General features: G+C 35.3%; 5 protein-coding genes across 7 annotated transcripts; 1 reads left to right on the forward strand and 4 right to left on the reverse strand.

Moving 5' to 3' along the window:
• Positions 1-25,066: 25,066 nt before the first annotated feature.
• LOC110749752 (Outer membrane OMP85 family protein) lies at positions 25,067-29,314 on the reverse strand. Of its 2 annotated transcripts, XR_002525635.2 has the most exons (5): positions 28,617-29,314; positions 27,576-28,061; positions 26,067-26,579; positions 25,452-25,610; positions 25,067-25,335 (listed from the first exon to the last, which is right to left on the reverse strand). XR_002525635.2 is itself a non-coding variant. In XM_021949929.2 (4 exons), exons 1-4 carry the CDS (start codon positions 29,154-29,156, stop codon positions 25,527-25,529), a joined length of 1,623 nt encoding a protein of 540 aa, XP_021805621.2. In that variant the 5' UTR covers positions 29,157-29,314; the 3' UTR covers positions 25,067-25,526. The 2 variants fall into 2 exon arrangements, 1 of the variants encoding a protein (XP_021805621.2); XM_021949929.2 differs by having other exon boundaries at positions 25,067-25,610.
• Positions 29,315-29,671: 357 nt separating this feature from the next.
• Positions 29,672-32,377, forward strand: LOC110749718 (Mad3/BUB1 homology region 1). The gene is made up of 5 exons (XM_021949883.2): positions 29,672-29,938; positions 30,021-30,165; positions 30,376-30,533; positions 30,965-31,049; positions 31,134-32,377. Exons 1-5 carry the CDS (start codon positions 29,856-29,858, stop codon positions 32,214-32,216), a joined length of 1,554 nt encoding a protein of 517 aa, XP_021805575.1. The 5' UTR covers positions 29,672-29,855; the 3' UTR covers positions 32,217-32,377.
• A 105-nt stretch (positions 32,378-32,482) lies between these two features.
• Positions 32,483-33,540, reverse strand: MOP10 (Pollen Ole e 1 allergen and extensin family protein). Its single transcript, XM_021949960.2, has one exon. It carries the CDS (start codon positions 33,190-33,192, stop codon positions 32,653-32,655), a length of 540 nt encoding a protein of 179 aa, XP_021805652.2. The 5' UTR covers positions 33,193-33,540; the 3' UTR covers positions 32,483-32,652.
• A 98-nt stretch (positions 33,541-33,638) lies between these two features.
• On the reverse strand, positions 33,639-37,731 carry LOC110749746 (Protein kinase family protein). Of its 2 annotated transcripts, XM_021949921.2 has the most exons (10): positions 37,586-37,731; positions 37,269-37,481; positions 37,021-37,159; positions 36,583-36,654; positions 36,337-36,480; positions 36,106-36,246; positions 35,516-35,922; positions 34,922-35,112; positions 34,698-34,830; positions 33,639-34,522 (listed from the first exon to the last, which is right to left on the reverse strand). In XM_021949921.2, exons 2-10 carry the CDS (start codon positions 37,381-37,383, stop codon positions 33,924-33,926), a joined length of 1,941 nt encoding a protein of 646 aa, XP_021805613.1. In that variant the 5' UTR covers positions 37,384-37,481; positions 37,586-37,731; the 3' UTR covers positions 33,639-33,923. The 2 variants fall into 2 exon arrangements, with proteins under 2 accessions (XP_021805613.1, XP_021805614.1); XM_021949922.2 differs by having other exon boundaries at positions 37,269-37,689.
• Positions 37,732-39,731: 2,000 nt separating this feature from the next.
• Positions 39,732-40,776, reverse strand: LOC110749774 (uncharacterized protein At5g39865-like). The gene has a single exon (XM_021949959.2). The coding sequence runs from the start codon at positions 40,649-40,651 to the stop codon at positions 39,941-39,943; it is 711 nt and encodes a 236-aa protein (XP_021805651.1). The 5' UTR covers positions 40,652-40,776; the 3' UTR covers positions 39,732-39,940.
• Positions 40,777-50,525: the final 9,749 nt, after the last annotated feature.

Raw genomic sequence — 50,525 nt, forward strand, 5'->3', positions numbered from 1 at the left:
TTGCATGTTAGCTATCTTGGTTTGAATTAAGAGTATACACCATGCTTTAATTCGAATTGAACTATGAATAGGAAGAGTATGTATGGACATTCGACAACAGGGATTAGATACATGCTTGGTTGTTTAAATTGTTCTTCTATGCTTAATGGGTTCCTAATGCTTAATTTTAGGTTAGACAACAAATGATCAAATTAGGGAATTAGGAACACAAGGTTATGACCAAACACCATGGCTTAATCATACTTTAGCTAGAATCAATCCATTAATCTAATTGAACTTGGGAACTTATCTGCTTGAGTTAGTTATTTTCTTTCTTCCTTGTTTTATTTATTTCCCTTCTTTTTCATTTCTGTTTTGTGTAGGGAAAATGAATTGGATCATTCAATCACCAATCCTCGTGGGATCGACCTCGCACTTACATACGCTATACTACCGAACGGCTCGTGCACTTGCGAGTATCACAAGTTGAGGATGCAGCTGAATCCATTTTGGTGCAGTTGTATCTACACAACAAGTTTTTGGCGCCGTTGCCGGGGATCGGTAACATTGTTTGATTCTATTTGGCTTTCCTACTTTATTTTTTTTTCTTAACTGGACAATTTCAAGTTTTAAAGTTAATGACGTTAATGGACAAGTTGTGTTTGTAGTCCAACAGAAAAGGACAATTGCCCAACAAGCAAGAGAACTGGGTTTAAGTCCCAGCTTACACAACCCATTGGTGCTTGTTGCTTTGAAGCATGGAATTGGACATGTGTTGATTTTTCCTTTTCATTTTTAGTTTTTTTTTTTTATATTTCGTAATCCTTTAATTCTGTTTCAAGTTTTTTGTGTTCGTTTTAGCAATTTATGATAGCTTAATAAAAATGGAGAGAGATGGCAACCTCAATCATAAGAATGGGGAGTGTGGAGCAGTGGGAGAAGTCGCGACCTCCAAATGCATCATGCTCGACCTAATCGCTTCAAGGGGGAGTATTCCAATCCTTTCTCTTTAGTTGTTTTGTTATTACTTCAGTAATTTTAATTTTCTATTTCTTTTATTAAAAAAAAAATTAAAAAAGATTTTTTATATTAGCTGACTCGTGGTAACTCCAGTGAGCGTCTCCGTCAATACAGTGTCTAGGAGTTCTTTAGGCGACACCTTCGGTGTCTAAGAAGTTTGGGTTTTAAGTGGGACCTTTGTGACCCCTCCAACCTTCCCGGATCCCCTGGCTGTGTTTTCTGAGGCCCTTAACTGGTCATCCATGAGTTGCTTGTATATTTGTGTGTTTTTTTTTCAAAAAATAAAAACAAAACAAAACAAAAATAAAAAAAATTAAAAAATTAAAAAGTTTAAAAAAAAATTGAAATTTGAGTTTTTTATTTAATTTTCCTTGTAAATTGCAATTTGGAACTTCTTTGTTGTTTTTTTTTTCTTTGTGTGGTCAGTTAGTTGTAAATAATAATAAATTAAAAAAAAAATCAATTTTGAAGTTCTTTGTTTTCTTTTATGTTCTTTTTTTTGTTTTGTTAGGTTAGTTTATTTATTTACGTGGTATGGTTAGTTAGTTTATTTCTGAGTGTTAAAACACTTTTTTTTATTTATTTCAAACATTGCATAAAAACAAAAAAAACAAAAAAAAACAAAACAAAACAAAAACAAAACAAAAACAAAACAAAAATAAAAACAATAAAAATAAAAAAACAACATCATCATCATCATCTTCTTCATCTTCTTCATCTCCATCATCATCATGGCTTGCCTCTATTTTCTCGCACTTGTAGAATCTGCAGCAGCTCCACATGGTCCTCATTTTTTCTTTGCAGTGCTTCCACGTGCTGATTGACACAGTAGAGCCGCTTCTGCAAGTCCGCCACCATAGCCTTCAAGGAAGTTATTTCCTCGCTCATCGCGGCACACTCCCGTGTTCTCGCCAGCAATCGCATACCCAAATTGGTAGCCGAGACCGCATGGAGAACAGTTAAATTATTGGACTCCTCCACCGCTGCTTTGTCAGACCTCTGTGCCACATGCAGATGATCTGTCGGTGTGAGCTTGCTGCCAATCATGCCTCCAAGCAGCGCTGCTCTGTTCGGCATTGCCTCAGAAAAGTTCGGTATTACCTCAGCAAAGTTTGAGGCCGTACCGTGATGATATGTGGAGTTTGGGAAGACATGGTTTTGAGGAGCCCTTATCTGCGCATTCGGTGGTGCAAGGGACAGTTCAAGGCTAAGATCATCAAGGTGAGTGCATGAGGATGCCATTGTTTTGTTTTTGGATTTTTTGATGTTTTCTCTAAATTTGCAGGAAGAAATGCGGGGTGCTCTTCTACTTCACCGAGATGAGTTTAAATAGACTTATACAGACGAGGGAGCCGAAAGCACTTCGGATCTCGAGGGTGCTATCCTGTGCTCTTTTCTCTCGGATCCCTTCATTTCTGGCGCAAATTGCGAGCACGTTTTTTTTTAAAAGGGAGCATGTCTACACTTTCACTTACTTTTGCCTCCCTGTTTTCTAATGTTTGTGTTTTTGCTTTTTCAGTTTTTATTTTATTTTATTTTATTTTATTTTATTTTAAATTATTTTCTTCTTGTTTGACAGGTTTCTTAATAATGTAGTTGGAAGAAGAGACAAAATTAAAGATGCGTCTTGGACACCTGGTGCAAGAATCCCAACTCTTCTTTTAAATTCTTGTTTGAATTGCGTGTTTATTTAAGTTTATTTATTTATTTATTTATTTTGTTTTTTTATTTAATTAGGTAGTATAATTTAAAACTCATAGGATATTCTTTGAAGGAGCTAAATTTTTGGTAACTCCAGTGAGCAACCGCAGTCTATACAGTGTCTAGGAGTTCTTTAAGGCGACACCTTCGGTGTCTAAGAAGTTAGGGTTTTAAGCGGGACCATTGTGACCCCTCCAACCTTCCCGGAACCCCTGGCTGTGTTTTCTGAGGCCCTTAACTGGTCATCCTTAAGTTTTTCTCTTAAAAGAAGAAGCAGTTATTTGTGTATTTACTTAACTAAAAAAAAAAAAAAAAAAAAAATCTTGTTTGGGTCTTCGTGTTTTTGTTTGATTGTCGTTCTTTAAATTTAGGGTCAATCGTTTCTTTGAGATAGCTAACGTTTTTATTTCCCAATTAAAGAAAAAAAAAACACACATACACTTTAAAATTAAATAAAAACTGAAATCATTTCTTCTTGGCCTTCGGTGTCTCGACCATAGGAGCTTTGAGTTTGGCCCTCTGGCTGTCCTCTTCCGGGGCTTCACGCACAGCCTCTTGGGGCTCATCACTTGAGCTCCCAAAGATCGCAATCTTAGCTTGAGCGTAACTACTCTCGCGATCTGCTTGCTTGCGTTTACCCGGTCGGTCTAGGTCCTCCAGCTGCTTTCGCATGTCGCGAGAATACAACTCTACCATCTTTGATAGGTTTTTATTCTCGTCCCGCAAAACTTCTAGCTGGTGTCGATTCACCTCCACTATCCTTGACCTCTCCCTTTTTAAGCTCTTTATAGCACTTTGACAATCTTCAACCATACTTCGCTCCGCCGCCAACTGAGCTTTAAGCACCTCTACCTCATGGGACTTCGCAAGTAGGCGATGACCCAAACTTGCGACACATGCTGTACTCTGCACGCTCAGTGCCAGGGCATCACTCGTGACCCGGTTGTCATCCCTTGTCCCGAACACACGTATATCTTTGGGAGTCACTAAATTTCTGCAAACTCCAATGGCAACATCGTTGTCCAGGAGTATTGAGTCATTGACAGTCACAGGCCCCCGTGCGGAGGCAAAGTAGGGCATCCATACTGGTGCTACTGCTTGGCCTCGTGTCTGAGTCGGTGGAGCTAGGTTGAGATCTAACGAAAAGGGGTAGGAAGAAGCCATTTGATTTCTCACTTTTTTTTTCTTTTTCTTGCTTCTTTTCTCTTTTGTGTTTCTGAGTTTGTGTGTTTTTTGTTTTTTGTTTTTTTTCCCTTCTTTTTCCTTCTTATAGATGTAGTCTTTGACAAACAAACCCTAGCCGTTGCAGCGTCTAAGCGTTTTCTGAATATCCAGCGTTCCTCGAGTCCCACAACCTTCTCACTTTCCAACCGTACCCAACACATTTATCTCGACGTGACCTTTCTGAACGGACGCGTTCAGTAAAGTCATCACGACTTTGTATGGCCCCGTAATTTCTGCTTGTGGAGTCTGCGGCGCCTCTATGCGTCGACACGTGGCTCCTGCTTTCTGCCCGTGACTATCCATGAAACGACATCAGGGACCACATTCCCTCTTTTTAGAAATCCCGCTTTGCGCTCATAATTCACGTTTTATCTTTTTAAGAAAAAAATTAAATTTAAATGTGTGGGCTTCAGAATTCATTTTGGGTCGGTTTTTCACCTTGTTTGGGTTTCAAGGTGGGTTAATTTCATTGTGGGCTTTGGGCTTCAAATTTTTTTGGGTTTCAGAATTGTGTGATTAGGGTTTACTGTTTCATTTTTTGTTTGTTTGTTTGTTTGTTTTGTAATTTTTATTTTGGTAATTATTTTATTTGTGTATTTTAATTCTTGTGTGTTTTGTGATATATATTTACTTTAGTACCTTTCATTTCTTGCTATGACATTGCTTGTTCCTAATTTTTAAACATTGAGGACAATGTTCATTTCTAGGTTTGGGGGTATTGGAGTTTAGCATGTAAATTTGATTTTTTTCCTTAATTTAATTTAATTTTTTTGCTTGTTTTTATTTTTATTTTATTTTGTTTGAGTCTTGCTTTTATTTTTATTTTGATTTTATTCACTTTCCGAACACATTTGATGAGATTGTGATAAATGTTTGCATGACTTAAATGAAAATTGGATTTCATTTTATTTTAGTGTTTTTTTTCTTTATTAAAAAAAAAAATTAAAAAAAAAAAAAATTTAATTTGGCATTGTTCTAACATGATATGCTTGAAACCTTCTTTAAACTTGCCATTTGTTTCATAATTTTCCAATTAAAGGATTTGCATGATCTAAAGAATTGTATGAAGCATAAATTAGACTTATATAACCAACCATATAAAGTGAGCTTTTGAGCCTTGTACTTCAATTCATGAGTGTTATATACATACTCTTATTTTCTTGTCATCAAAGTTGTTGTTTGATCTCATTATTCATTGATTTGGTTGAACACTTAAAAGTCATTCATTCTTATGCAATTTGATTTCATGACATTTAAGAAGTGATATTAAGGCCCTCTTTGGATCGTTTGTGCCTTTCAAGCTAACCTTATGCATGCTTAAGCATGATTTTCCATTGTTAACCATTTTGAGCCTACATGTAAACCTTTTCTTTCATTTACCAATTTTATTTCCTCGCCTTAGCCCGAAAAACAAATATTTACCTTTCTAAGGAACTCATGAGCTTTAATTGGGATGTGTTTTTCATACTAAGTTTGGGAATGGGTGTTACAGTTCGAAGAAAAAAAAAAATCACACAATTGGTGAAAGAAAAGAGAAAATTTAAGTGGTGGTTGATTGAAATTTCATTTTTGGGCCTTCAAAATAAATTGGTGTTTGTTCAATTAAAGGAAAGGAGTATCAATCAATGTAAATGAAGGTATAAGGAGTTTTGATCATGTAAAAGAAAAAATCTAATCGTGATGATTCGAAGTCTTGTAAACAATTATTTTATGTTCTTACATTTTGAGTTCCTTGGACTTTGTATTATCCATACCTTTCATTTCTCACTCACCTTACACCCTTGGCCCCATTACAACCTATAATAAGACCTAAATTGATCTTAAATGTCATGTGGTTGAATTGCATTCATTTTTCTACTTTTAAGTGTTTGACATCCTTCTTGAGATCATATTAATGCAAGTTCTTCATATTTCTATTGCGAGTTAAGTCCCTTATGGTTTAACTCTATTCTCATGTTTATAACTGAGTGTGCATTATAGCCCTCTTCTGAGTGATTCATTTGTGAGAGGACAACTTTGGTGAGATTTGAAGTTGAACTTATGCTTTGTATGATTTTTGAAATTGTGTGAAAACTAAGATTGGGGAATTTGTTGCATTTGGCTATCACACTACTATACTTTGAGCATATTGTGTTTAGAACTTTGCCACTTTGTAAATAATGTCTAAAAATTGAGCTTTTATTGTTAAAACGTTTAAGTCATGTGCATGAGTCATTTCTCTTCAGAAAATGTTCGGAAAAATTGTTTTAAGTTCTTTGTGTTTTTGTGTTTGTTTTTGTTTTTGGTTTTGCTTAAGGACTAACAATCTTTAAGTTTTCTAATTACTTTGTTTTACAGAGTCAGTAAAACGTTTGTGGGTATCGTATCTGTTAAACCCTCAGGAGACACAACTCCTCCTACTAGGGATGCCTAGAGGTTTAAAGGCTTGTTGCATATGCTAAATGCAATCGAGTTACCTACGAAAGTGGTTTAGTTAACTTCTAGTTTTGTTTTTAACTTTGTTTTGTGTTGTTTTGCTCGAGGACTAGCAAAATCTAGGTTTGGGGGTATTTGATCGGTTCATAATTGTATATTATTTCTTACCCTTCTAGCTTATGATTTGGTTATGTTTTTGAGTTAAACTTGTGCTTTTAATCCTTTTTGTGTTTATCTTTCAGTTAATTGAGCTTTAGGTAACAATGATGGCTTTGGAGAACATAATTCATGCAATTCAAGCATGTTAAGGCCTAATTTGGATGAATTGATGAAGAGCTTAAAGACAAATTCATTATGGCTACAGCCCCCTGCCAGTCCAGTTCCGTAGGTCATATTGAAAGCTTCGTTTCAGCAACCTACATAGCTCGGATGAGGCCACATTCTTCATGAAAGTTGCTCCAATTGGTGTGTACTATAACATATCCAAAATTCAGCCCCATTGGATAAATCTGGAGTCCGTTACCTAGCAAACACAGAACCATGCTCAGGATGGATCTTATCAGCGCGGAAAATGAGTTAGCAATTTGTTTCGGCCTTAACTTCTTCCTCCGACCTTGGATTGGCCCAAATAACATATGGCTGGAAAGAAGACATTCTGAACTTCAATTTAGAGTGCTTAAAGTCCTAATTTGATTAAGAGAAGCCCAAGTTGTAAGCCCTTGAAGTTTCTGGTCATGCTGACCTCAGCATGTGCTGGTTGGATGCTTGGTCATGGTGAGCTAGGTATGAGCTATCATTTCTGGTTGGAAGCTTGGTCATGGTGACATGAAGATGAGCTAGGGCTGCTGGTGGGATTTAGTGGTGAAGTGCATCAACCAATTCAAGATTTTCTAATACAAGTGCATCACCCATTTCAGATTTTCTAATACAAGTGCATCAACCATTTCAGATTTTATAATTCAAGTGTTGTATGCATTAGTCTTATTGAATTCTGATTTTCACTTCCCCTAGGCCTATAAATAGGGAAGTTCTCTAAGCTTGTAATAACACCCCAAGGGGGGGAGCTCTCAAGCACTTCTCTAGAGCTCCCTTCCCTTATCTCCCTCAAATTCTCTTAATTTCCCTTTGTAGTTCTCAATTGTTGTAATATGATCCTTGTACTAAATATCAAACACTTTTCCTTTCTCTTCTTCTAAATTCTTCAAATACTCTCTTCTCCAAACACTTCCCAAACACTTCTCCCATTTCCTTCATCAAATTCTCTAAAGCTTTCAAACACATGTTCTTCCAAAATCCTCAAAGTTCTCAAACATCTCTCTACTTCCCTTCTCTTCCAAAAGTCTCCATGTCTCAAACACTTCACAAACACATTTCTCTTCCTTCCCTAAGTTCTCAAATTCTCCAAGTTCACAAACATCCTCCAAGTTCTCAACCACTCTCTTCCAAATTCTCAAAGTTCCTAAACACTCTCTTCCAAAATCCACAAAGCTCTCAAAACACCTCTCTACTTTCTTCTCCAAATCCTCCAAGTTCTCAAACACTCTCTTCCAAATTCCCCATGTCTTAAACACATTCCCTTCCAAAATCCTCAAAGCTCTCAAACACATGTTCTTCCAAAATTCTCTAAAGTTCCCAAACACTTTCTTCTCCCTCCTCAAAGTTCTCAAACACTTCCTTTCTTCCTCAAAGTTCTCTTAGTTTCCTTAATGTTTTCTTAGTTGTAATTTATTTTTCTTTGTTATGTAAATTCTTTTCTTAAGTTTTCAAGTTGAATTAGTTTCCAAGTTTCAATTATGGTTTTTGTTCTTATTCATTATGCTTATAAGTTAATATGCTAGTTTGAAAGATTGATCACCATTTAGGCTTGCATGTTAGCTATCTTGGTTTGAATTAAGAGTATACACCATGCTTTAATTCGAATTGAACTATGAATAGGAAGAGTATGTATGGACATTCGACAACAGGGATTAGATACATGCTTGGTTGTTTAAATTGTTCTTCTATGCTTAATGGGTTCCTAATGCTTAATTTTAGGTTAGACAACAAATGATCAAATTAGGGAATTAGGAACACAAGGTTATGACCAAACACCATGGCTTAATCATACTTTAGCTAGAATCAATCCATTAATCTAATTGAACTTGGGAACTTATCTGCTTGAGTTAGTTATTTTCTTTCTTCCTTGTTTTATTTATTTCCCTTCTTTTTCATTTCTGTTTTGTGTAGGGAAAATGAATTGGATCATTCAATCACCAATCCTCGTGGGATCGACCTCGCACTTACATACGCTATACTACCGAACGGCTCGTGCACTTGCGAGTATCACAAGTTGAGGATGCAGCTGAATCCATTTTGGTGCAGCTGAAATCCACACAACAATAATCAACTAATGCAGTGTCTTGATTCGGACATGGGATCGAAATCAATGTTCATATATAAAATAAAAGCACAAGTTGGGGTATATTCAATTGTTTGCATTGCAAATGGAATATGAAGAATTTGTTCCTTGCTGATTAAAGTAGATGAAATTTCGCTATACATTTGTCCAAATTGTCTTTTGCGATCGCCGGTCTAGTTAAAACAAACTTGCAGATTCAAGTGTAATTGTGCTCTGCTTGGCCCTGGATGAGAATGAAACATGGACGTTTAGATATAATCCACATATCTAGAGTTCTAGATATCTTGAGTGTTATATATATGTTTTCACTTTCGGAGTCCAAGTTTGCTAGTGATAATCACCATCATTTGTATAATGTTTGTTGATAGTTGTTGACGTATTTCATTCAAAGTTATCCTCTATACAGTACAGTACAGTACAGTACAGTACGATACAGATTACTACTCATGTACTCATATATAAATCTTTCATTTAAGGGCCAGTTTGGCATTGCTGTGCTATGAAAATAATCGCTGTCAGATTTGCTGTGAGAGAAATCAGCTGTGAGAGAAAGCAGTTTGGCATTTGGTAAACTTTTTGTTAAAAGTGTTGTTGGTACTGATTCCCGCATAATTAGAAAATGATTCTAGCATAATCATTAAACCCAGTGCCTCTTCGAAATTGATTCCTGCATAATTAGAAAATGAAAGCACTTCATTAGCTGCTTTCCCTTATAGCTTTCTCTCACAGCAATTTTTAACAATAAGTGATTTTCTCATAGTTTATCAAACGGGTTGTGCTTCCTAAATTTTTTAAACAAATCACTTATCACCCCGTTTGGCATTGCTTATTTGGGGTGATAAGTTATTTTATTTATAGAGTATAGTCGCCCGGCCATACTGCTAAAATATTCTTTTTATAGAGTATAGCCACCCGACTATACCTTCAAAATATTGTATATATAGAGCATAGCCGCACGGCTATACTGTTAAAGTATTATATATATAGAGTATAGTTGGACGGCTATACAGTTCAAATATTATATTTATATTAATTAATTACATATATTAAATTAAAGAAGTTGGCCAAAAAAAAAGGCTAAATTGTAGTCCCTCAAATAAGACCCAACTTTACTTTTCGTCCTTCATGTTGTAAAATTGTTATGGCCATCCTTCAATTCCACCTCGTGTTGCATTGTTGGTCTTTTCGTCAACAGAGTTAAATTTTCTATTAAAATTAAGGGCAAATTGGGAAATCCCATATAAAATATTTATAAGATAAATAAACTCATTAAAAAATCAACCTAGTCTCTCCATTTGAGCATTTGGAAAAGGAGGGTTTGATGATTGGGGAAGTTGATTTTATCAGCAAGTTGATTTTTGGAGAGGATAAGGAGCTCTTGAGCCACCCAAAGTTGAGCTACACCTCATTGGTTGGAGGCAAAGAAAACTATGCTGATGCATTTTATTATGTCTAGATAAAATCCATTATGGTTTGGAGGGGAAGTGGTTGACATACCAAAGGAGACTTGGAATTTATCACCAGAAGGTGCTGGAGGCTTTGAGCCATCTGGGATGGTTTGGGTTGATGGGTTGGTGAGGTAGATGGAGGGGTAGATTTGGGGGGAAGAGGATGGCCTGCGGTTGGGTTTAGGTAGAAGGAGGTGGTGGCTAGGTAAAAGTCTTAGTTACCCTTAAAATATCTATCATGTGCCAGATATATGATTGAAAAACAAACAGAATTAACGGAAAGGACTAATGGTGCAATGCGAGATCTAATTGAAGGACGAACATAACAATTTTGCAACATGAGGGACGAAAAGTAAAGTCGGGTCATATATAGAGTATAGCCGCGCGGCTATACCTTTAAAATATTCTATTTAAAGCATATAGCCGGACGGCTATACTTTTCAAATAATCTATTTATGTTAATTATATATATATATATATAATTATATATATATATATTAAATTAAAGAAGTTGGCCAAAAAACAAAAGTAAAGAAACTAATTTTAATTAAATAAAAAGCAAAAACACCTCTCTCGACGAAATATCGTCGGCCCAGGCCTGTGCCGGCAAATCTTTGCCTAATAAGACCTCTCTCGACGAAAGTCCCTCTGCTGAATAAATTTCGTTGGGAGAAGTCTATCTAACAAATTGCGCAGGGATAGACATGTACCGACAAACTTTCATCGGGAGAGGTTTTTTTCAAAATAAATATAAACTTAGTATCTTTAGGTCAATAAATTTTTTTCAAATTTTCTTTTCAGTAATTAAATAATATCTTAGCCTTATCAAATTACTTTCATTTGTAATTATGTTCTAATTATTATTTATTTAATGAATAATTAGTATTAAATATTTTAATTAACTTCATAAATTATATTAATTCAAATAGTAATTAATTTTTTTCCTATTAAAAAGAGAAATCCAGATTTTGCTATTTAAAGGGTATAGCGGCGCGGCTATACTGTTAAAATATTCTATGTATATAGTACTGCCGCGCGACGATACCTTTACAATAATGTATATATAGAATATAGTCGCGCGGTGATACTGTTAAAGTATTTTATATATAGAATATAGCCGCGCGACTACACGTTTCAAAATATTCTATTTATATAAATTAATTACATATATTAAATTAAAGAAGTTGACCAAAAAATAAAAGTAAATAAACTAATTTTATATATTTAAAATAAAAATAAAAAGCAAAAAACCTCTCACGACAAAAGTTTGTCGGTACTGGTCTGTGCCGGCAAATATTTGACGGATTAGACCTCTCCCAACATAAGTACCTTTGCTGACGACATTTCGTTGGGATAGGTCTAATTCGGCAAATTGTGCCAGGATGGACATGTGCCTACGAACATTCGTTGGGAGAGGTTTTTTCTGAAAATAAATATAGACTTAGTATCTTTAGGTCAATAATTTTTTTTTCAACTTTTCTTTTTAGTAATTAAATAATATCTTAGCCTTATTGAATTACTTTAATTATTATTTATTTAATGAATAATTAGTATTAAATATTTTATTTAACTTCATAAATTATATAAATTCAAAAATAGTAATCTATATATAAAGCAAAAGGCGGAGAATGGTGAAACATTCAAAAATCCCGAATATGCCCTTGGTAAATAATAATTAAAACATAACTACTACTTAAAGTAATTTAAAAAGAGAAATCCTGATTTTGCTATTTAAAGGGTATAGCCGAGCGGCTATACTGTTCAAATATTCTATTTAAAGCGTATAGCCGCTCGGCTGTACCATTAAAATATTTTATATATAGTGTATAGCCGCATGGCTATACGGTTAAAGTATTGTATACATCGAGGATAGCTGCGTAGTTATACTTTTCAAATATTCTATTTATATTAATTAATTACATATATTAAATTAAAGAAGTTGGCCAAAAAAAAAAAGTAAAGAAACTAATTTTATATTTTTAAAATAAAAATAAAAAGCAAAAATACCTCTCCCAACAAAAGTTCGTCGGCCCAACTTTGTGCTGGCAAATATTTGCCAGATTAGACCTCTCTCGACGAAAGTACCTCTACTGATGAAATTTCGTCTAGTGATGTCTAATCCGGCAAATTGGACCGGGATAGACATGTGCCGACGAACATTCGTCGGGAGAGGTTGTTTCCCAAAATAAATTTAAATTTAGTATCTTTAGGTCAATAATTTTTTTTTCAAATTTTCTTTTTAGTAATTAAATAATATCTTAGCCTTATTGAATTACTTTCATTAGTAATTTTTTTATTTATTTAATGAATAATTAGTATCAAATATTTTAATTAACTTCATAAATTATATTAATTCAAAAATAGTAATTAATTTTTTAAAGATTTTTCTTTAATAAAATATTTAAATACTTCACTAAGTAAATAGTAATTAAAACATAACTACTAAAGTAATTTAAAAAGAGAAATCCAGATTTTGCTATTTAAAGAACGGCTATACTGTTAAAATATTCTATTTATAGAGTATAGCCGCGCGGCTATATCTTTAAAAATATTGTATATATAGAGTATTGCCGCATGGCAATACTTGTATTGTATATAGCGTATAGCCGTGCGGCTATACTTTTAAAATATTTAGGCGGCTATACCCTTCAAATATTTATATTTTTAAAATTAAAATAAAAAGCAAAAACACCTCTCCCATGAAAGTTCGTCGACCTAGGTCTGTGTAATTGTAGAGGAGTCCATCAATTTAGAATTTTCTGTATGCAATCACTCAGTGCTAATTTCTATACATTTCTCCCTAGAATGTGACATTTTCTAGGTCGCAACATCTTCAGATCGCAAATTTTGTTTGGGATTTTTCATTTGATTGTGTGATTTGGGTTGACCCACCACCACTAGTAGCAACGACATTGTCCCCACCTTAACCACCTGTTTATTAGGTGTGGGGTTTTATATGTTGTACTTACTTTGTTAAGTTTCCCATGTAGGACTTCAAATTTCTTCAACAACCAATCACATATTTGGTACTCTAGATACAACTAACCACTAGTTAAAATATCATGAGTGTATATGTTTGAAGCAAGATTTGCATACACACACACACACACACACACACTCTCTCTCTCTCTCTCTCTCTCTCTCTCTCTCTCTCTCTCTCTCTCTCTCTCTCTCGTGACTATAAAAGCATGAGATTTTGTTGTAGGAGGAATGAAGCACAACTCACCTCTACAAGCAACTGTACAGATATATATGCATCAACCTGATATGAGTCAAAACCTTCAGGTAAGGTGATATTCTCGGCATCAGCTGAATAAGGGGATGACATAGGTTAGCAGGTAAGTGAGATTTAGAAATATGTGGTGAAAAGACTCAAAACTTAATGGAACTGCTGAGCTGGATCATTCTCCCATGCATGGTTGTTAACATACTGTTCATCCACACTATCAAGTCGCTGCAAGGATAGCACATAATAACTAAATGAGTAATGGTAGAGGATTTCATCAATTTAGAAATTTCTGTATGCAATTACTCAATGCCAATTTCTATACATTTCTCCCTAGAATGTGACATCATCACTTAGGTAGCAAGGCAAGAAAAACAAATTATTTCTCTTCGCTAAAGAATGGCAATTGTGCAAAGGACCCACTAGTGTAATGGTTTGGAGTATATACTCCCTCAAGTAAGGTCCTGGGTTCGAGTCATACTATCCGTGTAGTGTGTGTAAGTTTAGTATAGCATTCCAAGAATGGATTTTAGCCTCGAAAAAGGTTTGGGAACAATTTTGGAAGCTAGGGTTTTTGGTTCAAGACTTGGATTTGCACAAACAAATTTTGTGAAAACAAAAATTTAGAACAAAGTCCACCCAAAAAAATATATATAAAAAAGAATGAATGACTATTCATTAAGTAAAATATTTAAAGATTCACTAAAGACATAATAATTAAACACAATTACCAATTAAAGCAATTAAAAAAAGGCTATGATATTACTTAATTACATATATTAAACTAAAGAAGTTGGCCAAAAAATAAAAGTAAAGAAACCAATTTTACATGTTTAAAATTAAATAATGACAATAATAAATTTTTTTAAATAAAATAAAAAATATGGCCATAAAATCTCTCCCGACGAAATTTCGTCGGCACAGGTCTATCCCGACGAAAATTCGTCGGATTAGACTTTCCCTGACGAAATTTCTTATACCTATGCCGATGAAATTTCGTCGGGAGAGATTTTATTCAAAAATAAATATAAATTTAGTATCTTTTAGGTCCAATAAATTTTCTTTTTAATAATTAAATAATATCTTAGACTTATTTAATTATTATTTCTTTAGTGAATAATTAAATAATATAATTAACTTAATGAATGGTAATTATTATTTTTATTTCATCAAATAAAGTGATTAAAAAAGAGAAATCAAGATTATGCTATTCAAAGGGTATAGCCGGGCGGCTATACTCTTTAAAAAATTTCTTTTTTATTCAATAAGTAATATCTTAGCCTTGTCTAAATACTTTCATTAGTGATTACGTTTTAATTATTATTTCTTTAGTGAATAATTAGCATTAAATATTTTAATAAAAATCCGAGAAATTTAGTTTTAGTACCCAAAATAGTTTAGCATTCCAAGAACGGATTTTAGCCTCGAAAAAGGTTTGGGAACAATTTTGGAAGCTAGGGTTTTTGGTTCAAGACTTGGATTTGCACAAAAAAAATTTGTGAAAACAAAAATTTAGAACAAAGTCCACCCGGAAAAAAATATATAAAAAAGAATGAATGACTATTCATGAAGTAAAATATTTAAAGATTCACTAAAGAAATAATAATTAAACACAATTACCAATTAAAGCAATTAAAAAAAGGCTATGATATTACTTAATTACATATATTAAACTAAAGAAGTTGGCCAAAAAATAAAAGTAAAGAAACCAATTTTACATGTTTAAAATTAAATAATGACAATAATAATTTTTTTTAAATAAAATAAAAAAAATGGCCATAAAATCTCTCCCGACGAAATTTCGTCGGCACAGGTCTATCCCGACGAATTTTCGTCGGATTAGACTTTCCCTGACGAAATTTCTTATACCTATGCCGATGAAATTTCGTCGGGAGAGATTTTATTCAAAAATAAATATAAATTTAGTATCTTTTAGGTCCAATAAATTTTCTTTTTAGTAATTAAATAATATCTTAGACTTATTTAATTATTATTTCTTTAGTGAATAATTAAATAATATAATTAACTTAATGAATGGTAATTATTATTTTTATTTCATCAAATAAAGTGATTAAAAAAGAGAAATCAAGATTATGCTATTCAAAGGGTATAGCCGGGCGGCTATACTCTTTAAAAAATTTCTTTTTTATTCAATAAGTAATATCTTAGCCTTGTCTAAATACTTTCATTAGTGATTACGTTTTAATTATTATTTCTTTAGTGAATAATTAGCATTAAATATTTTAATAAAAATCCGAGAAATTTAGTTTTAGTACCCAAAATAGTTTAGCATTCCAAGAATGGATTTTAGCCTCGAAAAAGGTTTGGGAACAATTTCGAAAGCTAGGGTTTTTGTTTCAAGACTTGGATTTGCACAAACTAATTTTGTGGAAACAAAAATTTAGAACAAAGTTCACCCAAAAAAAAATATAAAAAAGAATTAATTACTATTCATTAAGTAAAATATTTAAATATTCACTAAAGAAATAATAATTAAACACAATTACCAATGAAAGCAATTAAAAAAAGGCTATGATATTACTTAATTACATATATTAAACTAAAGAAGTTGGCCAAAAAATAAAAGTAAAGAAACCAATTTTACATGTTTAACATTAAAATAATGACAACAACAATTTTTTTTAAATAAAATAAAAAATGGCCATAAACCTCTCCCGACGAAATTCCATCGGCATAGGTCTATCCTGACGAATATTCGTTGGATTAGACTTTCCCTGAAGAAATTTCTTATACCTATGCCGATGAAATTTCGTCGGGAGAGCTTTTATTCAAAAATAAATATAAATTTAGTATCTTTTAGGTCCAATAAATTTTCTTTTTAGTAATTAAATAATATCTTAGACTTATTTAATTATTATTTCTTTAGTGAATAATTAAATAATATAATTAAGTTAATGAATGGTAATTATTATTTTTATTTCATCGAATAAAGTGATTAAAAAAGAGAAATCAAGATTATGCTATTCAAAGGGTATAGCCGGGCGGCTATACTCTTTAAAAGATTTCTTTTTTATTCAATAAGTAATATCTTAGCCTTGTCTAAATACTTTCATTAGTGATTACGTTTTAATTATTATTTCTTTAGTGAATAATTAGCATTAAATATTTTAATAAAAATCCGAGAAATTTAGTTTTAGTACCCAAAATAGTTTAGCATTCTAAGAATGGATTTTAGCCTCAAAAAAGGTTTGGGAACAATTTCGAAAGCTAGGGTTTTTGTTTCAAGACTTGGATTTGCACAAACTAATTTTGTGGAAACAAAAATTTAGAACAAAGTTCACCCAAAAAAAAATATAAAAAAGAATTAATTACTATTCATTAAGTAAAATATTTAAATATTCACTAAAGAAATAATAATTAAACACAATTACCAATGAAAGCAATTAAAAAAAGGCTATGATATTACTTAATTACATATATTAAACTAAAGAAGTTGGCCAAAAAATAAAAGTAAAGAAACCAATTTTACATGTTTAACATTAAAATAATGACAACAACAATTTTTTTTAAATAAAATAAAAAATGGCCATAAACCTCTCCCGACGAAATTTCGTCGGCACAAATCTATCCTGACGAATATTCGTTGGATTAGACTTTCCTTGAAGAAATTTCTTATACCTATGCCGACGTAATTTTGTCGGGAGAGATTTTATTCAAAAATAAATATAAATTTAGTATCTTTTAGGTCAAATAAATTTTCTTTTTAGTAATTAAATAATATCTTAGACTTATTTAATTATTATTTCTTTAGTGAATAATTAAATAATTTAATTAACTTAATGAATGGTAATTATTATTTTTATTTCATCAAATAAACTGATTAAAAAAGAGAAATCAAGATTATGCTATTCGAAGGGTATAGCCGGTCGGCTATACTCTTTAAAAAATTTCTTTTTTATTCAATAAGTAATATCTTAGCCTTGTCTAAATACTTTCATTAATGATTACGTTTTAATTATTATTTCTTTAGTGAATAATTAGCATTAAATATTTTAATAAAAATCCTAGAAATTTAATTTTAGTACCCAAAATAGTTTAGCATTTCAAGAATGGATTTTAGCCTCGAAAAAGGTTTGGGAACAATTTCGGAAGCTAGGGTTTTTGGTTCATGACTTGGATTTGCACAAACTAATTTTGTGGAAACAAAAATTTAGAACAAAGTCCATCCAAAAATATATATATAAAAAAGAATTAATTACTATTCATTACGTAAAATATTTAAATATTCACTAAAGAAATAATAATTAAACACAATTACCAATGAAAGCAATTAAAAAAAGGCTATGATATTACTTAATTACATATATTAAACTAAAGAAGTTGGCCAAAAAATAAAAGTAAAGAAACCAGTTTTACATGTTTAAAATTAAAATAATGACAATAATAACATTTTTTAAATAAATTAAAAATGGCCATAAACCTCTCCCGACGATATTTCGTCGGCACAGGTCTATCCCGACGAATATTCGTCGGATTAGAGTTTCCCTGACGAAATTTCTTATACCTATGCCGACGAAATTTCGTCGGGAGAGCTTTTATTCAAAAATAAATATAAATTTAGTATCTTTTAGGTCCAATAAATTTTCTTTTTAGTAATTAAATAATATCTTAGACTTATTTAATTATTATTTCTTTAGTGAATAGTAATTATTATTTTTATTTCATCAAATAAAGTGAGTAAAAAAGAGAAATCAAGATTATGCCATTCAAAGGGTATAGCCGGTCGGCTATACTCTTTAAATTTTTATTTATTTAATAAGTAATATCTTAGCCTTGTCTAAATACTTTCATTAGTGATTACGTTTGAACTATTATTTCTTTAGTGAATAATTAGCATTAAATATTTTAATAAAAGTCCTAGAAATTTAGTTTTAGTACCCAAAATAGTTTAGCATTCCAAGAATGGATTTTAGCCTCGAAAAAGGTTTGGGAACAATTTCGGAAGCTAGGGTTTTTGGTTCAAGACTTGGATTTGCACAAACTAATTTTGTGAAAACAAAAATTTAGAACAAAGTCCACCCAAAAAAATATATATAAAAAAGAATTAATTACTATTCATTAAGTAAAATATTTAAATATTCACTAAAGAAATAATAATTAAACACAATTACCAATTAAATCAATTAAAAAAAGGCTATGATATTACTTAATTACATATATTAAACTAAAGAAGTTGGCCAAAAAATAAAAGTAAAGAAACCAATTTTACATGTTTAAAATTAAAATAATGACAATAATAAAAAAATTTAAATAAAATAAAAAATGGCCATAAAACCTATCCCGACGAAATTTCGTCGGCACAAATCTATCCCGACGAAAATTCGTCGGATTAGACTTTCCCTGAAGAAATTTCTTATACCTATGCCGATGAAATTTCGTCGGGAGAGCTTTTATTCAAAAATAAATATAAATTTAGTATCTTTTAGGTCCAATAAATTTTCTTTTTAGTAATTAAATAATATCTTAGACTTATTTAATTATTATTTCTTTAGTGAATAGTTAAATAATTTAATTAACTTAATGAATGGTAATTATTATTTTTATTTCATCAAACAAAGTGATTAAAAAAGAGAAATCAAGATTATGCTATTCAAAGGGTATAGCCGGTCGGCTATACTCTTTAAAAAATTTCTTTTTTATTCAATAAGTAATATCTTAGCCTTGTCTAAATACTTTCATTAGTGATTACGTTTTAATTATTATTTCTTTAGTGAATAATTAGCATTAAATATTTTAATAAAAATCCTAGAAATTTAGTTTTAGTACCCAAAATAGTTATTGCCCCTCTCAATAGAAAAGGTCCTAAAAAAAAAATGGTGGCAATTGCACTCTCTCCAAATCACCTATGATCCACAGTTAAATAATTAATAAAAGATAAAAAAAAAATGAAAAATAGTTGAATAATCAGGACACATGAACTTGGCAAAAGAAAGAGCTCCAGTAGCACCAACTAGGCACCAAAGGAATCAGATCACTCAGAATCTAGGCAAACTGTTCTAGGCTGAAAGGACCAACTCCACTATGAAAATCTTCAAAAGGCTTCACATTTCAACAAATTGCAACTCATCAGACATGAGCTTAATTGATTTCTTCGATAACGTGATAATTAATAGAGATATTTAGTCAAATACCCATTCTTAGCACTAAAACTATAAATAAACCCTACACCATTTAATTTCTATAAACAAACCCAAAAAAAACCCAAAAAATGACAATTGGCCCTATTAAATTTAATTTTGATTATTAAATTACTTTGATGTCCTATTGAGTATTTTGGGCTTGTTTATATGTTTTGGGGTTGAGTTTGTTTTGAGAAATCAATGGCAGTTTTGTATTTAAAAGAAGTTAAAAGCCTTTTTGTTATGTTATAAATGGGCTTTGGGTGTGTTTCTAAAGTCCATTTAATATAGGGTATTTTTATAATTTGGGCTCCTATATTGGGTATATTAGTGAATCTCCCTAATTAATACAAGGTGGATTGGCTTACATATCCCACTGGATCTTCATATTGTTGTCTTCCAGGCGGTGTTGCTGAAGATGGTTCTGGTAGCTCTCTGTGTATAAATTAAGTTTACTTTGATCGGGGTCTTCCATCTTCTTACTCCTATACATCTAGTCAAAGCCAGAAAAAAGAACATAAATCAGATATATGAACCTGAATTTATATATTTTAGATCACGTTATTGAATTTTATAGGGATGACAACCAAAAAGAACTCTTGATCTTATTTATGCGGATCTATTTGGTTGGAGATGAGGATGTCTGTCTTTTTCTCATCTACCTAAATTTAATAATAAAAATCATCCATTCATCATCATCTTGTATCAGTGGCGAAGCCAGGATTTTATGTGTGTGGGGGCCTCTTATAAATTATAAAGAATAAAAAATTCAAACTCACAATACATACAAAAAATAGTATATATATATATATATATATATATCACATATGTTAAGAATTATATTGCTTATTGGTTGCAATCATAATTGTCCTCAACAAAGGGATAGAAAAATACATTCTGAGCAAGAAAAATTGCAAGAGATAGACAAATAGTAGCGATTTAGCAAATATCTTTAAAGCTTTTCCACCCATTAAACCCAATAGAAAGAAAAAATCAAAATTTCACAAACTAAAAAAAAACCTTAGGTCAATCAAAATTTCACAAACTAAAAACAACCTTAGGTCCCTTCATGCATTTATATCATACATGAAAAAATGTTTTATGTAAAAATATTGACTAAGTATGAAAAATAGCTTTTCGGAATAATCATTTTCTCAAGATAATTTTTGGCGGCTTTTATTCCTTACACATCAAATAAGAAAACTTGATTTTATGGGATTTTAGTATGAAGTATATATTGACTTAATGAGCCATCATTTTTAGCCTAAATCGTATTTTGCACTAAAACCGATTTTTCATATTTTGATTTGGTAGGAATTTGATTTTCTAGTATTTTTATTTGAATCCAAATAGGGGGTACTTCCTTATTTACATTGTAAACTTAAGTAAATTGTGTCTGCCGCGCAAATCTCACGGCCTGGAGTTCCGGGCCGAGGGGACGTGCGTTAACACGGGGCTTCCTGCTTTTGGGTGCGGTGCGGTTGTACGCGGGCGTGCCAGCACGGTTTACCGTGCGTTGATGTTTTGGTGAGCGTTGGATGGGTGAATGGTGCGCCTGTTTGATCTGTCTTCTTGGTCAAACGATTGTAGCTGAGAGAGGAACTGGTCTCGGCTGTTAGGTTCACGGCCTGAACTACAAGGCCGTTGAGTGGTGGTGTTGGTGGTGGGTTTTGGGCGGTGCTCCGGCGCACTGCTCAGGGAGCGACGGTCGTGTGATATATGGGGTGAGTGAGCGAACAAACAGAGATGGTGCTCCGGCGCCTTGAAAATCAAGGGTCGTATGATATATTGATGAATGGATTCTGCTTACAACCTAACACTACTCCTGGGAAAGCAAGTAAAGATATTGAAAGTGCATTACAGAAGAAAATAAGTTGCTCCGTGGGAGTCTTGTTTTGGTGTTTGAACCCTTTGAAAGTAGCTCGAGTCTTGTATTTATAGGAAGAGTCCCTGGATGAGTAATCGAGGCTGAATTTACGCATAGTGGAGTCTGATTAGCGCAAGTGGGCAATCCAATCGACATTTGGGATCGTGAAGTATGGTGATGAGACCCCAGAAATCTTGGTGAATCTCGGCCGCCGCGCTCAATCGTGGGTTTTGAACCTCTGGCCGTGGAGACGCATTTATTGCCTGGATAGCTGGTGAACCAACATCTCAAGCTGTCAGAATCTTTGTGAGAATGTCCACGTCTAATCACTATGATCTTCATCACCAAATCCTGACTTCAGTCACTTCCCACCTTCCCTCATGCATTAAATGCTACTTTGTGGCCAATGGGTTTTGCTGCATTAAACAGGCACTACTTCATTAAATGAAGCCTGGGACCCTGCTGTCACGTGATGATTTGCCTTTAATGCCTTGGGCGCAAATTTGTTCGGCCTCGGCCTCGGTCTATGCTTGAGGCCGAGATGATCGTGCCTTAGCATTTCCTTCTTTTATTTTTAAGAAGGCGAAGTACCCTGGCGAAACGCTGCGTTTCAGCCTCTGCAAACAAGTGCCAGGGCCGAGATAAAGGGCTCCCTCGGCCTGCTCATGGCCGTGATTTATCAGGCACAAACAAATTGAGTAATATAAAATTAAATTAAAGTAAAAGGAGAAAGACATTTACTTAAATGTTGAAAATGGAAATAAGGTAATCTGTATACCTGGAGTGCACCACTACTAGATGAGCAAATGGGAAATTTGAAGCCCCTCATTATGCCTTAATAGGTCCTCCACAATACATGTGGGTACATATTAAAACGTCAAGTATTTGAAATAATATACATATACAAATACATAACAGTATATTACTTTTAAAAAATTTAAAAATTGAATGGGGGCCCGTGACCACACTAGTCCCAGTGTGGCTCCGCCCCTGTCTTGTATAATTATTTATATGGCAATATGCCATGCCATGCCATGCATGCAAGGTCTTAAATATCGATAGTTTCGGAAATATCGGTGGTTCAAAAACACGGAAATATCGATGGAAATATCGGGAAAATATCGATATCGATAAAAATTGAATAAAAACCATGGAAATTATGATAAATACATGGAAATTTTTAATGAAACTTTAGAAGAAGTTTATTTAGTCAATCATCTATTATTTTGACACAAAAAATTGGAAGGAAATGCATTGCATATTGGGTTTGAGTGATTTAAGTTGATTATATTACGAGCTGACAAATAACCCCTAGTATATTGTAATTTTTTGAGAAAATAAGAAAGAAAATACAAAAAATAAAAGAGAGAGAGAGAGAGAGAGAGAGAGAGAGAGCAATAGATTAGCCACCTGCCCTTTCATTTGCCATTGGCTGTTTGTTTTCTTCTGCTTGCTTTCTCTGTCACATACAAACCCACAAACTAAAGAAACACACACATTCTCTCTCTTGGCCTATCTATCTCTCTCTTTCCGTGGGTTTTTCTTTTTCTCTTTTTTAATTTAACAAAAAACAGAAATTCAATCTCTCTAGAGGAAAATCCTCGAGATTGGAGCCCAAACCACAAAACAAGTACACCTCTTAAACACTATTGAGCTAGCAGGGACTTTTTCCAACTTGGGTTATTGAGTTTTGAGTTTTTGAGTTTTTGAGAGGAAGAGAAACAGAGTCAGAGAGAGGGAGGGAGAGAGAGAACAGATACAGCCATCTGATGAAGGAGAGAGGAGGCTCTCTTGGAGGAGAGAGCCTGCCCTGCACTGAGAACAACAACAACAACTACAACACCACCCAAGAAGAAGAAGACGAAGAACAGCTAGACCAACATCAACCAAAACAGCCAAAGCAACCATCTTTCTGAACTTATATTCCCCTTTTTTTTTTTTTGTTGCTCTGCTAAAACACTACCTGGGTCGTCTTTGTTGTGACTTGTTTCTTGTCTCTTTGGAGATTTTTCATTGGGGGGGTTTTCTCTTCTTTTCTTTTTACCCTTTAGCTTTCGTGTGAGGTGGTTCTGTGTTTGTGCGCATATGGCACGAGCGGAGCAAGGCGCAGTTCTCGATATTATCGATAATTTCGATAATGTCGAGATATTATCACCGTTTGTGTGTTGACATTGCTCGATAATATCTGGAGCGATATGTCGGCGATATTTTCGGCTATAATTTCGATATTTGGACGAAATATACTTGGGTTGTTCCCAGAATATCGGCTTGCAAAAAAAACGATATTATTGCCGATATTTCGGCGATAATATCGATTTTTTAGACATTGCATGCATGTTGCCATAAAAAACTTCCGTCAATATGATAATAATAGTTATTATTATACCTATTCTGTTGACCATAATTCTACTCTCAGTCGATGGCTCTTTCAAATTTGAAAAAGAAAAGAGAAAAGAAAGAAATTCAACCAAGACTCGTAAGAATATATAGAATTCGCAACTGCCCTCAATTTTCATGTTGTATACATATTATGATGTTTTTTTCGTGGAATTCGACATTAGTATATTCCTTAGTATACGCCAAACTTCCTTCCCCTTCATATATCAAATCATCATGACATGCAATAACTGAGCTGTATTATATGTGTCAAAACTCACCATAGACCGACCACACGACTAATCCTATTCGTAAGGGGTTTGGTTAAAAGCCATTACTCATGCCCCCGAAAATCATGTATTTGAATTCCCCTACTTCCAATATTACTTGTGTGAAAAACAACATAAAAACTAAACATATTATTTATTTATTCTAATTTTGCGAAAAGACTTATTCTTTAATTAATTGGGCATGTTGAGTACATGATTATTATGCAACGTATGCATGCATTAAAAGGAAAACCTAATAATAGTTTAATCTCAAGGTATGTTAAGTCACCTTTTCATGTGAGGCAATTTGTGAGCCCCGCGAAGGCGATGTGTTACTCACCGTAACACATAATGTATCATTTGATATATAAAATGTGGCGTAGCATTTGTTGTAAGTAAGCCATGAAGTAAAAATAAATACTGTATGTCATGTTTCAATCGTTTAATGGTATAAATATCGTTTTAAAAAATTGGCAACCCGAATTGCAACCATTTTGTTGGGTACATTAGATTGGTCTGGAAAAGAAAGAGATGAAACGAAACGATTTAACCATAATGTGCCCCCAGGCCCAAGGGAAAAAGTTGGCTACAAAATATTCGTATTTACCTAAGCACAAGCGTATACACACAAAAATTACAACAATAATAATAATAAAAGGAGTATGTGCAGAGGAAATAACATGTACAACATGCCAATCTCCTTAATTATGATTCATAAACATGAATGGCACCCTTTGATGTCATAAAAAAGCTTATGTGCACGGATCAGAATGCTAACCCAATTGATCTATCTTCAATGTAATTGTGGTATCATGAAAAGAAAAAAAAATAAACAATCACTTTACCAGTAAATGTCCCCAGTTGAAAATCCCTAGTTGACCACCCAAGTACTATGAACATCCACGCCAGACCACTTAAAATGGATCTCTAATCACTATTGATATGAGAGACTTAAAATGTGTAACCTATTATTCAAGAAGTTAAACAACAAAGAGCATCAAAATTGAAAACAAAACAAAACAAAACAAAAATTGCTTCTGTAGTTCAAGTGACGAGCAATAGAAGATGTCAACAGGCAATATATTCAACATACTTTGGCAAGATAAGGATCAACGTACAGGCGAGAAATAAATTGTATGAAAAAAATTCGTTGGAATATCAGACGATTCCAGGATTTTCTAGCAGTCTTAATCAAATGCAGCCAATATATATTCCGGCACCTGAAATCTCATGTTATTTCCTCCATATGTGCAGCATAAAGCACCATGCTTCCTGAAATTTTAGTTTAAAGTTGAAAGTACAAAGAAAAATTGTAAAGCTGTCTCAACTCATATTCTAAGCAAACAAGCGGAGCTGTCAATCCGGAAGAAAAAAAAAACCTCAGATACCTGAAACGACATGCTTTGTGTCACCTCAAGTTTAGCCGAACATTAAATATCATAAGAAAAAAAGAATCCCAGATTCTATGATGGAGCTGAGATGCTAAAGCGAAAGCCAGTCTTCCCACGGTCATGCTCAAATTGCTTCAGTATATAGTAGTAGTTGCACTGACAACAAAAAACAAGCTTGTTAAAACCTAAGACCATAGGGATCTGCTAACTAGGCAACCAAATGAAAAGCAAGAACCAAACATATACACATGAACTCAGGTCAAAATAGCAAGCACACACATGAAGACAACATGCACATTTCTCACTTTTATGGAGTTAACTTGTGCGGCTCACGCAAGAAAAGACCATTTAATCATAACCACTTCCAAATATTTCAAAAGCATTCCTGATTCATAATTACCCACCCTTGTCGTAATTACCCCAGCACAATAGCAGATCAGTTAGTGGAAAATTTGATTGCTAAACCTCCCGACCCTTCTTCTCCCAAAAAATAAATCACTAATGCAAGAAGTATCAGCATATTGGGCCCTGATTTTCCTTTCTCAGATTTACAGCCCAAACCAGAACTTAAATTTATTGTTTTTTATTTAAAAATCAGATTATATAGCTAACCTCAAGGCGGAAGAATTTTGTAGGGATAACAACCCCAGCTCCTACAGAGCTTCGAAATGACTGAAGGAACTTCGGGACAGAAAAGTTCCGGAACTCGTTCTCAGTCAATTTTGCGAGATTCCCGGCACCTGCGAAAATATGTCCATGGACCCCATGTTCTTTTAACCAGCGAAGTGGAAGATCAAATGAAATGTCTGCAAACGCAGAAACAGCAAGATCTCCTCCAATAGAATCTCTTCCAGAGGATTCTGAATTCTCATCACTGGAATTATCTGTGACATGCCTTCTTGGTTCAGTAGGTCCTAGTCCCCTTGTCTTGAATCCCCACACTGTCGTAGGGCCCCCCACAGTGCAAACTGGAGAGAAATCACCACCCAAGAAGAACCGCTCTGGAAGAGATGAGGGCTTGTTCAAGAATCCAGTCCCCCATGGAAAAATTAGTCCTGCAGAGATCCCGAAGTTAAGTGCAGCATGATAAAATCCAAATGGGACAGCAAAACGAAGATCAAACTCCTGTAGCAAACAATAAGAGAAGAAAGTTAATAATCATAATAGGAGAAGAAAACAAGTGGAAATAGGGCAATCCTTAATTTGGTTCTTTACAAAATCCACATATAGCCATAACAATAGATCATCTGATTTGAATCTTCTAAAAATTATAGGTAATTTGCACACAAAAAAAACAAAAATCTATATCCAATAAAAAGTTTCCACTTGTCATTACCTCAAATCAAGCCAGAAAAAAGATAACAATGCATACAAGTTTTGAACTACAGGACAGAGAAAGCTTCATAACATAGATTTTCAAACAATGAAAATCACTAATTAACAAACAATAGCATTGGGTTTCCTAATTTCCAAATTTAGAAACCACAGGACCCAGAGATAAAAGAAGATAGGGGATAGAACAGTCTTAGTGTTTTCTTTTTCTTTTCATGTTCCTCTTCTCATTATGAGTAGTCAAGACTGTCAGCAATATGTAAGAAAATCAACAGGTTGTAGATTAAGTCCACAACAGGGGCTTCTGAGATGGCCTACTAGAAAAATAGGACTGCAGTAATGGTTATCACTCAAGAATATGAAATAGAAGAGCCAGTCCAGACAGGAAATATCAGAAACATCTCATTACTTAATCACAATCACGGGAAACATTCTATACTTAATGATAATCTAATCATGAAATTATGATTTACAATATTTATAGATCTCCTAAGCATGGGGCATATACGAGTACAATCAAGAGCATTTAACATGAACATACATATATTTTATTTCCCTTTTACCTTCATCTTTTAGGCTTAAAGAGAAATTAAACTTGCCAGAGTCACATGAGAGACTAAACAACAGTAGAATCCCAACATGATAAAAGAAATTATAACATTTTTTTAACAATTTGACCACACGAATTCCATGAACAAAAATACAAAATCAATTGCAATTCAAATGCAGGCAGCCAGTTGCTTGATAGTCAACAGAGAACCAAAAGAAAGCAGTGAATGTGTACTAAACCTGCCGCAAGAACCGCATACTCCGATGATCGGGTGAAATGCCACCAATGTGACTAGAAGAAACAAATGAATAACCTTGAGTTGGCCTCAAAGTGGAATTTCTTCTGTCAATCTTAAATGTGTACTTGATAGATGAAAGTAAGCCATGACCGAGCTGCCTTCTTATTGACCTAGAGGCCATTTGTGATGGATCTGCCAGAGTACGCCAACCAAGATTGTATACCAAATCATGGTGCTTGGATGAAAATAAGCCAAGAGAGAGCCCCAACATGCGCTCTTTATAAGAAGAGAACTCCAGCCAATCTTGGGAAAGCAGGAACGCACGTGCCGTCACAGGAGTTAAAAAACCTTTGAATCTGGGCAAAAACACACCGGCACTTAACTCCGATGTTTGGCTGGGACCATATGCCAAAGAACCATCCCACAAATCCCCATATCCAAGCAGATTTTTGAACTTAACTGATCCTTCAGCCGTCCACGACCTAGCCTACAAAAATATTATACAACTCTGTAAGTCATAAGAGGGGTAGCATGGTTAATACATACATATGTTCACCTTTAAAAACAAGAGAACAGAACATATTAGGCATCTTAGCTTCCATATGTGCATTCATCACTAAAAATGCACCTCCTGATAAAACAATATCATGAGCCTTAAAACCGAAAACAATTATGTTTACCGCTATATTTGTGGATATGTGAGATATAAATTTTACACATACCCCATCTCGTTCACGCCTATTTGTGCAAATAATTATACCATTCATATTTGAATTCACATTTGAACTCTATAATCAGAGTTCGCTATTCACAGTCCTAAAGTAAGCTAAGCCTGTTTAAGAAATACATGAAAGTATAATAAATACATGCATATACTTGTATATGTTCGTCTAGAATACCATCCACATTTTCGTTTCGACCAATTTCTCAGCAACCAGACAGTCCTATAGCAATTCCACGTACTAAAACCTAATCTCACCAATTCAGCAAAACAAACGTATATATACGAATACACACAAACACAGAGCAATAAAGAGCGTACCGCCGGCTTCGTGTAAGCACCGATTTCGCCGGAAATCGGGCTCTTGGTCTCAACGACCTCCACAATTACATTGGCAGTTCCAGGAAGCTCCGGCGGGCCTGAATCAAGAGTGATCCGAACCGAATCAAATATCTCCAGCTGCTGAAGCTTGGCATTGGCAATCCCAGCGGCCTGGAGCAGCTCTTGCATGGTGGTAGCCTTCTTAATCCCCTCCAATTCGGCCTCGATCAAGTGCTCCTTGGTCTTCGTGTTGCCCTTGATCAGAACATCGTGGACCCTCAGATCGACTCGCTCGGTCGTCATCCGGTGGACCAGGTTCTCCAGTTTGGACTTCTCCGCACGCAACCGTGCCTCCTCGGAGAGGGGATTTCGTGGCAGAGATGGCTCTTGGTCGTCTTCGTCCTCGTCTTCCTCGTCTTCTTCGGCTCCGTCGTCATCGACTTCGTCGGGTTCGGGTTCGTCGTCGACGGTGACATTAGAGGGACGTTGGTCGTCGTGGTCGTTATTAGGGTTTTGGTTTTCGGAGTCTGAGTTTGCCATTGGGGGAGAGATAGGGGTGGGAGTGGGTGAAACGAGCGGCGGTGCTGTTGAATTTTGAAGGCCACTCAACAGTTACTTGCTGCAGTGTGTGATTGTGTGAGGCCTACTCTGTTTCTCTTGGGCCTTCGAAGCCTTTATTCTTTCGCGCCTTGGAAGCCTTGTTTTTTTCTTTTCAATAAGCAATGTAATATTATTGTAAATGTGATGATACTCTACAAAAAAAATCAGTTATCATACCTCTTCCTCACTTTGTGTTATATTCTCAATACAAAAATAAGCAAAAACTCAGTTTAGATTTCTTAAACTTAGAGCCTGTTACAAAAAATCAGTTATCCTATCAATTCTTTTAAAGAGATAAAGAAAAAGAAAAATTGTCATAGAGATTACAATTACTCAAAGGTTACACTATTATGTTTTAAATTTATTCTTTTCATATTTTGTTATTTAGAGTTTAGGATTTGTAAAGCAATTTTGATTTTCTAATTACTACAAGAAAATAGAAAATAGAAAAAGTTTCAGCCTAAAGCCCAAAAGGGCTCAGATCATTGAATGATTTATGGGCTAGGCTGGGCTTTCCCGGGGTCGTTTTCTGGGACCTTGGGCGAAAGGGCTCCTTAATTCAAATTCAAATAAAACCTCCCTCCTCCTCCTCCTCCTCCTCCTCCTCCACCACCACCACCACCAACATTACCAGCATCCATGGCCAACAACGATCTCTTCACATCGTTAATCTCAGAAATCAAAGCCTATTCCGGCAAAGACCCTCTTCTCCCTTGGCTAAGGTACCCTTATCACCCCCATCTCTTCATCCCCATCATTTGAGATTGAATTCTTTAACCTTTTGCTTATATAATGTGGTTGCAGAGGGATTCGAAGAATGAACGACTCACTCCCACCTCACACTCTAAAGGAGAAGCTGCCTCGCTTCTTGCAGAAATGCGCACAGACTTTCGAGTCCGATCGGCGATATCGAAATGACTTACGCTACATTCGAGTTTGGTTAAAGTTGGTAACTTATCTGTCCCCTTTCTTTGTGATGATGGGTTTCTGGGACGTGTAGATTTTTCTTCATTTCTTAGCTACTGTTTGGTCAGTGAGAATATTGAGGGAGGATGGTTTTGGAATTTTATGCCAAGAATTGCACAAGGATCAGTCCAGTGGAGTCGGGTAAAGATTCGGTTTTTACATTGTTTCTTTTTTGTTTGTTTTTGTGGAATAGATGGATTTTGTAGATGTTCCGAGGGCACTGTTGAGAAAGATGGAGGCTAACCAAATTGGGACAAAGCACTCTCTGTTCTATCAGGCATATGCTCTGTACTACGAAAAGAACAAGAAATTTGAGGAGGCTGAAAAGATGTACCAATTGGGAGTGCAAAAGTAAGTGTTCAGCATTTTGTATATTGAGTGTATTATGATGCTCTCAGTATCTAAAATAAATAAAGCCATACTGGCTTTTCGTTTCTATTTCGTAGCATTGGATATGTTGTTTGGCTAATTTGCAGCTTAGATGCCAATTTGTAATTCGAATTTATAGTAGACGTCACAAATTTGGCCTATAAATGACAGTAACTTGAATGTTCAGAAGTCTAGTTGATCCTTGAGCGTGCATTATAATTGAGATAGAACATATTTCATCTTCCCAATCTGTTTAACATGTATTAGTTGCCGCTTTTATCAAATGAGTTGCTGTCTTTGATGCTAATGGTTTGAAATGGACTATATGTTCCTCCCATTGCAATAGCTACTTCAAAGGATGTCTCTGAAACTTGAACGGCTGTTTTATTTGCTTCTTACAAACTGTTGAACAGCCTTGCAGAGCCCATTGGAGCGTTAGAGAAATCGTATGAGCAGTTCCTTCTTCGCATGGAGAGACACAGGAGACACCGAAACCAGGTAGTTTCCTTCACTCTTTTTCCAGTTGTATAGCAATTTTAGTTTCTGTTGGTCAGACTATAACCCTAGAACAATGTTCTACAGTGCCAGGAAAAGAGAACAACAAAAAGGCCTTTGTCAGATAGGAGTATCCCTCCAAACGGAGAAAGGAACAAAGAAAATGCGTACAGGACTGGGGCCAGGCCTATAGAAGATGAGCATGATGCAAATATAAGTAAGCATCAAGCGACTGCTAAAAGAGAGTCAGATGAACCCAGGATGTTTGGCAGTGATGATACAGTGGTGGTGAAGTTTGTAGACACTGCCATTGTTGGAAAGTCTGAAGCAGAAGATGCATGTCACCATGGATTGGTGGATCCTACTATAAACATGAAAGAGGCCATGAGCGCCATAAATAACATGTTTCGAGAGCCTTTAGAGACAGCTCCAGTTAGTAGAAGATCACGCCAATGTCAAAGAAAGGATGATAATCTGGGCAACGGATTCAAGGTATTTGTTGATGGAAACTTATATAATAGAGGCAAATCAGAAGATAAAAAGGAAGAGTGGAGTTTTCCAGTGCTGCAGCATAGTAGAACTGCTACCCAGCAGTCTCACCAAGAACCTTTAAACATTTTCATTGATGATGATAAAGATAGCCCTGATCAGAGTGATGTCCAAAATTCGACAGAAGATTCTACCTCACCTGCTTCACATGGAAATGTTTTTGTGTTTCCAAATCCAAAAGATCTTCCAGGTGAAAGCTCTGGTGATTTGGATGTTGGAGGCTCATCTCGACCAGGGTTTAGAGAGGATACCATGGTTTGTAGGTTTGTTGGGTCTACTATTTCGGATGAGCCACAAGTGGAAAATGTTTGCCACCATGGTTTAGTAGACCCCACAATCAACTTAAAGGAAGCCATGGATGATATCAATAACATGTTTGGGAAGCCAATGGAGTTTGTAAGGAAGAGGAGAGTGAAGAAGCAGGACAAAGGACTAGATAGAAAAAATGATTTTGGTGGCTTTTCTATACTTCCTGATGATAACTTGGACCATAAACAAGAGAAGAAAATGCCAGATTTACCAGGAAGATCAAGAGATGCTGATTTGTTTGAGGCCACTGTAACAACAAAGGAGGCCATGGATGAGATCAATAAGATGTTTGGTATGCCCTTGGACTTTTAGGAACAATTTCAATTTTGAACTGCTATGTGTGTGATGCAGATTTTCGGATTTTTTGTTGTAAAATGTATTGAGTTGTGTTCCCCATTTAACCCTTGTACTTTAAATTTGGAAATCTCAGCATAAACAGATTTGTGCCTTATCTTTTTGTTTCTGTCTACTTTTTCTATCTTAGTTTCCAATTTAAGTCGAAGCTGAATTATGCCTACAATGCCATTAAGTTTGTCCCCTATTTACTCACTGTCAAAAGAATAGAAAAGAAATGGGCAAATGAAACATGTCATTTCATCACTCTGCAGTACAAACCAATTTATTCAAGAAACAAAACAACTGCTGCGAATACAGTTACATTTACAAAAAAAAAATTGAAAAAAAAACGAAAGTAGCAAATTCGGTTAAAATTTAGGACAATTAATCAGGGAATAGCTGGTGTGCCAAATCAAGAGTGAGTATTGGGGCAATGAGAAGGACGGAAAGCCAAAGGCCCTGCAGCATATATAACTGCCTCATAATTCTTACCCAACAATCTCTTGTTTTCGAAACGAAGAGGGGCACCATAGAGACCGTTATTGACATTGCTGAGATCACTGCAATTGGCAAGATGAGAAGAAACTAGCTTCACATGGCACCCATGGAGGGGATGGTCCAATATAGAATGCCCCATTTTGAAGCCTTCAAGCTGAGCATAGAAGTAGCCTTTAAGGTCTGTGACAAAAGCCTTGTAGAAGCTGACTTGGTCCTTGTGGTTTTTGCAGATGACACTGACTTTAGCTGAAGGGATTGGCTCAGCATCAGTCAAGGACCATGTTCCATAGTGGTCACAGCTCTGGCAATAGATCATGCCTTCCACCACCACGTTGATTTTCTTCTGCGCTTCCTCGGACTTTTTCGGGTCATATTCAGTGGCTGCTATGGAAGGGAAGGCCAGTGGGATGAGGAGGAGGGTTGAAATGAGGATTATAAGCTGCCTGCTTGCCATTTCTTAGGACTTGGGGAAAGGACTTGCAGGAGCTTTATTATTAAGACTTTAGAGCACAAGGGTGGGTTGAATGAAGAGAGATTGGATTGGGTGGTATATATAGCAAATTGGATGATTGGTATATCTGGTGAAACAGAGTATTGTTATTGGACGTGGGGGCTGCTAAGTTGCATGTCAACGATCTGCAATATTCCAATACGTGAGGGCCATCTCTCTTATGATGAAAATAATCCTGCTTTATAATATGATATGATTTGTCTTTTATTTATTTATAAGTTGGCTGTAGGCAATCATAATGATCCGAGGTCTGTTATTTTTGGGTTGTATTTGGTATTACTTATAAATGTAATTCCAAAAGTGCAAATTAATCTGGATTTAACTTTCCCATAGATATCCAAAGCTTACAAGAACACTTGTAAGACTGCAACATGTTTCCAAAACTCATGTTTGGACTTCTGAAAGGTGCTTTCTCATTGAAGTTCATCATAGTTGAACGAACAAAGAAACTAATTGATAGGTTCATGTATTTTTTATGCCTTTTTTACATTTTACTGTTGAACAAAAATACTACGTTTTCCAGCCTATTTCGATTATATACAAGTAGAATTCTATCACCCTGCCATAGATACAAATCTCTATCAACTTAAGGGAGCTGCATAGTTGGTGCCTTGCCAGCTACAGAAGATGAAAACGTGCCCATGTTCATACTTACAATCAGGACTCTTCAGCATCTAGCTTCCATCTGGAGACAACAGTTCAAGCTCTGCCCACCAAAGAGGGGAGAGTTTTGGGGTTGCCCCATCAGGTGAAATTCCAGTTATTTCTCTCAATCTTGCACTGACTTCTCTCATTGGCGGTCTTTGTTTCGGGTCGGGATGGACGCAAGATCTTATTACTTCTCCGATTCGATCCAGCTGCTCCTCTTGGAAAGATTCTAGAGTTGGATCAACCATTTCTTTGAGGGGTTGCTCACCTCTCAAGTAGTCAGAAGCCCAGTCTTCAAGTGAGCCATTGTCCACTGAATAAGGAAGTCTGCCTGTTACCATTTCAAACAATATGACACCAAAGCTGTAAACATTACTTTCTCTGTTTGCTGATGGTGTGTTAAAAAGCTTTATGCCAGGTGATTCTTTCTCAGCTTCAGCTGTCTCGTTCCAGAAACTATATTCTGAGACCTTTGGCGCATAATCCTCCGTTAGCTGGACAGATGAAGAATTCAAGTTGTTGTGAGCTATAGGCGGGTTCAGCTGGTGCATATAATCGAGGCAGTAGGCCACTCCCATTGCTATTCTCATTCGCATTATCCAATCCAAGTGCTCAGCTTCTTTTACTGCAAGTTCATTAACATTAGTTTAGATATCTCATGCATTATAGCACAAACACACACATTTAAGGGAAGGACATTAAGAAGAGTTTCCTGTTAAGTTCAGAAAGAATCTAAGAAAATTTCTACCATAAACATACGTCTATCCATGAAAATAATAAAAAAGTAGCTTTGTACTCACTGTGTAAATGCTCAAAAAGTGTCCCATTGGGAGCATATTCAAAAACCATCATTCTAGTGAAAGGTTCTTCTTCCTCGCAGTACCCAATAAGGCTGACAAAATTCTTGTGGCTCACTTTTGATAATGTTTTGATCTGAAAACATAAGCATTAGAACAATTAGGGCCTGTTCTGTTAGACCACATGAAACGGGCATATCATTTTCTAACTTTCGCTTGTTTAATACCTTCTTCCTGTACTGCAACTCTAAATTGCTGCACCAACAGTTGGCAGATGTCTCTACAAGAGAAGCCACCGCAATTTCAACGCCACTAGACAATGTCCCTTTGTACACTGTACCAATTGGTGAAGAACCTATTACATTACTGAAATCTTCACAAGCCGCTTCAAGTTCTGATCTCTTAAGATTTGGTACCCCTGTAATGGAAGTTCGATTTCATGTTTAATTAAAAGAGACGCATAACTGGCAACATGAACATGAACAATGTATCTAATAGATGGAGTTGGGAAAGGGACTTGCGAATCTGCCTGCTTCACAACACGACACACCTGCTGGCACCACACTGCCAAACCCTTAGGTTCGCACCATTAAAAACTTCTGGAGCTACAATCATCATGAAGAGATGATTTACCTACCATTTTCACCAGTATTCACAGAATATTAAACAACTCAAAGTTGTCATACTTAATGCTTTTTTGCTCCCGTTATGCACGTAACTTGATATAGCAGCCGAGATGTTATTATGCATACACAATTATTTATCATTATAGAATTTAGATTTACATAAATTAACATTTTCTGTTACTTAATAAGCCTTACCAGTGACGAAGGCTTTTTGGAGCTGTCCGCTTAATCCTGTGGCCCAAGGTTTGACAGTAGCTACCTTGTTGCTTTTATAGAGATACAGAACAAGGATTGAAATTGCAAGAGAAACAGCCACGCCTGTGCCTCCAGTCAATAGTGCGACTTTATGCTTTGATGCAAAACTTTCGGAACTTGCTAAGGAGGTAGGCACTGGAGCAGAAAGTGAAGGTGAGGAAGCTGGTGCAGTAGGTGGGAAAGTTGGATTCAAGTGGGGTGGTCGTGCAGGTTCTGACCCTTCTGGCCTTTGTGTTTTGTTGGGTATAAATGGAGCAAAGCTAAAAAAATTTGTAGCCTCTGGAGGAGGGACAGTTGGAGCTTGGAGCACTCTCCTATGAATAGAGTGTTCAGTATGAGCGAGGTTCCTATAGCAAAGATAAAAGGCAGCATCAGATAAAACAGAAGATGCACTATTTCTAAATACATAAATATTTCAAGAGAAGTCACTAAGAGCATCTCATTGAGACTAGAGTATTCTATGACGAAAAGTAATGAACTCCTTTTTTCCTACATCATCAGTCCTGCAAAGCCTGATTGAAATTACATACCATGAAATGGATCTTTCATTGCAAGATGATTCTCGGTCTGCACCAGAAAGCCGATTCTCGTCAACTTGAAATTCGGAAAGAATCTTCAGGTTGTAAATTTCAGGAGATAAGATACCAAGAAGCCTGTTGTTATCCAGTAGGCTGCAACGTGAGCAAAAATTGATTATTATACATGTATGGGGCAAAATGATATAGAATAGATAGAACTGAATGTTCGACAGGTGAACCTACAGGATCGCCAACGAAAAATTACTGCCAAGGTCAGCCGGAAGTGGTCCACTGAAGTTGTTGTATCCTAAATCTAACACCTCCAATTCCTTCAACTCTCCGATCCCTCCAGGAATGATCCCCGTAAAGGAGTTGTTGCGCAAAATACTGTACGAAAACTTTAGTTTAGCAGGATGCACCAGAGAAAGATCTCAAAGAAATATACTGTAAATCATTACATATCAAGGCAATGATAAAAAAAATGCTTACATAGACTTTATATGGACAAGATTCCTGAGCTCAGGTGTTAATGTTCCACCAAGACAAAGATCTTTTAAGTTCCTGCGCATCATATACATCTAACTTTAGAATCAAAACGGTTAAAGTAGCAAAACAATGAATGATAAGTTTAAAACAATGGCAGTACTACCATATTAAACAACTTGACATTAGTCATCAAGTTCAAGTTTTTGATTGATTTGTGATAGAATTCATGATGTCCACTTTTTCCTTTCAGAGCTTCTTTTATGTCCTTGAATTAAAAACACAATGAAAATCCCATGTACTCATGGCCAGTTCATGGGCCAAAAGAGAAGAAGAAAGCTTTTTGAGCTATCTCAAAACTTCCTATCTTAAGAATTATATCTTCAGAGTCTCAACTTATCATTCAATATATGAATGGAAAAAGAAGGAAAGAAAATTACTCACAACACCACAACTTTTCCATCTGCACACTCGACCCCAAACCATGAGCAAGGGTCAACCTCTCCATCATCATCGTTCCAATTCGACAAAGCACCAAACGGGTCACTGACTACTCTATCTCTAAACCTCAATAGCGCCAAACCTGCACAAGAAACAACCAACTCTTTTTAAACATTTTCCTTCACTTTCTCGACGACCGAACAGTAAACACTTCAACACCAAAAGCCCCGCAGCTCAAACTAATCCCATACCTTCATCATTCAAAGACCAACAAAAACTCAAATTCTGAATCAACAAGCAGACCACCACCATACCCAGCATCCCCAAACGGTCCTTCAACCTACTGAACTTCCACTTCTTGTTCATTTTTGTCACGATCGACGCAAACCCAATCAAAATTTTCACGAGCTTGAAAGCAAACAGAGGCAAGCCAGAGCAAACCAAGCTCAGAACTTTGAACTTGTCTGTAATAAACAGAGTTGAAAAAGGCAAATGAGTAAAGATCAAAAAACGTGTTCTAGTACTCGCAACTAATTTAGACCCCCCAGAAGTGTTTGAAAACGCGTACCCTGCAATACATATGTTTGATTAATAAAAAAGACCTAATTTTTTATCTGTTTTTGGAGTGAGAATTAAACCAAACCAACCCAGAGGTTATAGCAATTGCCAAAAGGGCACGAACCCAAGTGAGAATGGGTCCTAGAAATAAAGCTCGCGCCAGGTTTTGGCAAGTGAGAGCTTGGAAAATGGAGGAAAGGTTGAGACTTGAGACGCGCGCGTTTGGATTTTAGTCAAGAACCGGAGAAAGACTTTTGGCGTACGACATGGACACATAGACAACGAGCACGTCAGCTAAAAATAAAAATGATTTTTTTTTTATAAAGGGAAATAAATAGACGACGGAGACAGTGTTTGTGTCTTCATCTTATTGACTGAGTAAAACCGTATTTTCTGGACAAGTCTTTGAGTCGACATGGTACCTTCCACGAAATTTACAGCATTCCACCAAAAAATTCTTTTGTATTTGTATGGTTAGCAAGGACCTTCATAATTTTTGTGGACTTTAACATTTGCCCAAATAAAGATTTTAAATTAATCAGACCCCCAATATGATCTGCAGAATTCTCATCTACTTTTCGCTTGAAATATGTTTTCCCAAATTCTCAGTTATGTCTTAGAATCTAGTAAGATAAGAGTTTGTCGTGAAAGGGAAAGGAAACCAATCATGAAAATCACGAAGAAGATTGGTTTTAAAATCGAACTTATGTATGTGGTCCGTGCTCGTGCAATAAAGTTTCTATCTTGGTAGCGAGCAAACCATTGACTTTTAGATTTCTACAAAGACTAAAAAATTTATGTAATTCATATTTCATCTATACACACATCATCTATACACATAATTCATATTTCATCTACAAAGACTAACAAAGAATTAAATTGTTTGCATTTGGGTACCATGTGGCCAAAGTGCAACCCTTAATACATGAATTTTGTTCCTGTATAAGATTAGTCATAGTCAGGCCGCCTAGCTCAAACTTTTATTATATATTGGAATTTTTAAGTGAAGAATTAGCAAGTTAGTCTAATTAGATCACCATCCGCAATTTATTTTGTTTAGTTGCTTATGGATAATATTCATAATTATAGTCATCAGCTGGAAAGATTGAACATGATGATGTATTTGATATTGTCCCACTTCCAGCTCTTGGAATTGATAGGTTACTTAACCACTTTCCGTGCACACGTGTGCTGCGTATATCACAATTCACAAGCAAAAGGTCCAGCTCCAGGAAGATGAACCATTTGAACTGCGTGCACCCTAAGCCAGAATGTGCAATGAAGCAGTTTGCAGCCCATGTGTTTGAAAAAAGTCCAGACTGAAATCCATGTGCCGCGAAGCCTTTGATCAAAATCCACAACAAAACCTTGACTTAGCCCAAGCATCTATGTGAACCGATGGGCTTGCCCAAGCAGGCCAGTTTTTATAAAATTATTATTATTAATATTTTTCTTTTTCTGGTTGATTAGTCTTCAAGTGTATAATGTATTTATATTAAAATATACCAAAATTGAATAAACAGAAAGAATTTAAAAATAATAATAACTAAATTACAGACCGGTATGGTAGTTGATAGAATTTTAAAAAACAGACAATTTTGATGTAATATTAGGTAGCCTTTCTATATATACCATATTTATATATTCTCTTTATTCATTGAATTTAGAATTTTCAACATTAACTCTTGACCAAAAAAAAATAAAAATTCAACATTAACTCTGCCTACACCCACACCATTTTTTAAGTTCTAGACATCACACTATTTTCTTTAGTATGCAATACATGTTCATAGAAAAATATTAGAAAGCTAAAAAGACAATATGTTGATGGCAAAGGAAAAAACAAAGAAAAAGACAAGATGTTGAATTGAAAGAAATGCACCAATATAAAGTCACAAAAATAAAATATTTTCTGACAAATTATAATGTTATGACACAACTAATGCCCCGATAGTTGTAATATTTTCAATGACATATGAAGTTTTAAAGTCCAAAACAATCTTATCGCTTATACAAAAAATAATATATGTAATAACAACCGACTTTCATTCAACAAACAAAGGCATCGAATAAGACAATTTGGTTTCCTTAAATAACAAAATGCTAATTTAATAACAAGACAAAATAAAATTCTTGTTTCATTAATCAATCACATTCATATCCCTTGAACTAAGCAATTAACATCACATTCATATCCCTTGAACTAAGCAATTAACATTCTTTGGCAAAAAAAAACTATGCAATTAAATTTTAAAAAAAGAAAAACCTATGCAATTAACATAACAAAGAAAAAATAAGAAAAATAATAACTGTGTTTTTTCTTTTTTCTTTTGTTTTATAGTTTAATCTATTGGAGGATTGAGAGCTATACTTCCTTGTGTCGCCGTCGCAGCGGGGAACATGAAGGGCACATAATCAAACCGTTGACGTTGCAAACCGTACAAGGCCTAAACCCACCCTTGTCACTATAGACCTTATGGCTTCCATTACATTTTTGACAGAGAACAAATCTGAGCCCTCCACAAAAATCACAAGCTCTGGGGTCCACCACTGGGAGCCCTTGGATCAGTCTCTTCAGTTCACCATTCTCATGGAGCTGCTTCACCTCTTCGGCCCCACCAATGAACAGCCCGCCAATGAAAACCATTGGCAGAGTCAAAGTCTTATTCCCCGTAATCTCCTGCAGCTCGTCTAAAAATTTCGCGTCCATCGACAGATCTCGCTCGTCGATCGGGGCGCGGAACCCGCGGAGGATTGATCGGACGGTCTTGCAGTCCTCAAAGGTCCTGCGCACGACACGAAGGCTGGTGTAGTAGATTACGACGCGCTGGTCACCGTCCAGTAGTTTGGGGCTGTGTGGGGTCGCGTTTCGGTGGGCCCACAAGCGAAGGACTGACGTGGATATCTTGACCCGGTGCAATATGGAGGAGCTCCGCGGGCTGAGGGCTTCGGATTCGGGTTGGGGTTCGCAAAGGTTTTGGATGTCTTTGAAGGATGAGCAGGAAAAACTTCTCTGTGATCGTGGAGCTCTGGCTATGTGTACCCTGCTTGGTGATTTCAACCATGGTGCCCACATGGTACTAGAGAGAGAGAGAGAGAGAGAGAATAAAGGTGGATTTTTTTGGGAGGAGCGGGAGAGAAGGGTGGTTTACTGTATGTTGTTCTGGTGAGTATCTCCTTAGGGCTATTTAAGCAAAGCACAATAGGAATTAGGAAGCCCTAATAAAGTATGTGATGTTAAGTAGGTTCTTGATAAGAACATGAGACATCTTCAGAATTTCAACAAAAAAAAAAACAATTTTCAAAATAGTTCTCGGTTTGGTAAAAAATATGATATTACAACTCATCACAGTACATCGAATGTATCAAAAAATTACCAGTAGAATGTAATAGTAGTTAGTCAAAAACGGGTAACATTGCCACTTTCAAATTTATTGATTAAATTTTACTTTAAAATTAGTTAATTTGGTGTGCTACTAGGAGATGCAAAATGATCATAGAACAAGAAACTTTGTATAGTTTTTTTTTTTTTTCTTTTTACCAACATGAAAGACGAAGTTCGAACTTCAAACATTTTACAGTATTCAAAGAGGAAATATCGCAGGGAGTTTTAAAGTCTATTGGTACATGAACTTGGTGAATTTAGTAGGCATTCACAAGGGCATGGGAACCCCTCCATTGGTTTCAGATGACAAATTTCATGTGTGTGCTTTGTTTTCCTTCCTTGGTTAAAGGTTTGTTTAGAAGTAGTGTATGTCATAATACTTATTGTGTGGTGGGCTGAGAATTGCCAGGTATATTTGCGCTTGGTTGCAAAATATGAAAATAAGGATTCACTTACTTACCTAAGTTGCTCATAAAACATTATATATATCTCCTAATTTCAATTTACCATAGAGTTGTATTTTTCCAGTTTTGGGTCCGAAAGGTATGTGTGCATGCACCGGCTTAACTGTTTTTGAGCTTTAAATATATATGTGTAATTTTGAGTTGTTAATCATAAACCCTATCTACACCAAAATTAATTAACCATTGGAAATCGGAAGTTGTTTTTGTAGATGCTTATTGGGCCTCATTGCCATATACAACCCAAATGCCTATCAAGTATCTTTGGGTGAGTTTGTACCTCTCTATTTCTCTGATTTCGTATGGGACTCGCATAGCCCAACCCAATTGTCATTTATGTTTTTCTTTTTCTTTTTCTTTTGGTCAAATGTTACGGTCCTCCTGTCTAATGATGTTCAGACTTAGATGATGGTGTGCGCAACTTTTACAGGACTAGGTTCCTGAAAATTAACACATTATTTATCTACAACCTGTTGATTTTCTTACATTTTGCTGACACTCTTGACTACTCATAATGAGAAGAGGAACATGAAAAGAAAAAGAAAACACTAAGACCATTCTATTCCCTATCTTCTTTTATCTCTAGGTCCTGTGGTTTCTAAATTTGGAAATTAGGAAACCCAATGCTATTGTTTGTTAATTAGTGATTTTCATTGTTTGAAAATCTATGTTATGAAGCTTTCTCTGTCCTGTAGTTCAAAACTTGTATGCATTGTTATCTTTTTTCTCGCTTGATTTGAGGTAATGACAAGTGGGAACTTTTTATTGGATATAGCTTTTTTTTTTTTTTTTTTTAAATGCAAATTACCTATAATTTTTAGAAGATTCAAATCAAATGATCTATTGTGATGGCTATATGTGGATTTTGTAAAGAACCAAATTAGGGATTGCCCTATTTCCACTTGTTTTTTCTTCTCCTATTATGATTATTAACTTTCTTCTCTTATTGTTTGCTACAGGAGTTTTTTTTTTTTTTTTTTGGGTCAAGGTAATTGATTTCATAAAAATGAAAGGGATTACACAATCAAAAAAAGAAAAATAAAAACCAGCCCAACACTGATAGATACAAGGCCTCAGCCCAACAGAAATAAAAAAACCACATAAAAGAAAACCCTAAACAAACATCTAGCCCAATACAAACACAAAGGAAGAACCCTAAATCTGAGAAGCTACAGCCGCCACTCTCCTCATGCCGCGCCGCCGTCGCAAATCCACAACCACCAGAGATGAGTAACCAGTAACCAGACAAACCAATGCTTAGAACGGAGAATGGTGGTGGACAAACCACCCACGCAAAGAGAGCTACCATAATCCTAGAAGCTAGTGCAAAGAGCACTTTTGAAGCCTCCTCAACCATGGAGCCGAGGAGCAGTGGCTGGTGGTTGAGATCTTGGGTCGGGACATAGCCGGAGGGAATGTGTGGAGGACACCATAACAGAGAAGGGGCAAGGGATGTAGAGGTGAGAAGTGTAGACTGGAGAACAACATTTATGGATGGGGAAGACAGAGGGTTTTCCAAATTTGGGTAAAATTTTGGGAGATTTAAGATGAGGGTGAACATGGAGAGATAAAGAAAGTCAAACATGGGGGAGATCAGAGGGATGGGAAGGAGTTGGAGAGAAGATACAGAGAGGTAATGAGCAAAAACAAGCAAAAAGAAAAATAACATAAACTCTCACAGAGGAGAGGAGGAACTCTCACAGAGGAGAGAGATGACTCTCACAGAGGAGAGAGAGGACTCTCACGAAGGAGAGAGAGACAGAAAAAAGGAGAAGGAAGAAGTGGGAAGGAGGAGAGGAGAGGGGAGGAGGAACAAAGGCCTCCTCCCCCAAAGCGGCGCTGCAAAAGTTTTCAGAAGAGGGGCTAGGGTTAGAGAGCGATTGGGAGAGCTATTTGACACAAAGCATCTGAGAGGTCTTGCTACAGGAGTTTGATCTTCGTTTTGCCATTCCATTTGGATTTTATCATGCTCCACTTAACTTCAGGATCCCCACATGAGTAATTTTTCCATGGGGGACCGAATTCTTGAACAAGCCTTCATCTCTTCCAGAGCAGTTCTTCTTGGGTAGTGATTTCTCTTCAGTTCGCACTGTGAGGGGCCCTACGACATCGATTTCTCTCTGAACAAACCGTTGATGTTGCAGACCGTACAAGGCTTAAACCCACCCTTGTCATGATAGACCTTATGGCTTCCATTACATTTTTGACAGAGAACAAATCTGAGCCCTCCACAAAAATCACAAGCCAACTAATTATATAATAGTTAGAGTCAATGACATCTTTGATTAAAAAAATATATTATGTTATCAATGGGCAAGAAATGATGTTTTATACATTAAATCATCATATATTATCTATGTAGAACAATCATAGTCCAAGGAATACACAAGTGGATATGAGAGCTATGTAATGAGATTGCATACATGGAGATTTCTCATCATCCCTAAATCTTGAATATGTTCCTAGTCATAGGAATATTAATTAGGCGTCAATATTCCGCAAAGACCAATACACACAGTATCGTCTCTATATGTAGGGAATGACAAGACCTCAAGTCATTAAGTGTGAAGACACATCGATATGTGTATATGTGTGTAGGTGCTTGTAGAAGAACAAGTACACTGAACGCGATCCAACACATGAGTTACAGCATGGAAGTCTTTACTCACATGTCAAGCTGGAATTCATAAATTGCAATGGTGCAAACTAATCCTTAGACTTGAGGCATCATAGATGTTTTGTGGCTATGTTGTTAATCTTTGAGGGCACTATACGGTCATGCTGAATTAGGCATAACTTAAAGGTGCTCATCAGGATTTTCAATAGAATCATGGAAGCAAATGAATGTACAACAATGAATCTCTACTCTTAGTAAAGGAGAGAGAATACTCCAAGATATGATTGGTCAAATATCTGCGCAGAGTAGTGGATAAGACTTGAAAGAAGAAGTCTTTAAATCTTACCAGGATAATCATATAAAAGAAATGATTCATGTTAGGATATTGACAATCGGATTCCATGATCTAATAATGTGAATAAGGAGTGTTGACATAAGAGAATGATTTAATTGCACGACCATTCCAATTTGAATAGATTCTTTCACAACGTCTCATTTAGCTCGGATAACCGTGACTTGCTCTTAGGTGACAACCATGATTTGTGGATGTCCTAAAAGATTTCAATTAACCTTTATTAATATGAAGAATTAAATTGTGGAATTTAATTCGTATATCATCTCTGAGGGGTTGAGTCAACCCACTACCTTACAAATGAGGAGAAATGAATTGAGGAGACACAAGTCAATGGTTGATAATCAAAGGTCAAAGTAAATGGTAAAAAGTCAACATGTTGACCGGAGCAATTGACCAAAGTCAAATAGTTCGATCGGGTCAATTAAGTAAGACTATAATTATAATTTAATAGTTAAATTATAATTAAAAGATTAATTATGAAATTAATATTGACGTATAGAAATATTGGAATGAGCTTTTGAATATGATTTAAAATGAAACAGACAAGATAGCCCAAAAGGCTATTGGGTGTTCGGTTCATTTTTACACATGATTTTTCATGTTATTCACCCACTATTTTGAGTTAGTTCTTGACATTTTATAGCTTTTTACTTCCTTTTTGTGTTTTCTTAGATTTTACCTTGGTTGGAATGAAAATGAGCTAAAAGTGCACTATTTGTTATAATTTCTGTTTTTGTTCATTTTCGTAGGTCAACTTCTTGGCCTGGGATCAACATGCTCCGGTGCTCGGATGAGGTCATGATCTTCACGAGACTTGTTCCAATGGATGTTAACTACAACATATCCAAATTTGAGCTCCATTGGACAAGTATTGCCCATCCAACCAATCCAGCATGTTACCACAGCTCTGAAAATCCGAACTTGGCCAGCTTTTACCTCCTTTGTGTTATTTTGATTTTCTTGTTACCATAACTCTTGGTAACAAGAAGTTACCTTAGCTTTGAGATAATTTCTGAAGCAATTGGCATCTTTGTGAGGACAAAGCTTCATGATGGCAAGGGGACAATGGGCTAAGGCTTTATCAAAGGTGGTAGTTTTATATTAAAAGGTAAAAGCTGGAAAGGAGGAGAGAGGGAGAAGAAGTCAAAGGGCAATCTGATTTGGGGGAGCTTTGCAACGGGAGAGAGAGGCTATTCCATCAGTCTACACATTGAGAGCAGATTTTGGGAGAGTTGGAGCTAAGAGAAAGCCAAGGTGCAGCCAAGAAAAGTGGAGAAGAAGACTTCCACCATTGATGATCTTGAAGCTTTCATCATTTTCTGAAAATCTGTAAACTCTTTCTAATTTTATTTTGAGTTTGTATTTGGAATAAGTATGAGCAACTAAACTCCATAGCTAGGGCTTAGGTTGAAGCCCTAAACATGATTACCTTATTGTTTTGATGCTTGAGTGTATGAATTTCTAAATATTGTTGATGAATTCCAATTCACCAAATTAATCTATCCTTGATGTGTGTTTTTCCTTGGTTGGCCATCTTTGAAAGCATGCCTCTTGAGATTGTTGGGATTATGTGTATCTTCATGTTTTCCTAAGCAATAGATGGATGGAGTAAGAACCATCCATGTGAATTGGTTTCTTGAATACCTAATGTAAACACCATGCTATTAGGATTCTTGTGATGTTCATATTCTCTTTGAACTTAATGGGTTTTCCTTGTAATCGAATCGAAGTACGAACCATACCTAGGTTCGGTTATGAGGAGAGCACAAGTATTGTAGCACGAACCATGCACTTTACGTATATTAGAGAGAATCAATGCGTCTTGAGCCACGACCCATGGTCTTGATTGCGAACATCTTCATCAACACGTTTAGAGAGTTCATCACTTGAGTATTCATGAACTTTGGTAGAATTGTTTAGGGTGGATTCCGAAACCCTAGTGTGTGTTACATTTTAATTTCACATCTTGATAATTCATCTATGCCATTCTTGTTAAATTTAGAGTTCATTTACATTCATGCAATAGAAATAGGTCACTTGAAACAAATCAAACCCCCCCCCCCCCCAAAATGTGTGTGTGAGTTGCGTGTTTGACACGTTTTGTGTCTTTGTTACTGAATTTTATTTGTTTCTGTAATTGTTTTGGACTTTTGGTCCGCGCTGTGTTCTTGCATTTTCTGTGCTGAATCCAACCGTATAAAGAACTTGAATTTTGGACATACGGTTGGAAAGTTATAGGCAAAACACTGGACAGAGGTCGAAACTGGAAAAACAGAGAAACGAATCTGCCCAAAAACGACCGGTCGCACTGTTCACTGTTCACGGCACTGTTCACTGTTCACAGCACTGATAAAGTGGTGATAAAATGGCGATAGAAAATGCTGTTTGTGTTTTTGTTTAGTTTTCTTGTGTTGTTTCATTTCTTTTACACTTCTTTACTCATTTTTAGTTTCCATTTTGCATTTATGCATTTGTGGTGTGTCAATTAAGTGTTCTTTACGTACTCAAATTAGAACTTATAGGAAGCCGACAAGTTCTTCGTGGGATCGACCCCGTACTTACATAATCTATACTTCAATAGATTCGTGCACTTGCGGGTATTTTTAATTGGTTGTTTGCACATTAATTTGTGTCCTCTTAGGAATGCAACATTGGGCCCAAGGGATAAGTGACATAAGATGACATGACCCATGGACCAAATGGAGCCTCAAATACCCACCCAATTGCCTTTTGTATTGTCCTATATAAGCTAAGTGTTGGAGAAAACCTAGCTAGGATTTTTTCGTTTTCCTACTTTGGTTGATGAGTGATCATCTTTGTATTTCATCCTCCATAAACCAAAAATTGGTCCGATTAAGAAGTAAACTAGCATCCACACTTCTTGATTGCCTTCTCCTCATCTCTAGGAGCATTTGGTGTGGTGAGGTAGATGACTCCAATCTTGGAGCCTTAAGGTGAATGAGTCAAAATCAAGAGAAACAAAACGCCTTTCCAACAAAGGTGTTCATTCTTGAGAAATCAAGAAAAGGTCATCAAGGATAAAGATATATTCCCCTTTTCCAAAGAGACTAAGCTAAGATACTTGGTTTAAAATGAAAAAAGTTTAGCTCAACTAGTATAAACAAAATGAATCCACCATTTAGAATGTTTTTGTTGTATAAGTTGTGGCTAAAGTAGATTTCCTAAGCATTAGATGCATGTTTCATTCATCCCCTTCATAATCCACATCGACATCCAAATAGGGGAACCCAATCCAAGAAGTACCAAAACCAATAAATCACAGTTTTTTTTAAAAAAAAATAACCTTAAAGAAAACATAAGATACATCGGTTTCAAGAGCATTATCACATCAAATAGATTCAAGTGAGAAAATGTTCTCTTCATAACACATTTGACATGTTATGCTAGCATTCAAGGTCTATATTAACATCATACATGATATCGTAACATGTCAAATCATTATGGATTTGGGTACATAATAGATAAGTAATAGGGGCTTGACATACATACATCACTAATCAAGGTATGATGCACCTAAATAATCATGATTAATCATTTTACATTAGAGGAACAAATATTTTAAATAATCATGATTAATCTAGAAGTCAATGATTAATCTTTAGGTCAATTTGTATTTGTTTGTTATGATATGAATGTTTTATAAATATATTTTATATATTCAAATATGTGTGTTTGTTTTCCTTCAAAACTCTAATTGATGCTATTGTTACCCTTGAGTCAATAAAAGTAAACCAACGGTAAAGGTTATCTGGACTCCCAAATTATTATGATCGCTTGCAAATGTGGAAATTTATTTACAAGGGTTTGGCTGTTAAATAAGCTAGAGACAAACAATTCGGACGAGCCTGCCTTTAGAGAGCAATTTGAGACATTGGTTGGAATGATCGTTCATGATCGACATGACTCGTACTTGGAGTTAAATCATTTTCTCAAAAAAGTCAGAGCTACTAAAAAACTTGAGTAAGCAAGTTCTCTCTCTCTATCTCTCTTTATAGTATTTATTATTTTATTATTTTCTCTGACTAGTCACAGCTGCAAACAATCTTTGTATGCAATTTCAAATTTGAACAACTAAAACATCACCCATTCTTGTTACGTACCCATGAAAGATACCGGTTTGTAACTCGTATTTTTCCACGTCTCGACTTGATGGAAAAATCTAGAAGCTGTAAACAATCTTTGTATGTAGTTTATAGTCGGAGGTAAAAGTACGTGTTAGAGTCCCAACAAACCCCTTCATGATCCACATCAACATCCAAATAAGGGAACCTAATCCAAGAAGTACCAAAATCAATAGATTATAGTAAAAAAGACTTTAAAGAAAACATAAGATACATCGATTTCGAGAGCATTATCACATAAAATAGATTCAAGTGAGAAAATATTCTCTTATAACACATTTGACATGTTATGCTAGCATTCAAAGTTTATATTAATATCATACATGATATCGTAACATGTCAAACCAATATGGATTTGGGTACATAATAGATAAGTAATAGGGGCTTGACATACATACATAACTAATCAAAGTATGATGCACCTAAATAATCATGATTAATCATTTTACATCAGAGGAACAAACATTTTAAATAATCATGATTAATCGAGAAGTCAATGATTAATCTTTAGGTCAATTTGTATTTATTTGTTATGACATGAATTTTTTATAAATATATTTTATATATTCAAATATGTGTGTTTTTTTTCCTTAAGAACCCTAATTGATGCTATTGTTACCCTTGAGTAAAAAAAAGATAACTAACGGTAAAAGTTATCTGGACTCCCAAAATATTATGGTCGCTCGCAAAGGTGGAAATTTATTTACAAGGATTTGCGGTTGTTAAATAGGCCAGAGAGAAACAATTCGGACGAGCCTACCTTTAGAGAGCAATTTGAGACATTGGTTGGAATGATCCTTCATGATCGACACGACTCGTACTTGGAGTTAGATCATTTTCTCAAACTAGTCACAGCTACTAAAAAAACATGAGTAAGCAAGCTCTCTCTCTCTCTCTCTCTCTCTCTATCTCTCTCTATAGTATTTATTATTTTATTATTTTCTCTTACTAGTCACAGCTGCAAACAATCTTTGTATGCAATTTCAAATTTGAACAATTAAAACATCACCCATTCTTGTTATGTACCCATGAAAGATACCGGTTTGTAACTCGTATTTTTCCACGTCTCGACTTGATGGAAAAATCTAGAAGCTGTAAACAATCTTTGTATGTAGTTTATAGTCGGAGGTAAAAGTACGTGTTAGAGTCCCAACAAACCCCTTCATTATCCACATCAACATCCAAACAAGGGAACCTAATCCAAGAAGTACGAAAACCAATAAATTATAGTAAAAAAAACTTTAAAGAAAACATAAGATACATCGGTTTCAAGAATATTATAACATAAAATAGATTCAAGTGAGAAAATATTCTCTCATAACACATTTGACATGTTATGCTAACATTCAATGTCTATATTAACATCATACATGATATCGTAACATGTCAAACCATTATGGATTTGGGTACATAATAGATAAGTAATATGGGCTTGACATACATACATAACTAATCAAAGTATGATGCACCTAAATAATCATGATTAATCATTTTACACCGGAGGAACAAACATTTTAAATAATCATGATTAATCGACAAGTCAATGATTAATCTTTAGGTCAATTTGTATTTATTTGTTATGACATGAATTTTTTATAAATATATTTTATATATTCAAATATGTGTGTTTGTTTTTCCTTTAGAACTCTAATTGATGCTATTGTTATCCTTGAGTAAAAAAAGATAACTAACGGTAAAAGTTATCTGGACTCCCGAAATATTATGGTCGCTCACAAATGTGAAAATTTATTTACAAGGGCTTGCAGCTGTTAAATAGGCCAGAGACAAACAATTCGAACAAGCCTACCTTTAGGGAGCAATTTGAGACATTGGTTGAAATGATCCTTCATGATCGACATAACTCGTATTTGGAGTTAGATCATTTTCTCAAACTAGTCACTGCTGCTAAAAACCCTGAGTAAGCAAGCTCTCTCTCTATCTCTCTCTCTCTCTCTCTCTCTCTATAGTATATATATTATTTTATTATTTT

Source organism: Prunus avium, chromosome 2 (assembly GCF_965620075.1).
Source record: "Prunus avium chromosome 2, drPruAviu1.hap1.1, whole genome shotgun sequence".
Classification (NCBI taxonomy): Eukaryota; Viridiplantae; Streptophyta; class Magnoliopsida; order Rosales; family Rosaceae; genus Prunus; species Prunus avium.

Excerpts from the sequence above, each read along its gene's own strand:
- LOC110749752 (XM_021949929.2), bottom strand. The coding sequence starts at position 29,156 with ATGGCAAACTCAGACTCCGAAAACCAAAACCCTAATAACGACCACGAC. Across the intron at positions 28,062-28,616 it reads GTGCTTACACGAAGCCGGCG|GCTAGGTCGTGGACGGCTGA; the intron begins GTACGCTCTTTA and ends ATATTTTTGTAG. Across the intron at positions 26,580-27,575 it reads GTATGCGGTTCTTGCGGCAG|GAGTTTGATCTTCGTTTTGC; the intron begins GTTTAGTACACA and ends TGTTTGCTACAG.
- LOC110749718 (XM_021949883.2), top strand. The coding sequence starts at position 29,856 with ATGGCCAACAACGATCTCTTCACATCGTTAATCTCAGAAATCAAAGCC. Across the intron at positions 29,939-30,020 it reads CCTCTTCTCCCTTGGCTAAG|AGGGATTCGAAGAATGAACG; the intron begins GTACCCTTATCA and ends ATGTGGTTGCAG. Across the intron at positions 30,166-30,375 it reads TTCGAGTTTGGTTAAAGTTG|ATGGATTTTGTAGATGTTCC; the intron begins GTAACTTATCTG and ends TTTGTGGAATAG.
- MOP10 (XM_021949960.2), bottom strand. The coding sequence starts at position 33,192 with ATGGCAAGCAGGCAGCTTATAATCCTCATTTCAACCCTCCTCCTCATC.
- LOC110749746 (XM_021949921.2), bottom strand. The coding sequence starts at position 37,383 with ATGAACAAGAAGTGGAAGTTCAGTAGGTTGAAGGACCGTTTGGGGATG. Across the intron at positions 37,160-37,268 it reads TTGGTCTTTGAATGATGAAG|GTTTGGCGCTATTGAGGTTT; the intron begins GTATGGGATTAG and ends TTTCTTGTGCAG. Across the intron at positions 36,481-36,582 it reads CTTGTCCATATAAAGTCTAT|TATTTTGCGCAACAACTCCT; the intron begins GTAAGCATTTTT and ends GTTTTCGTACAG.
- LOC110749774 (XM_021949959.2), bottom strand. The coding sequence starts at position 40,651 with ATGTGGGCACCATGGTTGAAATCACCAAGCAGGGTACACATAGCCAGA.